The sequence below is a fragment of the Arachis ipaensis genome, chromosome B3 (assembly GCF_059453495.1).
Source record: "Arachis ipaensis isolate K30076 ecotype BB chromosome B3, ASM5945349v1, whole genome shotgun sequence".
NCBI classification, from domain to species: domain Eukaryota; kingdom Viridiplantae; phylum Streptophyta; class Magnoliopsida; order Fabales; family Fabaceae; genus Arachis; species Arachis ipaensis.
Window position 1 is genome coordinate 85597161 of NC_142438.1, and position 72089 is coordinate 85669249.

Genomic DNA, 72089 nt, shown 5'->3' on the forward strand with positions numbered 1-72089 from the left:
ATCTGTTGCCCAAGAGCCTCCGCGGTGGTCTGCATAGCAGCAGCCATATTCTCCAATGCCGCCATAAGGTTTACCGGGTTATTCGCGTTGATTTCCGATTCCTGCGTATTAGTACGATCTCTTTCACGTCCCTAACCGGGTCCACGAGGCACCATCTGGTTCTTATACACACCAAACAATTGATATCAAGTTGATTAGTCTCAATATCGGAAGTATAGTGCTTCAAAGTACCAAAGGTACACTCATGGACTTCATGCTAGATGTATCGGTTAGATACCCTAACTAGCACAGGCACAGACTCAGAGTATGCATTGAAGCATAAGCAGTTCCATCCCTCAGGCTCACGAGGACGAACTGCTCTGAAACCATAATGTAACACCCTAATATTCAAATTCTTATGCTCGAGTCATAAGCCAATGATATTACAGTGGTACGACTCTCAGGTGGATTTTTAATATATAAAAGTAGGTAATTTCGAAAGGAGTATTAATTGAGAAGCCTGAAAAGAGTAGAAATAAAATCGCGAAGACGTGTCACTCACGTATCGACAACAAAAGATAAACCGTGAAGCCGAAAGTGATATACGGATAAGGCGTAGAGGAGATTAAGAGGTAGATAACAGATAGATATATATAACATAAGTAAATAGCCATTAGTCGCAACCCGCGAAGTTTAGGCCGGCTAGGATACAGTATGAAAGTAGTTGACAACAGTATATCCTAATCTCTCCCGAAGGAAACATGAGAGCCTCTATAGGTAAATTCAAAAGAGTTCAATACATAATATAATCTTTTCAAAACAAAGGTGGAGAGATTCTAAGCAAAACACAAAGGAGAGAAAATAAAGATCTTCGCCGTCTCTCAGACGACCCACAACTCACTTCTGAGCACCTGGACCTGTATCTGAAAAACAAGAGATATATACGGAATGAGAACCCCGGGCCCATAGGTTCCCAATACGGTAAAAGTGTCAAATAAATACAATGCACTGCAATAAAAACTCACTAAGCATCCTAAACTTCTTCACCAATTATCCATCCTAGGTTCTCGCTAATCCATGAATAGGCAACTGTCATAAGGGAGTGCTAAATCTAATTCATGTTTCACATGTTTCCCAACTCGCTGACTCTTCCACGAATCAGACTCAGAATCATAAGCAAAACTGTCACCAGTTGTTCTATCTCAACAAGTCTATATCAATACATCATACCTTCACCTGGAGCTAGTGAAACCACATCACTGCGTCTACCCAGGGAGTTCAAATTATCTCATTCAATAATCATCATCATCGTGCAATCGCATCATCAATTCATCTCATCAAGAACAGCCCTCAACATCCACCGACACCAGCATGAGGGGCCTCTCGGTTATACAAACACAAGCAATACAGGCAAGTAATACACAAATATGGTACAAGTAGAACAAGTAGCACATAGTCAGGTAACATGGCATATATAATGTAGAAATCCAAAACAAATAGGCAAACCCAAACAAGTCAAACATATGCAAATGATGAATGCTTGCTCTATGGCTGATGATATCATCTATCGGTTATATAGCCAACCCGACATGTCCTGGTAGCTAACCATTGGATAGAAACACCACTTGCAGAGCAAGTAGGTTTGAGCTACAACCCCCTTGCTACTGCCCGCTCGACCCAGAACCAGTGAAATAATCACTACTGCGGCTACTACCCAGGTGGGTGTCTAGAAGCTCAACCTGGAGCGAGTGGATTCACCACTACTGCCGCTACTACCCAGGCGTCACAATCTCTGACCTGGAGCAAGTGGGACGAACCACAACCCTTGATACTGCCGAGGATCTCAAAACATATATTCGCTCAGTTTAAAAGCAATCATCATTGTTATCAAATCTCAAACATTAACCTAGAGCAAGCGTGATGAACCACCACTCTTGCTACTACCCAGGTATCACAAATACTCATTTATTCAAAACTCCATAATTTAACTCATTTATCATAAACATCCTTTCCCGTCTCATACCCCGAGCAAGTTGACAACGCCACTGCCTACTACCCGGGGTCACACATCACATTTCAACATTCTCCATTATTATCCATTTAACACATTCATTCATTAATCATATATGCTTTTATACTCAGCCATAACCAATAATGGCTTTACCATAACCCGGCAATAACTCAGCCATCCGGCTCATGGGTCAATCAAGAACCAGCCATTTATCAATAAATATAGCCCTTCGGCTCATGGCATACACGGTACTTCCACCGTCATTCTCCATATCTCATATAATCATCTTTGATCATCATTGATCATAACTTTTCCCCTTGCTTCACTCGCAAGTTACCACATCCCCTAGCTCCTTTCTCATTGCTAGGCATATCATAATGATTTAATACATAAGGGGTGAGATCGGAGGCTTAGAAGCATGAGATTTGGCTTTTAAAACTCAAAAATCAACTGTGGCATGAAAACAGGGCCACGCGTACGCGCACTCTACGCGCACGCGTGGATGGCCACAAAACTCATCGACACGCAAGTGTCATACGCGCGGACGCGCGGATTGAAAAATAGCCAAACGGCGCGTATGCGTCAGCCACGCGTACGCGTGGGTGCACTTGCGCCCCAGGCACAAAACTGGCACAATTCTGGCACAACTCTCGGAAAAATGGCTGGGCATTTGGTGCAGTGCATCGACGCGCCCACGCACACTACGCGTACGCGTGGATGGTGCCTTCTTGAAGAACGACGCGTACGCACCAAGTACACCTACGCGTGGAGGGTCATTCTGCTAAAAATTTTCTAAGTTAAAAGCTGCAGAATTCACAGATTCAACCCCCAATCTTCCGACAGACATAACTTTCTCATTTTAAATCGTTTTTCGCCCGTTCTTCGAACGGCATGGACATCGCGGATCCAATTTCACTTTTAAAAAAGTTTGGTACAAAACGGAAATCCGTAGTCCAAGTTATGTCCCGTCAAAGTATGCCCAAAAACCATGTTTTAACACAAAACCACAACGTGCCATTTTCAAAACAAGCCATTTCCAACTCTTTTCAAAATCAACCAAAACATGCCAATTTCATCCCTTTCTTTGAAATCAATCAAAATATACCAAAATCAACATCAAGCCTCCTCAACTCACACATTAACACTTTACCACAATTCACAAAACATCATCCCACCATTTTAACCCACTTCACGCAAGTGGCTCAAACTCGAACACATTAACTCTTCCTCATGCCAAATTTCAACAACACTATTTCCAATCAACCATCATTATACATAATCAATATCATACTCACTATCTAGTGGTTTCACCCACAAATCAACCTTAATCATTCTTCAAGCATATATCACAACATACGTATCTCTAATGCATCATCATACCATCAAGCTAAGGCATCAATAATCATAATCACATATATGACCACATAATATATCTCAACCAAAACCAAACATACCTCATCTACATAATTCCACCCAAAATTACCAAATTCCACACTCTAACTCCCCAAACCTTATTATTCAATAACCAACCCAATCATTCATATATTCATTATCTGAAATTTATCCAATCACTTGTGTCATCATATAATGCACACGTCAACTTACCTTCCTTACCTCTTTCCGGCCTCCGGCCCAATTTCACAATTTAAATGAATAAACCACAAATCAATACTCATTACCCAATACATCAAATTTTCAATACACCAAGCATACAAGGTCACACAATTCTCAACCCAATCATTAAATTCATATTACATACCAACTATGCATATTAGCACCAACCATTTACACAATCCAAACTTAATCCTAGGGACATCTAGCCTAGAAATTCTCATCACACCACACGGTACTTAAATGAAACTTAAACCATACCTCTTGTAGCCAAACCAATTGAGCCTCTTCTTTGGAAGTCTTCACCAAGCTTAGCTCCAAGCCTCACCAAAGCTCCTCAAACAATACCAATCTCCCAATTGTGCACCAACATCATCAAATACACTAACATAACCAATATCACATACATACATCAACCTAGGGCTCATAAAAATGACAAATCACAAGGGTTTGAGCATTTCTTACCTCAGCCCATATGAAGTAGGGATATAACCTGCTTAGAATCCATGTTGGAGTATCCCTAAACACCCAAAATCACAAGATTTCAACACTAACTACCCACAAACATGTAACAGTGGGAAATTTCGAAAACTGGGTAGAGATGAATGGAATACTCACCACAAAACTTAGATAGAATTGTAGAAGATGAGAGGAGCGATGCGTGACCATAAACGGCTCGTCAATCGGAGCTCCGTAGCTCAAGTTATGGTGGTTTAAAGATCAAATAGAGTTAGGTTTTCTCTCTTCTCTTCTCTCTTCCCAAATCAGCGCCCCAACCCTTCCTTCTAGGGTAAAATGAGCTGAAATGCTCATAACTAATGTTTATATATGTTGGGTCATGGGCCCACTTAGGCCCGGTTCACTTATTTTTGTCCGTTGGCCCAATTTTGGGCCAAAACCCTTTAAGATTAGCGCTCTAAATTACACTTTAAAAATTTCTACCTCCCCTAATTATAATTCCTCATTCCTTAATCTTATTTACTCATAATCAATTTCCTCATATGTAGTACCAGACAGATCTTAGCCGGTACTGCCGGTCAAAATTCTACTGCGCGCTTTTACGCAGAAAACTATGTTTTCCGACTCGAAAAAATTTACTGAATCCAAATATCATATTTAAATTATCAAATTCCAATTGCCAAATCTTCCAACCATATTCGCTCCTATTTAACTCATTATTTAATTAATTTCGGTTAGACCGGGTATTACAGAAGGAAATTGATAAAGAAGTAAACTCCATCACCAGTGATTTTTTGCCCACATTGATCAATCCCCTTGACGACCTTGTTGAGCCTTCTCCCAGTGGACTAGAATGCAAGGTTGAGGAGGGTGCACCACCTCCAAAACCCATTATAAGTGAAGAACTGGAAGAAGTGTTCCAAGCAACAAGCCCTCCTATCTATGATGATTCCGCATCAACATATGATGCTTTCGAGTTTGAAGAGTCCTTCCCCAAAATGCTTAGACTTGATTATGAGGTAGATTTCACTAGACCTCCTATCTATGATGAGAGTGATGGGGAGGAGATAGAAGAAGTTAGTAAAGAAGAATGTGAACTTGAGGAAGCTTGGCAAGAGGAGAAACTTGAAAAACCTTGCCAAGTGGTGAAAACCTCTAGAAGAGGATGGATGGGAGTAGAGCATGCTTTGTCAAGATCTTTGGGAACTCCTCCACCTAGTTTGTCATCCAATCCTTTGCTTGAGTGGGTAAAACTTCTAACTCTCAGCTTTATTATCCCACTTGAGTATGGTCTGCTTGAGACGGATGGCCAACTTAGGGCGCTTTGTGGACTTAAGCAAAAGAGGAGGATGTTTAGTGGTTGGCGTTCTAAATCTAGACTCATTATGGCTGGAAGCTCAAAATTAAAGAGCATGGATTGGTGTAATGCTCAGTTAAATGGGTCTAGAAGGATAGTTTGGTACTTTCATGAGAATTCATCTTTTGCGTCACCCAGACGAAATCAAGGCAACCAACTAGAAGATGGGTGCGAAGACAAGATATGGGATCCTAGAGCACATCATAGCAATCAATTTTGGGAGCTCATGTCTTGGAGAGGGCCTCACTAAAGTTTAGTAAAGAAGATTAGAACTTCTGACAACCGATTAAAGGACAAGCACTCTTGGAGGTTCAAGGATGGATACAAGCATAAGCCATCTTGACAAGAAGCCTCCCAATGTCCAACTTAAGGACTTAAACCAAAAGTGCTTGGTGGGAGACACCCCACCATGGTAAACTCATTCCATTCTCTTGTAGATATAATGAATGAATGAATTGAGTTCCATTGTACATAATTCCTTTACTTCTTAGTATATTTTGCTTGCTTGCTAAGGTGTTTATACATTCTATGCTTTAACTAGGGATAATTCTTTGAACTTGAGTTTTTGCTTGGATTACAAGTTTCCTCAATTTGTTTGAAAAATCCCAAATACTTCAAAAATATGTTTAATTTTGCGTCTTAGCTAGTCTAGAGTCTTAGAGAAGGATGGGAAGGTTATGAGCTCTTTTTGATACTCATTAAAAAAAAAAACCAAGCCACACGCAAGGACATAGCGCACGCGCGCGTCGGCAGCACATTTTAGCTTTTTGGGCCAAGGACCAGAGAGTTGTGCCACTTTTGGGCCAACTCTGCGCCTCAACCCACGCGGACGCACACTGTACGCGTCCGCGCCACTCCCTGTTTCCTTACCCACGCGCTGGCACATATGTCGTCTCCGCACCCATTTCATAAGCTCAAGCCATCCACGCGAATGCGCACAGTGTGCGCGCGCGTCGATGCATCTTAGCATCACCCAGGCCAAAGGACCCGAGAGTTATGCCAACTCTGGGCCTCTTTTGTGCCTCTGGCCTAGCATACCCGTGCGGACGCGCACCGTACGCGTCCGCGCCGATCCCCAATTCTCCCATCTACGTGTAGACGCGTATGGCGCTTTCGCGCCACTTCCTTTTTTTCTCACCCACGCGGACGCGCATGGTGCGCCCACGCGTGGATTCAAATTTTTACCCCCAGGGACGCGAAGCCCTAGCGCATTTGCGCAACCCCCTTCGTCTCTCACCCAATGTCTCTTCTGCTTCTCCCTCACTCACCAGAAACATCCATAACCACCTTCTCCCTCCACAACCAGCACCCCGGCGCACACCAACGCCGCCGCCGCGCGCGCGCCCAGCCCCCTCTCCCTCTCTCTCACTTAATCCTCTCTGCTCTGCTCTCTCTCACAGCGCCCCTGCTCCGCCACGAGCACAGCTGCGACTCCATTGTCGCTGGCGCAAGCTCCCCTATGCCACTAGACCGCCGTTCTGCTCTGGCCGGTTCATCTCTTCCACTCTCCTTCCCCGTCTTCTACTCCACCTTCTAACTCCCTTGCTTCCAAGTTCATTTCTTTTCTCATTTCAATTTTAATTTCGTTTAATTAATTTTGTTTAGATTATTCTATTTAGCCTGTATAATTAGCTTAGTTAGTTAGTTTAGTTTACTTAGGTGATTAGCGAATCTGGGCTGAGTAGTGAATTTAGGATTAACTGAATCTTTGCTATTATCTGAAATTGCTCTGTTTCCTTGATTTGTTCTGAGCTTATTTGATATGTGGTGCTGTATTTTAAACCATGATTTTTGGTCACTGTTTCTAGAAAGAATGGTATCTATTGCTGGCTGAATTAATCTATATTGCTTGCTGCTGTTTGTGCTGCTTGTTGGCTTACATACCCCTTTTCATATGAATTCATTTCTGGCTTCTATTTGTGATTGTCACTGAGTTTATATGAAATTGACTTGATTATCTAAATTTGGAAAACAGCCAATTTGCTGCTGAAATACTGCCGGAATTTTCCTAACCATGTTCCATGAATTAACAATGCTTTGATTGATGCAATAAGCTTTTATTTGATGACTTGTGTATCAAAAGACTTTTGTTTCTTAATTGGTTTTGGAAAACCCTCAAGAACAAGTTTTGGTCGTGCTTATCACCTTCTCTGCTTATTATGCATGATGATTTGATATATGCATTGCATGATTGAATAAATTTTCAGATTGACCATAAACTTGATTTTCAATTAGAGTTAAGCCCAACTTTCTTTCTTTCACAGGATTGATGATTCCTTCTACCTATGTGGCTACTGCGATTCAATTCCTCTATGCCCTTGGTCACATGGTGCATGATTTTTTTTTTCAAATCTCATCTCAATCCTTGTGACTTGCATGCATTGTTGGAATTGGTGTTAAATGTGCTTAAAATACTTGTTTCTCAATGTTTTGCTCTCACCAACACCAATTCACATAACTCTAGTGATCCCTGCATTGATTGATGACTTATTTTCTCATTAATTGCTTTCTAGCTATACCATATTTCATCATCAATGACTTGATGCATTTCATGATTGTGAACGTGCTTGCATTCCTATTTTGTGCATTCCCTTTTGAATTGAGCTAGTAACCACCATATCACTGATTTTCAAACTGATTTCTAACTTTAATCTGTTTAACCAACTAACTTCTTTTGGTTTTCAACCTAACTCTTTTGATCATTATTTTGGATATGGTGTTTCCTAGGCTTAGTAAACGAGTAATGTGCAAATGTGGTTTGAATTCTTGGTTTGAAGTTTGGTTTGAATTCTGAATTTTATTGCTTGCATTCTAAGAAATCCCTTTACTTTATTCACTTCATGAATATACTTTGCTTTAAGTGCTTTATATCTATTTGGCTATCTGCTTATATTATATCATATCTATTTTTCAGGATGTCAGACAAAGAAAAGGCTATAGCCACTATCTCTAAAAAGAGAAAACGCTCTAAGACCTCTACCCCCTCACCATATGCTAACTATGCCAAGAATCTGCTAAACGAAGAGGATAAGGAAAATCAGCTGCTACCACCCACTGACCCGATCAAATTCCTAAACCTTTACTGCGAGCTACGCTTCTCCAGTTATATGAAGAAAAATATGAACATTGAGAAGAAGCTGAACCTTCCCAATGAAGTGAGGCGTGCCATAAACACCCGCATCTCAGAGTTGGGATTAGATTTCATTGATAGGGACTTGGGAAGGATTAACATCTCATGGGTTAAAGAGTTTTATTGTAACTTCTTCTGAGCGGGCTTGGATTCAGTGCACTTAAGGGGTAGAGAGATTATGGTCACTGAGGCTGTCATAGGGGATGCACTGTTATGCAGAGTTGGTACTCCTGACACTTGTGCCTACCAGTAGGCAGAGGTAGCTCTCCTCTCCATGACTTTTGACTATGAGGCGCTTAAGCGTGTGATTGCCACACTAGACGCCCCTTGGGTGATGGATTCGAACAACAAGAAGCCCAAGGGGATGCTATCCACATATCTGTCTAAGGAGGCTAGGACCTGGCAGCAGATATTTTCCCACTATGTCTTGCCTACCACTCACTTCTCAGATATTCTGATGGATATGCTAGTTCTGATTGGGTGTATCATGGAGGGAAAAGAGGTGTATTTCCCCCGGCTGATCAAGCATAGCATGTGGAGAGCCCATATTCACGGCTTGCTACCGTTTCCTACACTAGTCACTAATTTGGTTGAGCTAGCTGACGTCCCATGGGAGGACGATGATATGACACCAACACCCCCAGAGGACGATGACAAGGAAGTTACCATTCCATGGGGTGGATGGGTGCACGAGAAGCCCCCGACCAGCTGCCGTTCTCGAGCCAGAGCGGTGGTTGAGGCAGCTAGACCCTCATCCTCCACGGCAGCAGGACCTGCCTCCTCCTCAGCAGCCGCGGCATCCTTACCACCACCACCACCACTAGCACCTGAGCCGACTTATCTGTTGGTGCAGCACCTGCTTCACTTCATGGAGCGCTTTGAGCGTCGTGTCATGTGACGTCTCGATCGCATCGACCGGGTATTTGTATCACAGGGCATCGAGCTACCGCCGCTCCCAAACTCTCCCGCATCCGACGAGCAGGATCAGGAGGAGGAGCTGGCTGAGGAGCCGACTCATCAGGATGCACCTCCAGAGACACAGGCTGCCACTGAGGTCCAGCAGCCTCCTGAGGATCCACAGCCATATCCAGAGCCACAGCCAGTCCCAGTCTCACAGCCTGAGCCTGAGCCACAGCCTAACGCGATTGTTAACCCCATCCCGAGCTTCAGCAGTAGCATCGAGGACGATGCTTGATTCTAAAGTGTGGGGAGGTCACCATTAGTAACCGCTGTTTACATTTATGTAGTGAACTTTCGAACATCTATTTCTGTTCTCTGCTACTTTATTTTATTTTGCACTTTATCTTTTAGATCATTTTGGGATTACTGTACATGTTTGCTATTGTGGATACTCTTGTTTTGGTCGTTGCATATATATATATATATATATATATATATATATATATATATATATATATATATATATATATATATATATATATATATATTGCATCTTAGTTTTTGATTGTGGTTAGGAAAATATCCTGGATTGTTAAAAATCTAGTTAACCCTTTTTATATAAGAATTATGTTTTGATTGTGTTTTGATTGGAAACGGGGTAAACTAGGAAAATTTTAAAATTTTCTAAATCACAACATTGCACTGGAATAAGCTTAGTCAATATGATGAAAATTTTCAAGAAATTCATTTTTAGGGTACCACCCAATTGTTTGAAAATTTTTTTTAGAACTTGCTTGAATTATACACTTGTGGATCATGTTTTGAGCAAAGAACACAAGCATGTGAAATTTGAGCCTAATTGTGTGGTTACATCTTATGACAACTTACTTTCATTCTTGTGTGCATTATTCTCTTCCTATGATTGTAATCTTTGATTTGTTTGATTCTTTATGTCCATTATTTTTTGTATACATGCATTTATATGATTGAGGCCATTGTTTAATTAGCTCACTTATCCAAATAACCTACCTTTTATCTTCCATTGTTAGCCAATTTTGAGCCTATGCTTAACCTATTTGTTCATAATTGTAGCACATTACAAGCTTAAGTGAAAAATAATAAATGTCCCTTGTTTGGATCTTTGATTAGCTTAGGCTAGTGAGAGTGTTCATTACTTGATTTTGGGAAGGTTGGGTACATTGGTTAGAGATAAAAGTGTGTTTATATTTTTTGAAAAAAATTCTCAAGAATTGGGTACATACTCATGTATTAATCATATGTAAACCATATGCATTGATGTTCTTGTATATATTTCAGCTTAAAAAAATGAATTTAGAAAATTTACAACGCAACAATAAGGGAACAAAATGTCCCAAAGTTTGAAGTTTAATAAAAGTCAATGCATATGGGTGGTGATTAAAAAGGAAATGCATGAATGTGTGAAAAGTGAAGAATGGGTAGTTAGGTTTGTTTAGAATTATATAGGTTGTCATAGGTTAGGTGGGAAGTTTAAGTTAATCAAAGATTCAAATCTCAAGCCCACTTGACCATATGCATCCTACCTTGACCCTAACCCCATTACAACCTATGGAAAGTCCTCTTGATATTTGTATGCATGCATAAAGTAATTGTTGATTATTAGATGAAAAACAAATCTAGAAAAGCATGATTATGGGAGAATTGAGTGAATCAACCCCATATACTTAAGTGCATAGAGCGGATACACATCCGGCGAGGGTTCAATCGCTCAATTACGTATTTCCACCATGATCATCTTTTCTTGCAAGTTTGTGAACTCTTTCAATGATTCAATCCAATTGTGGTTTGCTTTGATTGGTACTACCTTAGCCCTTGTGCTTGCATGTGTATTCTTGAAAATTGATTTATTTTGAATAAGCCATTGCATCATGTAAATAGATTGCATATAGATAGATTGCATTTTGTTAGTTGCATTGAATAAATGTTAATACCCTTTGCTTCTTCTTGATTTTAGCATGAGGACATGCTTAGTTTAAGTGTGGGGAGATTTGATAAACTCCGATTTTGTGATTTATCTTGTGCTTATTTTGGGGGATTTTACCACCTTTTTCCACATTTATACAATGAAATAGCATGGTTTTGTGATTCTTCCTTGAATTTTGCTTAAGTGTAAAAACATGCTTTTTAGGCCCTAAATTGGTAATTTTGATTCATTTTAATTCCATTCGATGCCTTGATGTGTGTGTTGAGTGATTTCAGGATTATAAGGCAACCATTGGATGGAAGAAATGAGTAGAAAAGCATACAAAGGGGAGAATGCATGAAGAAACAAAGATTGGGAATGCATCAAGGGACGTGCACGTGCACAAGGCACGCACGCGCAAAAGTGGTCTCGCCCATAGATACGCACGCGTACATGCTGCGTCCGCGCGGATGGAAAATTTGCCAATTGACGCGCACGCGCACATGGCGTGCACGCGCCAATACTCTTACATGCCCCACTTAAAGGCAAAATGCTGGGGCGATTTCTGAGCTATCCAGGCCCAAATCCAACTTGTTTCTGAGTGTATTTCATGTAGAATTGAAGTCCAAGCAAAGGGGGAGCAATTAGTTTAGTCAATATGAGCCTTTAGTTAGTTTTCTAGAGAGAGAAGCTCCCTCTTCTCTCTAGAATTAGGTTAGGATTAGGATAGATTATTATAGATCCATGTTTAACTGCTTTATCTCATCTTGTTTTCTTTATAATGTCTTATCTCTATATCTTGATTCTCTTAATTGAGATGTTAATTTCTCATTTTGCTCTCTTTTGTGATGATGAATTCATGTTAGATTTGGTTTACATTTAATGCAATTTTGATGTTGATGTTTCTTTAATTGATGAATTGAGTTGTGATCTTACTTTTCTTGCAATTAGTAGTTGGTAGATTTTATTATTCTTGCAATTTATGACGTTTACTTTTATTACACTCTATGTGTTTGATGAAATGTTCTCTTTAGTTTTTTAGTAGTTTTGTCAACTCTTGGTCTAAGCCAAGGGAATTGGGTAAACTTGAGTTATTGGGTATGATGGAATTGGTGAATTGAGAACCCATGGTGATCAATTTGATACCCATTGATGCTAACCCACTACTAAGTTAATTAGTAGGTAGGTTAGGACTTAAGGGTTGATGTGATCAAACCAATTTGACGTACTTCAAGCTTAGGAGTAAATGTTACGTACTTAAAGCTTTTGGGAAGTAGACTTAATAGGTTAGCCTCTCATGATTATCAATATTCGGTTTGTTGACAAGGATGGTGATCTCAATTACCTAAGTCTTAGCCAAGAGTTCTTTATTTTGCTTTCTTTACTTACTTAATTTACTATTCTTGCCATCTCATGAACCAAAAACCCCCCCTTTTTACCCCTTCATAGCCAATAATTAAGCACTACATTGTTTCCTAGGGAGACGACCCAGAGTCTAAATACTTCGGTTAATTCTTATTTGGGGTTTGTTATTTGTGACAACCAAATTTTTGATTGGTGGATTGTTTGTTGGTGTAGAACTATCTTTGCAACGAAATTTTAATTGTGAAATTCTATACCATCACAACGAACATCATTGTCACCCCAGCTCCTGGTGTGCCACGCCCATGTGTATGCTTGGGGAATCCTCTCTGGACTTTAGTACTGGTGTGCCATGCCCAGCTTCTGGCGTGCCATGCCCATGTGATTTTGTGGCATTTGCTCCAAGTGGCATGCCCGTTTCACACGCCCAGCTTCTTTTGTTGTTTTCTCCCCCTTTTTGATGTCTTTTTCTCCTGAAATTCAACACAAACTCATTTCAAAGCAATGTATTGTAATGTTTATCAATTAATGCATGAATTGCAATGATTTAATGAGATTATGCCCTTTTATGGTCCTTTTTATGGAAGAAAAAGAGGTAGATGATGCAAGTCATCACAACACCAAACTTAAGCTTTGCTTGTCCCAAGCAAATTAGTGTGAGTAGCCCCTTTTTTATGACTTGAGACTTTGACCTTGAATGATGCAAACATGATTAAGATTAGGACTAAGTGCTTAACACAGGCATGAATAATTTTATTTCAATGTCACAAAGGTTCCTAGATCCTTGAGAGTTCCTTCAAGTATAAGCTTTAGGGTTCCTTTTCATTGATTGTCACCTTGAAGTAGCAAGAGTTATTTTATTTTCTTTTTGGTTGTTTTTTTTTTCCATTTATTGACCACGACTCTAAGTGTTTTGTCTCAAGACAACCCTTTAATTAGACTTTCAATTAGCACTCCCAAACCAGTTGGCTTCAGGGTACTAGGTGTTGAAACACCCCTGAGAATTTACTTGCCCAGGCCTCTTCTTGACACATCTTCACCACAAGCATCTACTAGGTCCTCTAACTCTTGGGAGCTTCTTAATGTTTCTTTCCCTCCTAGTAGTTGATGCTTAGAAACTTAGGTCTTTATTGCTTACTACTTCTTAGTTCTATAGATGTTCAAGAAATACCCGTTAACCTTTACTTGTCATACCTCCTAGGACTAGTTGCCTTTCATGATTTATTTTCCCCTTTTATTCATTCAAGGTTCTACACTTAGTTTTCTATTTCTTAGTTTTTTGAATGATCTCTCTTGGTCTTAATCTTTTTTATTCTTGCAACTCACGACAATTCTTATGAAGACAAACTATGCTTTTATTGATATTGTAAAAACTTGAAACACATTGCATTTTCTTTCTTGAAATTAAAAAGGACTCACAAAAGACTTCATGATAAAAAAATACTAGGCAGTGAAAATAAACTATCTTAATGTTGCAATTATTCAAAAACAAAATTTAAAACAGAGAGAAAAACTTAAACATGATTCAGAATTTAGAGAGTGTCAACCATGGGACTTAACAACCTTGAGCAACTTCAACTTCAGTTCATTGGCCCTTTGCCTTTGTCCTTCTTTTTGGAAGGGGAGGAGTCATCTTCATCCTTGTTGGAGGATCCTTCTTGTGCTTTCTTGTCCTTAGGCTTCCAAAATCCTAGCCTTCTCATGTAGTTTCTTTCATCCTCCTTATGCTTGGCCAGAATTTCTTCTTGTCTTGCACTTAACTCCTCCATCCCTTGCATGAATGTTGGGTATCCTGGGTTTAGAGTGGCCACAGCATTACACAAGTGATTCAGTTTCACTTGTGTATTGATATCATACTGCCTCCTTGAAATGGTTCTAGCATCATAAAGATGTCTGAACTCAGCGAGGTTCCTTTGTTGCCATTTGCCTTGCTCTACGATTTTGTCAAGTACACTTCGCATCTCTCCCAAGTCAAACTGTTCTTGCTGCTCCTTCTTCATGTGCTCCCAACTCCCTTGGAGTTGTTGTATGCTCTGATTTACATGGCTCCATTGTTGTTGTTGAGTCTCCTTGAGTTGATTGACATCCTCCCTCAGATGGTGTAGGTCTCCCTTCATTTGGTGTACATCTCCTTGTAATTGTTCCCAATTGAATCTCTCTGGAAATTGTTGGTATTCTTGGTATGGTGCTGGTTGGAGTGCTAGGAAATGCGGTTGCTCCTCTGCCTCTTCTTCTTCTTGTTGTTGTTACACATGTAGCTCATGAGCATGAGCCCTATTCTCCCTAGCCCTCTGAAGTGGGTTGACAACCACCACTTTGGCCATCTTCTTGGCAGTTATGGGTTTTTCTTGCTCCACTAGCACTCCATCAATTATCCTCTCAACCCTTGCTTCATCACACAGCCTTTGCATGATGCTAGGGAATGCCAACCTTGAGCTATCTTTGGTGCTTTTCAGAATTTTGTTGATGTTATTGGCAATCAATTCCCCAACATTGATAATCTCACCTTTCATGATGCTGTATATGAGCACGACTCTCTCTTTGGTCACCTCTAAATTGTTGGATGTAGGGATTAGGGACCTCCTCACAAAATCCAGCCACCCTCTAGCTTGGGGGCTCAAGTCTCTTCTTCTCAGTTGGTTGAGCCTTCCATCATTGTCATTTATTCACTGCACATTCAAAACATAGATTTCATTTAGGATTTCATCAAATCCTGGGTCTTGTTGCTTCATTCTCTCCTCATAGCTCCGGGTGGAGGTTGTCTGCTTCACCATCAGCGTCCTCTCTATGTTAGTGGGACTGTAATCAATGGACTTCCCCTTGCATAGTTAAGATAGCCATAGGGTTGTCCTGGCTGAGGTACGACGTTAGCATAAAATTCTCTCACCAAGCTTTCCACCACCTTCCTTGGTGGGTTATACAAGAGTACCCAGCCTCTATTGTTTATCTCCCTATTGATCTTAGGGTGCTCGTTCCTCCCCAGCTGGAAACCGACCTCAGGGATAATCTCCCTCTCACTCACCCAACCATAAAACTGGTTTTAGTTGAATGAGGAGAGAAACTTGTACTCATTGAAACCTAAGCTTGAGGATCCAGAAGTTGGTTTCTTAGTCTTTCTTTTCTTTGATGCTGTTGAGGTTTTTGGTGGTGCCATTGGATTGAGGAGGTATGTTTAAAGATTTGAAGAAGGTATTGGGGAAGGTTTCAAAAGAGAGTAAGCAAAATAAAGTTTTGCTCCAACACCAAACTTAGAGCTTGATCGTCCCGATCAAGAAAAAGGTAGGGAAGTAGTGAAAGAAGGTTAAGGGGAACGAAAAGAGATGAAAGGAAGGAAGGCTCTGTGGATGGGGTTTGAAGTGTGGGGAGAGGTGGGAAAAGTAGGGGTTTTTATAGGTGTGTAAAGTGGTGCTCGAATGGTGGGAAGTAAAGGAATTCAATATTTTCCCACTTGGGGAGTGGCGCCTAGCGTGGGAAGAGGTGCCAATCCTCATCCCACTTCACTTCCTGCATGTTTTGAGTTCCAAAGTGCAAGTACACTTTGACCTCTTTGCTTTGTGCGCTATCCATCATGTGGGTCCTATTCTCTCTCCTGAAAATAAAACTGAAACCTCATTAGTAATGACAAAAGAATCCTCCACATTCCTCTTTGATATGGATGGCTGAATTTGCAACTGATGGGTGTTTTTTGGGGACACCAAACTTAATCCTATTGTATTATAATGAATTGGGTTTATCATTGGATTTTTAATGTGTTCATAAAGGTAGAATAATTCCAATTTTTCATATATTTTTACTTTCATCCTCTATTGAACACATTTAAACCACGTTTTGGCTCTCCCTAATGTATTAGATGCTTTCAGATTTAGTAGTATTGGGCTACGCTAGATGATGGTGTGTGGTGGTGGCCACACCAAACTTAATCTCTGGGCTTACCTTTAATCATAATTTGTTCAAGGTTAGTAATCCTAGATTAAGTAAATTGGTGGCCACACCAAACTTAGCATTTTAGCTAGCTCTCAGCCCAATAGCTCATCATTAGTACAGGTATTCATCAAATTGCGTTTTCAGACCAAAAGAGAACAGAATATAAGGATCTCCTAACTATCAAAATAGAAAACAAAATTCTTAATCCAATATCTACAATCTACTTCTTAGAAGGCCAGAAAACATAAATTTTCAACTGAAACTCAAACTATCTAAATAAGCAAATTTTTAACTACTTCTAGGAAAGCAATAAATCAAAAGGATATAAAGTGTTGGGGTGCCTCCCAGCTAGCGCTTCTTTATCGTCATTAGCTTGACGTCCTTCCTTGTTAGCTGAGGTTGTAGCTCACTCTCTTCTCATCCAGTGAGTCTCCTAGGTAATGCTTGAGTCTATGGCTATTCACAGTGAAGGTCCTTTGTGTTTTGTCTTCCATGAGCTCTACATGGCCATAGGGGGATACATTGAGGATGGTGAAGGGACCTGACCATCGAGACTTAAGCTTCCCAGGGAAGAACTTAAGTCTCAAATTATACAACAGCACCTTTTGCCCGTCAGTGAACTCCCTTCTTGCTATCTTCTGATCATGCCACCTTTTTGCATTCTCTTTGTAGATCTTTGTACTCTCATATGCCTTATTCCTAAACTCCTCCATCTCATTTAGCTGGATAAGCCTCTTTTCTCCAGCAGCTTGTTCATCAGAGTTCAACATTTTTATAGCCCAAAATGCTCTATGCTCAAGCTCAACTGGTAAGTGACAAGCCTTACCAAACACCAATTGGTATAGAGACATTCCAATAGATGTTTTGAAGGCTGTCCTGTAGGCCCATAGTGCATCATCCAGCTTCTTAGACCAATCCTTTCTTGAGCTTCTAACATTTTTTTCAAGAATTCTTTTAAGCTCTCTGTTTGAAATTTCTGCTTGCCCGTTGGTCTGTGGGTGATATGGGGTTGCCACCTTGCGCTTGACTCCATACATGGAGAGGAGTGCTTCAAGTTGCTTATTGTAGAAGTGTGTCCCTCCATCACTGATGAGGGCTCTAGGCACCCCAAATCCGCTGAAGATGTTCTTTCTCAAAAAGCTCATTACAACTTTGTTATCATTTGTTAGAGTGGCTATGGCTTCTATCCATTTTGATACATAATCCACAGCTACCAATATATAACTGTTTGAGTATGAGGATGAGAAGGGTCCCATAAAGTCAATTCCCCACATATCAAACAATTCTAACTCCATTATGAAGCTCTGTAGCATCTCATTTCTCTTGGGTAAATTGCTAGCCCTTTGGCATTCATCACATCTTGTCACCAATTCTTTTGCATCTTTGAAGATGGTTGGCCAGTAGAATCCACATTGTAGCACCTTGGCTGCAGTTCTATCCCCACTAAAATGGCCTCCATATGCAGATCCATGACACTGCCAAAGCACTTCTTGCCCTTCCTCATGGGAAATACACCTTCTCAAGATTCCATCAGCATACTTTTTGAACAAATAGGGCTCATTCCAGATGTAGTGTTTAGCATCTTTGGCTAGCTTTTTTCTCATATGCTTGTTGATGTTGGTTGGTAGTTCCCCAATAGCCTTGAAGTTGGCTATGTTAGCAAACCAAGGGGCCTCTTGTATCATCATTAACTGCTCATCAGGGAAGCTTTCATTCACTGCAACTTGGTGTACCCCATCTTCTTCTTGTGGTATTCGTGAGAGGTGGTCAGCCACCTTGTTCTCTGCTCCACTCCTATCTTTAATTTCAATGTCAAACTCTCGGAGCAGCAAAATCCAACTTATTAGTCTGGGCTTGGAATCTTGTTTGGTGAGCAAGTATTTGAGTGCTGCATGAACAGTGAATACAATTACTTTAGAACCAATAAGATTGATGAGCAGATAATTTATACGCTTTTTGGCATTGTTTTTAGTATATTTTTAGTATGTTTAGTTAGTTTTTATTATGTTTTATTTAAAAATCACATTTCTGGACTTTACTATGAGTTTGTGTGTTTTTTTGTGATTTCAGGTATTTTCTGGCTGAAATTGAGGGACCTGAGCAAAAATCTAATTCAGAGGCTGAAAAAGGACTGCAGATGCTGTTGGATTCTGACCTCCCTGCACTCGAAGTGGATTTTCTGGAGCTACAGAAGCCCAATTGGCGTGCTCTCAATTGCGTTGGAAGGTAGACATCCTAGGCTTTCCAGCAATATATAATAGTACATGCTTTGTTCAAGATTTGATGGTCCAAACCGGCGTTCCATGTCAACTTAAGAATTCTAGCATCAAAACGCCAGAACTGGCACAAAAGCTGGAGTTAAACACCCAAACTGGCATAAAAGCTGGCGTTTAACTCCAAGAAAAGTCTCTACATGTGAAAGCTTCAATGCTCAGCCCAAGCACACACCAAGTGGGCCCGAAAGAAGATTTCTGCATTAATTACTTATTTCTGTAAACCCTAGGCTACTAGTTCTCTATAAATAGGACCTTTTGCTATTGTATTTTCATCTTGGATATACTTTTTGATCTTGGTTCTTTGGGTTCCCTCTCTGGGGCCGAAGCCAATGACCACCATTATCACTTTTGTATTTTCAACGGTGGAGTTTCTACACACCATAGATTAAGGTGTGGAGCTCTGCTGTTCTTCATGATTTAATGCAAAGTACTAATGTTTTTCTATTCAATTAACACCTACTTCTTCTCTAAGATATTCATTCGCACACAAGAACATGATGAATGTGATGATTATGTGACACTCATCACCATTCTCACCTATGAACGCGTGACTGACAACCACTTCCGTTCTACATGCAAACAAGCTTGAATGTGTATCTCTTGGGTTTCTAATCTAAGATTAGAACCTTCGTGGTATAGGCTAGAGTTATTGGCGATCATTCTTGAGATCTGGAACATCTAAACCTTGTCTGTGGTATTCTGAGTAGGATCTGGGAAGGGATGACTGTGACGAGCTTCAAACTCGCGATTGTTGGGCGTGTGACAGACGCAAAAGGATCAATGGATCCTATTCCAACATGATCGAGAACCGACAGATCATGTTGGAATAGGACGGGAAGTAGCCATTGACAACGGTGATGCCCAACATAAATCTTGCCATGGAAGGGAGTATGAATAATTGGAAGAAGGCAATGGGAAATCAGAGGTTCAGGAGGAACAAAGCATCTTCATACGTTTATCTGAAATTCTCACCAATGAATTACATAAGTATCTCTATCTTTATTTTATGTTTTATTCATCTTTTAATTATCAATCCTCCATAACCATTTGAATCCGCCTGACTGAGATTTACAAGATGACCATTGCTTGCTTCAAGCCGACAATCTCCGTGGGATCGACCCTTACTCACGTAAGGTTTATTACTTGGATGACCCAGTGCACTTGCTGGTTAGTTGTGCGGAGTTGTGATAAAGAGTTGAGATTACAATTGTGCGTACCAAGTTGTTGGCGCCATTGATGATCACAATTTCATGCACCAAAGATATGATCTAAATTTATCAAAAGCAAAGACAATGGCAAGTAATTCCTTCTCTGTAGTGGTATAGTTCCTTTGATTCTCATTGAGAACCTTGCTAGCATAATAAATGACATGTACCAATTTATCCTTCCTCTGTCCTAAGGCAGCACCCACGGCAAAATCTGATGCATCACACATCAGTTCAAAAGGTAAATCCCAGCATGGTGATGCTATGATAGGCGCAGAGGAGAGTTTGTTTTTAAGTTCCTTAAAAGCTATCATGCATTCATCATCAAAAACAAAAGGTACATTAGGGACTAGTAGGTTGCTCAAAGGTTTCGCAACTTTGGAAAAGTCTTTAATGAATCTCCTGTAGAAGCCAGCATGTCCTAGAAAACTTCTAATTGCCTTGACATTGCAAGGTGGGGGCAGCTTTTCAATCACCTCCACCTTAGCCTTGTCCAACTCTATGCCCCTTTTGGAGATCTTATGACCAAGGACCACCCTCTCTGTAACCATGAAATGGCATTTCTCCCAGTTCAAAACAAAGTTGGTCTCTTGGCATCTCTTTAGCACCAAGGCTAAGTAGTGTAAGCAATCAGAATATGAGTTACCAAATACAGAAAAGTCATCCATAAATACCTCAATAAATCTTTCAATCATGTCTGAAAATATGGAGAGCATGCAACTTTGGAATGTTGCAGGTGCATTGCACAATCCAAAGGGCATTCTCCTATAAGCAAAAACACCATATAGACAAGTAAATGAAGTTTTTTCTGGTCCTTGGGGTCTACAACAATTTGGTTGTAGCTCGAATAACCGTCCAAGAAGCGTAATACTCATGTCCAGCCAATCTCTCAAGCATCTGATCCATGAAAGGTAAGGAGAAGTGATCTTTCCTGGTGGCCTCATTAAGCTTCCTATAATCAATGCACATGCGCCACCCGATCACGGTTCTTGTGGGTATCGGCTCATTCTTCTCATTTGGTACAATAGTGATCCCTTCTTTCTTTGGGACTACTTGCACCGGGCTTACCCAAGGGCTGTCTGAGATGGGGTAGATCACCCCTGCTTGCCACAACTTTAATACTTCTTTTTGGATCACTTCATTCATAGTTGGATTCAGCCTTCTTTGTTGCTGCCTTGAGGGTTTAGCACCTTCTTCAAGTAGTATCTTGTACATGCACATTGAAGGGCTGATTCCTTTTAAGTCTGCAAGTGTCCAGCCTATGGCATTCTTGTGCTGTTTCAGCACTTGGATAAGTTCTTCCTCCTGCTCCTCACTCAAACTTGAATTGTTGATTACCGGGTAGGTGTTGTTGTCACCCAGATATGCATATTTCAAGCTTGGCGGTAAGGTCTTCAACTCGAGTTTTGGTGCCTTTACTTCTTTACTGTCTTTGGGGTTCAACATGATTGAATTCTCCATGGTTCCTTGTGGTTGTTCTCCACTTGATGCTTGCTGCTCTAGCTCAATAGCTCCTTCACATTGTTCTTCTTCCAAAACTCCTTGAACTATCTATTCTATGGTGTCCACCATCATGCATTCTCCTATGGATTCCTTGGGGTAACTCATTGCCCTGAAGACATTGAAGACCATCTTCTCTTCATGTAATCTCAAGACTAATTCCCCTTTTTGTACATCAATGATGGCTCCAGCAGTAGCTAGGAATGGCCTTCCTAGAATGATTGATGTGTTAGCCTCTTCTTCCATATCCAACACAACAAAGTCAGCCGAAAAAATGAATTCTCCCACTTTCACCAGCAAGTCTTCCACTACCCCATGTGGGAACTTGAAGGTTCTGTTAGCTAATTGGAGTGCCATTCTTGTTGGCTTGCCTTCCTCAATTTTCATCCTCTTCATCATGGTTAGGGACATGAGATTGATGCTAGCTCCTAAGTCACACAAGGCCTTTTCAATGTTAATATCCCTATGATCCAGGGGATTTGGAAACTCCCTAGGTCCTTCATTTTCTGGGGTAGCTTCCTTTGTATTATGGTACTACACTCCTCAGTTAGCACTATGGTCTCTTTTTCTCCCCAGTTTCTCTTTCTTGTCATGAGCTCCTTCAGAAATTTGGCATAGAGTGGAATTTGCTCTAATGCCTCAGCAAATGGTATGTTGATTTAGAGCTTCTTGAAGATCTCTAAAAATCTAGAGAACTGGCCATCCTTCCCATCTTTCCTCAGCCTTTGTGGATATGGTGCTTTTGGCACATAAGGCTTCAAGATTGGATTTGGTGATGATGAGGTAGAGGTCTCCTCTTCATTCTTATTTTCAGGCTTTTCTGCAGCTTCTTTTTGTTGGTTGCTTTGGCTTAGGTTTGCTTCTTCCACCACCTTTTCGCTTCTAAGTGTGATGGTTTTGCATTCTCCTCTTGGGTTAGCCATGGTATCACTGGGAAATGTATGTGTAGACATAGGAATTCACTTGGATAGAATCCCCACTTGTGCTTCCAACTTTGAAATGGCTGTGCCTTGATTCTTTAAATTTGACCTATACTCTTCTTGGTTGGCATCTATCCTCTTGTCAGCTTGTATTTGCCTCTCCAAAAGAGTGGAAATAGCTCCTGTCAGTTGTGACAACAGTTGTGCTATTGCAGCTTCTACTCTCTCAAAGTTGCTTTTGATCTCACATGGTTGCATGGTTGAGGTTGATGTGTCTTGATGGTGGTTGTTTTGCATTGGTTGAGTGGAATGATATGATGTGTTTTGTACATTGTGGTAGGGTCTGTTATTGTTTGGTTGATGGTTGGGGTTGTGATTTTGGTATTGATTGGCTTGGTATGGCTTTGTATGATCTGGATTGTGGTTTTGTTGGTTCCCTCACCCAAAATTTGGGTGGTTCTTCCAACCTGCATTGTATGTCTTGGAGTTTGGGTCATATGGGGGTCTATAATTGTTCACATAATTAGCTTGTTCACAGTCAACTTCTGGTGCATCTCCTTCTTGTTGGGGGGCTTGGGCTTGAATGGCTGAGACTTGATTACTCTCTATCTTCTTGGTCAAGGCTGCTAGTTGTGCAGTGATAAATTTGTTTTGGGCCAGCAGGGCTTCCATTGAATTGAGTTCCATCACTCCTCTCTTTTGAGTTCTTTCTGAAGCATAGAAGTATTCATTCTTGGCTATAGTCTCTATGACATCTATGGCTTCTTCAATGGTTTTCTTCTTGTTGAGTGAGCCTCCAGAAGAATGATCTATTGCTTGCTTTGACTCATATGACAGTCCTTCATAGAAGATGTGTAGTTGCACCCACTTATTGAACATGTCAGGCGGACATTTCCTTGTCAAATCCTTGAACCTCTCCCAGGCCTCATAGAGTGTTTCACCATCTTGTTGTCTGAAAGTTTGCACTTCAGCTCTTAGCCTGTTGACTCTCTGCAGAGGGTAGAATCTTGCTAGGAATTTATTTACAACATCATCCCATGTGGTTAGACTCTCCTTGAGGAATGCTTCCAACCACTTTGCTACCTTATCTCTGAGTGAGAAAGGGAACAGAAGTAGTTTATAGGTGTCAGGGTGTACACCATTGGATTTTACAGTGTCACAAATACTCAAGAATGTACTGAGATGTTGATTTAGGTCCTCCTGGGCTCCTCCTCCATATGAACAATTATTCTGAACAAGTGTGATGAGTTGAGGTTTCAACTCAAAGTTATTGGCATGGATTGTTGGTTTGAGGATGCTGCTGCAACAGTTTCCTAGATTTGGGTTAATGTAGGAGCCTAAGACTCTCCTCTCCTGCCCAACATGATTTCCAGCATCTCCTCCAACATTGTCCTATACTTCGTCATCCATGGTGGTTCACAGATCTTCCTCTACTAGTTCTTCTCCAACTATGCCTTTGCCTCTTGCTTCCCTCCTTAATCTAATGAAGGTCCTCTCAATTTCACTATCAAAGGAAGATGAAGTCTCTCCCCTTCTACCTGTCATACATTCAACAAAAAAGCAAGTGAAGGACAAGTGAAAGAATCACTATAGTAAGATTAGTGGTTAGCTTGTTTGATGCAATTAATCAAACAGTTAGAAGAATGGAAATATGGACAGTGAATAGCTAAAATAATCAAAGTAAAACTAAAGAAAACAGAGTAGACAGAAGAGTAAAAAAAACAAAAAAGAAAATAACACGGTAACAAAATTGCTTAATCTAGCTCCTCAATCAATTTAATCATTAACAAATTCAAACCAATCCCCGGCAACCGCGCCATAAAACTTGATGAGCCGAATTCACATCCCATTATAAAATTTATGAATCCGTTCTTTTGGCAAGCGCACCAAAATTATCGTCAAGTAATAACCCACAGTAGAGTGGGATCGTATCCACAGAGATTGGTAGATTTGAGCAACTTTAATCAATTGGTGAATTAGTCAAGCTTAAGCAGAATAGATTGTGATTGCAGAATTGTAACAGTGCAGAATTGTAAATGACTCAAAAGTAAATGAAATCAGTAAATGGCAGAATTGGAAATGGCAGGAAAGTAAAGAGCAGAAACTTAATAGTAAATGGGAATGGGGAATTGCAGAATGTAAAGAAAGCTATAAAGAAAGTGGAAGATAAGAATGGGGGGAGAGATTAGGAGATGTTGTCTCTTTGGATTAAATCCAGCTCATATCCTCTTCAATCATGCAACTCATTGACCTCTTGGCAATCATGATTGATTGAGCTCCAATCCCTTGGTGACTCAATCTCTCAGATCTTGATCAATAGCCAATTCATTGGTCTAATTGCTCATGAAGAGAGATATGCTTGGTCCCTGATTATACCACACATCATCATAGGTCCAAGTAGAGGGAGGATTTTATATCACCATATCCAAACACCAAAACCCAGATCCTACTCAAGTGTGAGAAGGGATTTCTAGCATGATTTCATGTTTCCTTTTCCAAGGTTCCCATGAAACCCATTTTGCATTCAACCCCTTTTCCAAGGTGATTGAACACTAGCATGAAGAACGAAATTCCTTCTAGCAAATGAAAGAGAAGATGAAGAGAAGAAGAAATTCACTATCATTAATCCATCAAGTACAACAGAGCTCCCTCTCTCAATGAGAGGGAATTTAGCTACTCATAGCTCTAGAAAAAGTAAAAGATGGAAAAAGTGAATCTAACTATGCATCAACTAATAGCTCAACTGCTTAACCCCTTCTTCAGTACTTCCAAGGGGTATATATACTACTCCTAGCAATAGCAAATAAAGAAAAATACAAAAGTGAAAGTAAAATTACATTTTGGAGGGAAAAGAAACTCATAAAACGTGATCTCCCAGCTGGCGTGTGATTGAAACTTCAGTGGCGTGCCACGCCTTCCTCTGATTCTGCCTTGGTGTGCCACGCCCAATCCTCAAGTGGCACGCCTCCCTTCACTGACCATCCTGGCGTGCCACACCTTCGAGCTCAAGTGGCATGCTCAGGGTTCTTTTAAACCTTGGGTAGCCTAGCGTGCCACGCCTTTGAGCCCAAGTGGCACTCCTAGGCCTTTTTAAAGCCTTGGTTAGCCTGGCGTGCCACGCCTTCGACCCCAAGTGGCACACGCAGGCCTTTTCCATCTCTTTGCTAGCTTCTGGAAATTTAAACTGGCATGGCACGCCCAGGGTTTGGCGTGCTACGCCCATGCTATGTGCTTGATCTATTTCTCTGGAAAGTTGAACTAATGTGGCACGCCAGGGTTTGGCGTGCCATGCCCTTCATGTGCTTGGCTCCTCTGCTTGGCGTGCCACGCCCAAAACTCAAGTGGCATGCCCAGGTCTTCTCTTGGATGATTGGTGATGGTGGCATGCCATGCCTTCGACACCAAGTGGCACGCCCAGTTGATTTTTAAAGCTGGCGTGCCACGCCTTCGACACCAAGTGGCACGCCCAGTTGATTTTTAAAGCTAGCGTGCCACGCCTTCGACACCAAATGGCATGCCCATATGGTTGGCCTTGTTTCTCCTTCCCTGGAAAGTGTAACCAGCATGACACGCCCAGGTGTTGGCGTGCCACGCCCATCATTTGCATTGGTTCCAGTGGCTGGCGTGTCATGCCTAGCATTCAAGTGGCACGCCCAGGTAAGGATTTTGAGCTAGCGTGCCACGCCTTCGACACCAAGTGGCATGCCCAATCTTTGCTTTGGCCTTCTTTTTACATTGGCGTGCCACGCCCAGATGCTCAAGTGGCACGCCCAGCCTTTTTAACCTTCAACTTCCTCTCTGGAATTTTGTACCAGCATGCCTCGCCAAGCTGCTCAAGTGGCACGCCCATTCATTTGTGTCCTTCTTAGCTTGGCGTGCCACGCCTGGTTCTTTAAGTGGCATGCCCAAGTGATTTTTAAAGCTGGCGTGCCATGCCTTCGACACTAAGTGGCACACCCATGGATCATGTGGTGGGTTTGGCGTGCCACGCCCAGCCTGGCGTGCCACGCCCCCTTTGGGGGCCTTCATTGTTGCTCTCTGGAAAGTCATACTGGCGTGCCACGCCCAGCTCCTGGCGTGCCACGCCCATGTGTATGTTTGGGGAATCCTCTCTAGACTTTAGTTCTGGCATGCCATGCCCATGTGATTTTGTGGCGTTTGCTCCAAGTGGCACGCCCGTTTCACACGCCCAGCTTCTTTTGTTGTTTTCTCCCCCTTTTTGATGTCTTTTTCTCCTGAAATTTAGCACAAACTCATTTCAAAGCAATGTATTGTAATGTTTATCAATTAATTCATGAATTGCAATAATTTAATGAGATTATGCCCTTTTATGGTCCTTTTTATGCAAGAAAAAGAGGTAGATGATGCAAGTCATTAGTCTTCCTCACTGGAAATCACTGCTTCTTCCTCCTCTATAGGTTCGGCCATTTTGGTTATATTGATGGCCTTGTACTCTCTCTTTGGATTCTCTTCTGTATTGCTTAGGAGAGTACTAGGAGGAGTTTCAGTAACTCTTTTACTCAGCTGACCCACTTGTGCCTTCAAATTTCTGATGGAGGACCTTGTTTCAGTCATGAAACTTAGAGTGGTCTTAGATAGATCAGAGACTATGGTTGCTAAGTCAGAATGTCTCTGCTTAGAATTCTCTGTCTGTTGCTCAGAAGATGATGGAAAAGGCTTGCTATTGCCAAACCTATTTCTCCCACCATTATTATTATTGAAACCTTGATTAGGCTTCTGCTGATCCTTCCATGAGAAATTTGGATGATTTTTCCATGAAGGATTATAGGTGTTTCCATAGGATTCTCCCATGTAATTCACTTCTTCCATTGCAGGGTTCTCAGGGTCATAAGCTTCTTCTTCAGAGGAAGCTTCTTTAGTACTACCGGATGCAGCTTGTATTCCAGTCAGATTCTGAGAAATCATATTGACTTGCTGAGTCAATATTTTATTCTGAGCCAATATGGCATTCAGAGTATCAATCTCAAGAACTCCTTTCTTCTGGGTTGTCCCATTATTCACAGGATTTCTTTTAGAAGTATACATGAACTGGTTATTTACAACCATCTCAATGAGTTCCTGGGCTTCTGCAGGCATTTTCTTCAGATGAAGAGATCCACCAGCAGAGTGGTCTAATGACATCTTGGATAATTCAGATAGACCATCATAGAATATACATAAGATGCTCCATTCTGAAAGCATGTCAGAAGGATACCTTCTGATTAATTGCTTGTATCTTTCCCAAGCTTCATAGAGGGAATCACCTTCCTTCTGTCTGAAGGTTTGGACTTCTACTCTATGATTACTCATCTTTTGAGGTGGAAAGAATTTAGCCAAGAAATCATTGACCAACTTTCCCAAGAGTTTAGGCTTTCTTTAGGTTGTGAGTCCAACCATATCCTAGCTCTGTCTCTTACAGCAAAGGGGAAAAGCATAAGTCTGTAACCTCAGGATTAACCCCATTGGTTTTAACAGTGTCACAAATTTGCAGGAATTCAGCTAAAAACTGATGAGGATCTTCCAATGGAAGTTCATGAAACTTGCAATTCTGTTGCATTAGAGAAACTAATTGAGGCTTGAGCTCAAAGTTGTTTGCTCCAATTGTAGGAATTGAGATGCTTCTTCCATAGAAGTCAGAAGTTGGTACAGTAAAGTCACCAAGCATCTTCCTTGCATCTCCACCATTGTTGTTGTTTTCGGTTGCCATGTTTTCTTTTTTTTCGAAAATTTCTGTTAGGTCCTCTCCAGAGTGTTGTGCTTTAGCTTCTCTTAGCTTCCTCTTCAGAGTCCTTTCAAGTTCCGGATCAGCTTCAACAAGAATGTTCTTATCCTTGTTCCTGCTCATATGAAAAAGAAGAGAACAAACAAGAAGAGGAATCCTCTATGTCACAGTATAGAGATTCCTTTATGTGAGTAGAAGAATAGAAGAATAGAATGAAAAAGGGAGAAGAAGAAGAATTCGAACACAGAGAGAGGGAGAGAGTTCGAATTTTCAAGAAGATAAGTTTTAGTAAATAAATAAAATAAATAGAAAAAGATGAGAGAGAGAGAGAGAGAGAGAGTGTATTTGGAAATTATTTAAAAGAGAAGAAAAATATTTTTTTTATTTTAATTATTGGTTAGTATTAGAAAAAGAAATAAAATAAAATTAAAATTTAAAACAATTAGTTAATTAAAAAGAATTTTGAAAAAGTTGTTAGTGGTTTTCGAAAATTAGAGAGGGAGAAAAGTAGTTAGGTGATTTTGAGAAGGCTAAGAAATAGTAAACTTTTTAAAATCAAAACAAATAAGTCAAGTGGTTAATTGAAAAAGATTTGAAAATAAATTTTGAAAAGATAAGAAGTTAGAAAAACATTTTGAAATTAAGTTTTGAAAAAGATATGATTGAAATTTATTTTGAAAAAGATTTGAAAAAGAAATTAAAAGGATTTGATTTTTGAAATTAAAGTTGATTACTTGACTAACAAGAAACTAAAAGATATGATTCTTAGAATTTAAAGATTGAACTATTCTTAATAGGCAAGTAACAACTTGAAAATTTTTTAATCTAAACATTAAATGTTAGTAATGATTTCGAAAATATGGAATAAAATTAAGAAAAAGATTTTGAAAATTAATTTTGGGATTTTCGAAAACATGAAAAAAAATGAAAAAGATTTGATTTTTGAAAAAGATTTGAAAAGATAGAAATTTTAAATTGAAATTTTGGCTTGACTAACAAGAAACAACCAAATTTTGAAAATTTTTGACTAAGTCAACCCAAAATTTCGAATTTTATGAGCAAAATAAGGGAAATATATTTTTTTTATTTTTTTTAATTAATGAGGAAAGAGAAAAATAACTCAATGACACAAAACGTAAGAAACTAAGATCAAAACAAATAATGCATGCAAGAACACTTTAAATGTCAAGATGAACACCAAGGACACTTTGAAGATCATGATGAACATCAAGAACATATTTTTGAAAATTTTTAAGAAAAGAAACACATGCAAGACACCAAACTTAAAAATTTTTAAACTATAGACACTAATAATTCGAAAATACACAAGAAAAATAAGAAAAGACACAAAACAAGAAAAATTAAAGATCAAACAAGGAAAATCATCAAGAACAACTTGAAGATCAATGAAGAACACAATGCATATATTTTCGAAAATTAAAGAAAAATTAAAAACATGCAATTGACACCAAACTTAATATTTGACACTAGACTTAAACAAGAAACACATAATTTTTTATTTTTATGATTTTATGATTTTATTAAATTTTTTTGTATTTTTCGAAAATATTTTGGAAAAAGAAAATAAATAAATCCAAAATTTTTAATAAGAATTCCAGGATTCATGCAATGTTAGTCTAAAGCTCCAGTCCAAAAGATTAGACATGGCCAAATGGCCAGCCAAGCTTTAAGTGAAAGCTTCGGTCCAAAAGATTAGACATGGCAAAATAGCCAGCCAAGCTTTAGCATAAAACATACAAGCATGTCAATGAGAAGTGGAAGCCTCAGTCTAAAAGATTAGACATGGCTAAACAGCCATCCAAGCTTCAACATATCTCATGAAACTCTAGAATTCATTTTTAAAAATCCTGAAGAACATATTTATATTTTTTTTTGAAAGTTTTTATGAATTTTCCGAAAATAAAAAGTAAAAAGCTTAAACATAAAATAAAATTACCTAATCTAAGAAACAAGATGAACCGTCAGTTGTCCAAACTTGAACAATCCCCAGCAACGGCGCCAAAAACTTGGTGGACGAAATTGTGATTTACACTTTTCACAACTCCGCACAACTAACCGGCAAGTGCACTGGGTCATCCAAGTAATACCTTACGTGAGTAAGGGTCGATCCCACAGAGATTGTCGGCTTGAAGGAAGCTATGGTCATCTTGTAAATCTTAGTCAGGCGGATTCAAATGGTTATGAGGTTCAGATAATTAAAAGATAAATAAAACATAAAATAAAATAAGATAGAGATACTTATGTGATTCATTGGTGGGAATTTCAGATAAGCGTTTGGAGATGCTTTGTTGCTTCTGAACCTCTGCTTTCCTATTGTCTTCTTCCAATCATGTGTGCTTCCTTCCATGGTAAGCTGTATGATCCTCTCGGATGAAAAATACCAGGTACGATCTCTGCACGGCTAATCAACTGTCGGATTTCTCATCTCGGATGAAAAATACCAAGTACAGCTACCACACAGCTGATAAACCCCAATTTTATGATTCATCTTGTGCTCAAATTGAGTGTTTTTATCAATTCTTCACCCACTTATTCATATGAATTGCATGGTTTTACTTTTCCTTCCTTATTCTATGATATATGTGAAAACATGTTTCCTATGCTTTAAAAATATTAAAATTATTATCCTTTACTACCATTTGATGCCGTGATCTGTGTGTTAAGTATTTTCAGGCTTCATAGGGCAGGAATGGCTTAGAAGACAGAAAGGAAACATACAAAAATGGAAGGAAAGCACAAAAATGGAGTTTTGAAGAAAAGGCAGCGACGCGTATGCGTGGACGATGCGGACGCGTGCCTAGCGCAAAATAGCAGCGATGCGAATGCATGGATGATGCGGACGCGTGCCTTGAGCAGAACGCAAATGACGCGTATGCGTGACTGACGTGTATGCGTGACAAGGAAAAACTCCAGACCACGCGAACGCGTGACCCACGTGCACGCGTGATGGACGCCACATGCAGGAATCTGTAGAAAATGCCCTCAGCGATTTTTGGACCCTTTTTCGGCCCAAATCCATGCCAGAAACACAGAATATAAGCCAGAGAATGGGGGAATCAAATGAGAAAAAAAAAGAAAAAACAAGAACAATTGACACATACATTGATATTCACAATTATTAGGATTTAGATGTAGTTTTCTAGAGAGAGAGCTTCTCTCCTCTCTCTTAGGATTAGGATTAGGATTTAAGATTTATGTTATGATTAGGCTACTTCTCTTCAATCACAGGTTCAATGTTCCTTTAATTTATTTTCTACTTTTATTTATCCTATTATTTTAATTGTTATTTATCTTTCAAAATTGGCTTATAAATCTTTCCATGTTAGATTTGAATATTCTATTTAATATAATTCGAGGTATTTCTGATTTATGATTATTTTATTCTATTTATGATGCTTTCAATTTAATTTAGAATTATTTTCCCTTTTGGCTTTGGTTAAGTAATTGGTAACACTTGAGTTATCAGACTCAGCATTTGATACAGATTTGTGAATTGCTGATTGAATTGGATCGCTCTAAAGCTAGTCTTTCCACAGGAGTTGACTAGGACTTGAGGATCAAATTGATTGGTCCACTTGACTTTCCTTTATTTAGTAAGGGTTAACTAAGTGGGAGCAATAACAATTCTCATCACACCTGATAAGGATAACTAGGATGGGATTTCAGTTCTTATACCTTGCCAAGAGATTTTCTAATTATTAATTTATTTTTCTTGTCATTTAAATTACTTGTTCCTTATTTTAAAAACCCAAAACAAAATATACTTTTTCCATAACCAATAATAAATCATACTTCCCTGCGATTCCTTGAGAGATGACCCGAGGTTTAAATACTTCGGTTACAAATTTTATTGGGTTTTGTTACTTGTTACCAACAAGTCCCACCATATGCTTATGAACCACCTCCTTAACACAACTCTGGACCACCATACTCATAAGCCCCCTACTACCAAACACCATCACGTGATTCTAACCCTTATCCACCATATCAACCACCCTATGAGCCATATGAGCCATACATAGATCCACCATAATTCCAACCCAGTTACTCCCAAGGACCACCACCTCCATATACACCACATCCATATCCATCAATCCAAGAGCCTTATGATCCTACTTATGATATTTGAGCAGAACAAGAGTCAAGGAATCGTCTCAAGGAAACAATGGATCAATTTTAAGTAACCCTGCGTCAATTGGACCGAGCGGTAAACCGAATAGCACCCGAAGCTTTCATGGCTAAAGAATCTCAACTTGAGAACAAGGAATTGAAGTGTGTAATGCCAGGACATTTTGGCCAGTTTCACTGACCTTTTCTTTACTGTTTTTAGGGTAGTTTCATGCATTTCCTTAGAAAATAAGCTAGTTTTGGGTAGATATTCACTTACATCTTGATTCAAGCATACATTATGCACTTTACATGATTTCATGAGGATTTTGCATGAATTTTATGACAAATTTGATGTTGCATTTCCCATGACTTGGACTAGAACTTTGATGCACTTGATTGCTTGATTTCAGGACAAAGGAAGCAAAGAAGAACCACATTAGTGGCTATGTTAGTTACACTAACGTGGGCACTAACGTGGAATGGGAGTAACTTGCAAAGTTAATGGGAAAAGTAATTGCCAATAAAGCTCTCGAAGCCATCATTGCCCACGTTAAGAGTCACGTTAACTAAGTTAACGTGAACTCTAACGTGGAAGAAAGGAAAGGGAGCCAACGTTAGTGACACTTAACATTATCACTAACGTTGGACCAAGCTCATATGTGGCCACGTTAAGAGCCACGTTAACTTAGTTAACGTGGCCTCTAACGTTAAGAAGTAAAGGGGTAGCCAACGTTAGTGACATTCAACTTTGTCACTAACGTTGGCCAAGTCACAATAAGCCACGTTAACTCCCACGTTAACCTAGTTAACGTGGAAGCTAACGTGAAGAAAGTAGGTGGTCAACAACGTTACTGACACCAAACATTGTCACTAACATTGGGATTAACCCACACAAGCCCCAATAAGCCACGTTAACTCCTACGTTAACCTAGTTAATGTGGAAGCTAACGTGAAGAAGGAAGGTGATCGCCAACGTTAGTGACACCTAACATTGTCACTAACGTTGGAAGGAGGCCACACAAGCCACAATGAGCCACGTTAACTCCCACGTTAACTTAGTTAACGTGGAAGCTAACGTGAAGAGGAGAGATGATGAGCCAACGTTAGTGACATTCACCTTTGTCACTAACGTTGGAGATGGCTAGCACAGCCACGTTAAAGGCCACGTTAACCTAGTTAACGTGGACTCTAATGTGGGAGCTAAGGGCACATTGGAACGTTAGTGACAAAGGTAAGTGTCACTAACGTTGTCGAAGGTTGGCAAGCCTACGTTAAAAGAGCCACGTTAACTAAGTTAACGTGGACTCTAACGTAAGGAAGGGGGAGACTTCTCAACATTACTGGAAAAGGTGAGTCCCAATAACGTGTGCAAAGGACATAGAGGCAACGTTAGTGGCAACGTTTGTGCCACTAACGTTGAAGTTAACGTCGCTCTTACTCTGGTGAGGAACGTTAGTGAAAAAGGTAATTGTCACTAACGTTCTCGAACCCATATTTTCACTGAACGTTAACACCACTAACGTCCTGAGCTAAAGTCTCTGTCCACTTCACACTTTCTCTCTACAAGTAAAGCCAAGCCCAATGAAGAAGATAACTGCTTCAAACTCAAGATCCAAAGGCCCATACCCAAGACTTGAAGAGCCAACTAGAAGATCAGAAGAGTAGTATATATAGGAGTAGCTTTGAATTGAAAAAAGGAGAGTTGGAAATTATAGGGAGCCTCTTGGCATAGAACTACTCTCTGTATTTTAATTTCTCTGCACTTCTAGTTTCATCATGTATTCTCCATCTTTGTTTTCATTTTTCAGAGCTATGAACAACTAAACCCCTTTCATTGGGTTAGGGAGCTCTGTTGTAATTTGATGGATCAATACTAGTTTTCATTATTCTTCTTCTATCTTTCCTCTTGATTTTACTTGAAAGCTTTCGATCTTCATCCAATTGGGTAGTTATCTTGGAAAAGAAGCTATTCAAACTTGGATCTCTTCTGAACCTTGAAAGAGGAATGAAGAGATCATGCTAGAAATGCTTTCTCATGCTGGACCAAATTGGGTTTGGATGGATATGTGACTATAATCCTCTCAATACTTGATTTGGGAAATGTATGTGGTATAATCAGTGACCATACTTCATCTCTTCTCATGAGCAATTGACCAAGGAATTGGCTATTGATCAAGATTTGAGAGATTGAATTACAAGGAATTGTAATTCGATCACTTAAGATTGCCAAGGAGATCAATGAGTGCATTGATTGAGAAAGAGATGAAAATGAAATTGATCCGGAGAATGCAACGTCTCCTGAGCCCAATGAACTCCCCATTTCTGATCTTACCCATTCTCTTTAATTTCTGTCATTTACTTTTATGAGCAATTACCCCATTCCCATTTATGATTCTGCAATTTACTTTCCATCATCTACATTCAGCTCTTTATTTCCAGCATTTACTTTTCTGTTATTTACTTTCCCGCCATTTAATTTTCTGCAATTCTCAACTCAAATTCTGATTCGCTCAACTAGAACATTCCTCTAGTTAAAGTTGCTTGATCAATCAATCCCTGTGGGATTCGACCTCACTCTATTGTGAGTTTTTACTTGACGACAAATTCGGTACACTTGCCGAAGGAAATTTGTTATGAGACAAGTTTTTCGCGCATCAAGTTTATGGCGCCGTTGCCGGGGATTGATTTTGCATCAACAATGATTAAATTGGAGGATCACTAGATTAAGCATTTTATTTTTGTTGATTTAATTTTCCGTTTGAGTAATTTACTTTCAGTTTTAGTTAATTTCTTCCCTTCCCCCTACTTTTTTGTTTTTAGTTATTTACCATTCATTTCACTAACCCACTAACTGTTTGATATATTGCATCACTCACACTAACAGTCATTCTAACAGAAATACTTTCTGCATCTATTTTCCTTGCTTGTACTTGTTGGTTGTATGACTGGGAGAAGAAGCGGGGCTTCAACTTCCTTTGATTCTGAACCTGAGAGGACCTTCTTGAGATTAAGGAGGGAAACAAGAGGAAAAAGAGTAGTTGGTGCTGAGGAAGAGGAGGAGTACTTTGAACTAAACATGGATGAAAATATGGAGAACCATCATGAAGAAGAGGCTCACAACCATGGCGGAGGAGGTCGAGCAAATCATGCTGGGGAGGATAGAAGAGTTTTAGGCTCTTACATCAATCCAAACCCAGGAAACTGTGGAAGTAGCATTCAAAAGCCAACCATCCACGCCAACAATTTTGAACTGAAGCCACAGCTTATCACCCTTGTTCAGAACAACTGTTTGTTCGGAGGAAGTGTCCAAGAAGACCCCAATCAACATCTAACCACCTTTCTGAGAATTTGTGACACAGTGAAGTCTAACGGTGTTCATCCTGACGCCTATAGACTGCTCTTATTTCCATTCTCACTCAAGGATAAGGCAGCTAAGTGGCTGGAGTCTTTCCCAAAGGAGAGCTTAACAACTTGGGAAGATGTGGTGAACAAATTCTTAGCAAGATTTTACCCCCTCAACGAATCAATAGGCTGAGAGCTGAGGTCCAAACTTTCAGGCAACAAGATGGTGAGACTCTGTATGAAGCATGGGAGAGGTTTAAGGACCTGACAAGGAGGTGTCCACCTGACATGTTCAACGAATGGGTGCAGCTGCACATTTTCTATGAAGGGCTCTCGTATGAGTCAAAGAAGGCCGTAGACCATTTATCCGGAGGATCTTTGAACAAGAAGAAGACCATTGAGGAGGCCATAGATGTCATTGAAACTGTAGCAGAGAATGACTACTTCTATGCTTCCGAAAGAGGGAACACTAGAGGAGTGATGGAGCTAAACAATGTAGATGCTCTGCTGGCTCAGAACAAGCTCATTACCAAGCAGCTGGCTGACCTAACCAAGAAGATGGAGAGGAACCAAGTAGCAGCAATCTCCACTTCATCAACAACCCAAGAAGGAGTGAATGAAGAAGCAGAGGGAAGTCAGGAGCAAGTTAACTATATTGGGAATTCACCTAGGCAAAACCATGATCCATACTCCAAGACCTATAACCCTGGATGGAGGAATCACCCAAACTTTGGGTGGGAAAATCAACAAGACCAAAGCCTTGATCAAAGACGCCCAAATCCCAACAATTCAAGCCACCAACATTTCACATCTAGACCATATCAACACCCCCATAACAACACCTCTCCATATCCAAATCAAAACCAAAATAACTTACCTCATCCTTCCACCTCTAATCCCGATCTACAATCATTTGATGACAGACTCTCAAGGATTGAGAATCTACTTGAAGGCATAAGCAACGAGATTCAAGATAGTAAAGCGTTCCGAGAAGAAGTGATGTCCAATATGCAGAATCAGGATGTTGCCATCAAGAAACTTGAGACACAAATTGGCTACTTATTCAAGCAAATTTCCAGCCACAACCTTCGCAGCAATACTAGCTCAACACAAAGGGAGGAGTGTCAGGCTATCACCCTTCGGAGTGGGAAGGAACTGAAGGAAACCCCCCAGAAACTACAAGAAAATGACTCAGATAAAGAGGAAGAAGAGCAGGATGGAGCTCAAGTTCCTAATCTAAGTTCACAAAAAGGGGAAGGAGTACTGAAGCCAGACGTACCAAGAGTCCCATATCCTCAGCAATTAAAGAAGAAGGGGGATGACAACCAGTTTTCGAGATTTTTGGAGATCTTCAAGAAACTACAAATCAACATACCCTTTGCTGAAGCAATAGAACAAATGCCACTCTACGCCAAGTTTTTAAAGGAGCTAATGACTAAGAAAAGAAGCTGGAAGAACAACGAGACTGTGATATTAACCGAAGAATGTAGTGCTATCATTCAGCATAAACCACCCCAAAAATTGAAGGATCCCGGGAGTTTTCAGATCCCTTGTATTATAGGGGAAATCACAGTGAAAAAGGCTCTTTGTGACTTAGGAGCCAGCATCAATTTGATGTCGGTAGCTATGATGAGAAAGATGAAGATTGAGGAAGCTAAACCAACAAAGATGGCCTTACAATTGACAGACCGATCGTTCAAGTTCCCGCATGGCGTCGTAGAAGATTTGCTGGTGAAAGTGGGAGATTTTATCTTCCCAGCAGACTTTGTAGTGCTGGACATGCAGGAGGAAGCCAAGGCTTCCATCATCCTGGGAAGGCCATTCTTGGCCACTGCTGGAGCTATCATTGATGTACAAAAAGGAGATCTCACCCTGAGATTACACAATGAAAAGATGACGATCAATGTGTTCAAGGCCATGAGTTACCCACCAGAGCAATTGGGAGAGTGTATGGGGTTGGACTCACTTGAAGATGCAGTGCAGGAAAGTTTTGAAGAAGAAGAACCTGAAGGTTTAATAGAGGATGAGTCTACGTTTAGTGAAGAGGTTGCAACAGTAGAAATTCAAATACAAGGTGCACCAAAAGAAGAGAACGAAAAGTCAGAAGCACCCAAACTTGAACTCAAAGCACTGCAACCCTCTCTCAAATATGCATACTTAGGAGAAGATGAAAATTACCCAGTAATCATAAGCTCATGCCTCAGCCAAGATCAAGAGGATGAACTGCTCAAAGTACTGCGAAACCACAAAGATGCCATTGGTTGGACTCTAGCTGACTTGAAAAGGATAAGTTCGGCCATATGTATGCACAAGATACTGCTGGAAGATGATGCCAAACCATCCATTCAATCCCAAAGGAGGTTGAACCCAATCATGAAGGAAGTGGTATAGAAAGAAGTTATGAAGTTATGGCAGGGAGGGGTAATCTACCCGATCTCAGACAGCCCTTGGGTTAGCTGATGCCAGGGCATCTTGGCCAGTTTCACTGACCTTTTCTTTACTGTTTTTAAGGTAGTTTCATGCATTTTCTTAGGAAATAAGCTAGTTTTGGGTGGATATTCACTTACATCTTGATTCAAGCATACATTGTGCATTTTACATGATTTCATCAGGATTTTGCATGAATTATATGATAAATTAGATGATGCATGATCCATGATTAAGAGCAAGACTTTGATGCACTTTGTTTGATTGATTTCAGGCCAAAAGAAGAAGAGAAGAAGCCACCTTAGTGGCTACGTTAGTTACACTAATGTGGGCACTAACGTGGAAGGAAGGAAAGCCCTAACGTTAGTGAGAAAAGTTAGTGGCATTAACTTTGAAGAAAGGGAATTTGAGCCAACGTTAGTGACACTTAACATTATCACTAACGTTGGCCAATGCTCACAAGTGGCCACGTTAGAGTCCACGTTAACTTAGTTAACGTGGCCTCTAACGTTAAAAGGGGGAAAGGAAGCAAACGTTAGTGACATTCAACATTGTCACTAACGTTGGCCTAAGTGCACAATGCCACGTTAACTCCCACGCTAACTTGGTTAACGTGGAAGCTAACGTGAAGAGGCAAGAGTGGTCGATAACGTTAGTGACACCCAACATTGTCACTAACGTTGGAAGCAACCACATATCCCCAAGAAGCCACGTTAACTCCCACGTTAACCTAGTTAACGTGGAAGTTAACGTGAAGAAGAAGAAGTTGTCGACAACGTTAGTGACACCAAACATTGTCACTAACGTTGCCAACACAAGCCACAAAGAGCCACGTTAACTCCCATGTTAACTTAGTTAACGTGGTAGTTAACGTGGGCAAAAGTCCCACCTGGCAGCTTGACCATGCCTTCTTCAAACACGCATAACTTGAGCCACAAAGCTCCAAATGAGGTGATTCCAGTGGCATTGGAAAGTAGGATTCCAGAGCTTTTCAAGCATATATGGCACTACATGGTTGACACTAAAATTGAGGGAGAAAACCTGCCCCGAAAGTGCAATGATGAACATGGTGTCAACCTATATTAAGGCCAACAGACCTCTTCACCTTCCAAGAAGTATAACTCAAGTTGTAGAGCTCCAAATGATGCGCTTCCAAAAGCATTGGAAAGTAGACATCCAGGGCTTTCCAACGATATATAATAGTATGGGTGGACACTAAGTTTGAGCTTCAGAAACGGGAAATCGCTAGCGTTATTGGCAATCAACATTTCCAGTAACGTTGGCATATATGCCAGCGACCATGTCCACTTCAAAGGAGCATAACTTGAGTTACAGAGGTCCAATTGAGGTGATTCTAGTTGCTTTAGAAAGCTGACATTCAGAGCTTTCCAACGATATATAATACTCTATAGTGGGCATGAAATTGGAGCATAAACAAGAGGCATCTTTTAAGCCCCAAAAACAGCAACTGGGCAGCAAGTGCAACGTTAGCCATAATAACTTTAGCACTAACACCACACTTGTAGCGTTAGTTTGGCTAACTTTGGCACTAACTTTAGCACCTAGACCTCAACTTGACTCACTTCTCTCTCAAGTCCACTTCAAAGATCAAGCAAGCAAGTCCACAATTATCAACCAATCAAGACCACAAGAAGCATCTAGAATAGGAATTTTCATTTTATTGTAATTTGCTTTTATTTTCATTTTGTAATTTAGGAGAGCCTATATAAAGGCCTTAGTTTTTACATTCAAAGCATTCTGGAATTTCAGAAATTGAAGGAAGGGGGAGAGAGTGAAGACCAATTCGAACTTTTGTGAATTGGCACACTCCAAGGGGAGTGGGTCTTCGGACCCCTCCCCTCAACCACTCTTCTTCCTTTTCTCTTCTTTTCTTTTCTTAGTAGTAGTTTTCCTTTTAGTTGTAATTTTCATTTATGAATGTTAAATTTTCAATTTCAGTTTTTATCTTCATCTTTACTCTTCTGCACTTTCTTTCTTTTCTATTTTGGTAGAGCAATGATCAACTAACTCTTTTCATTGGGTTAGAGAGGTCTCTTGTGATTCAATGGATCAATTGTAGTTCTTATTCTTCTTCTTCTTTCTTTTCTCTTGATTTTACTTGAAAGCTTTCGATCTTCATCCAATTGGGTAGTTATCATGGAAAAGAAACTATTCATACTTGGATCTCTTCTGATCCTTGGAAGAGGAATGAAGAGATCAAGCTAGAAATGCTTTCTCATGCTGGACCAAATTGGGTTTGAATGGATATGTGACTATAATCCTCTCAACACTTGATTTGGGAAATGCATGTGGTATAATCAGTGACCATACTTCATCTCTTCTCATGAGCAATTGACCAAGGAATTGGCTATTGATCAAGATTTGAGAGATTGAATTACAAGGAATTGTAATTCGATCAATTAAGATTGCCAAGGAGATCAATGAGTGCATTGATTGAGGAAGAGATGAGAATGAACTTGATCCGGAGGATTGCAATATCTCTTGATCCCAATGTTCATTTTATTTTTAGTTCTTACATTTACTTTTCTTGCCATTTTACTTTTCTGCACTTTATTGCTTTCTTTACTTTTCTGTCAATTTACAATTCCTGCTGCTCATCATCCAAATCTGAATCGTCTAACTAGGAAAATCAATTAACCATTGATTGCTTAATCCGTTAATCTCTGTGGGATTCGACCTCACTCTTTTGTGAGTTTTTACTTGACGACAACTTCGGTACACTTGCCGAAAGAAAATTTGTTGAGAGACAAGTTTTCCGTGCATCAAGTTTATGGCGCCGTTGCCGGGGATTAATTGTGATTAACAAACTACCGGTTGGTTGATGGCCTAGATTAGACATTTTCTTTTATTTTGCTTTATTCATGTAATTGCTTTAGTTCTTTATTTTCAATGCTCTCTAACTGTTTGTGTTAATGCCTCACCAAGAAGGCCCTGTTCGTGACAGCTTTGGCTCTTGGTGATTTTGTTATTAATACAACAGTTCTTTACTCAGCTTCTTTCCAAATAAAATTGGCATATGATCACATTCTAAGTTTGGTGTTGCCCTGCAACAATCTGTTTTCAATCTTTCTGGATACTTGCATCAATTCTAAGAGAAAGTGTCACACTAAGTTTGGTGTGCCACTTATTTTTCTATGCAATGTATCTAGCAACACCACTTGTTTGTATAATCATAATGCCTTTGCTTCTTAGGCTTACAGTGTTATCCTTAATTCTTGCTTGCTTAACCACATACATCACTTACATTTCAGTATGTAAGACATTCATGACCCATCATAGACCCCACCACCACTGTTTTATTTGCTGCTTGAAGACAAGCAATTAGTCTAAATTGGTGTGGGAAGGGAGAAAAGTAGGAGAAGAAGGGCAACAACAATAAAGATGAACTACAAGGTGGTAAAGTTCCTTTCTCCTCTTACTTATTTCCAGTACATTCAATTGCATGATTGTCTTCTAAGTTCTTTGTATGTATGTGTGCTTGTTCCCTGTAAATAAGCATGTCAATTCTGTCTTTTAAACTTTTTATTGATTAAGGCTGTGTTTTCTAGTCTGAATGTCATTATTGCATCCTTACTTTGCTTACTTGTATGCTTGTCCCTTTTGAATCAAATGAAAGGAGAATGAGTGTTTTTAAAAGACCAGAGTAGAGTTCATACTATGGAATGAGTTCATGAGTTTGTGGTGTGGTCATAAGTTAGCTAAGTTGGTTCAACCACAAGGGTGGGAAGACAACTATCTGTCATGAATACTATGCTTGAGACACACCCCATGAGACTAGCTAAATAAAAAGATCCTAATAAGAAAGAGGGAAAGAACAATGAAAGTGGGAGAATAAAAGAAAAAAAAGTAAGCAATAAGGCTAGGCACCAATGGTTTTAATCTTGAAGCATGTGTCTGTGGTGCTCCTGTGTGAGGGATCTACTTGGATGAATAAGCTCTTTGGGGTGCTTTATCACTTGGTAACTTGGGTTAACTAACCCGGGATTATCAGCTGAAAGTCCACTATCAAGAGTAACCCTCACTACAGAGCATTTAGTAACCCAAAGAGGTGCTGGACACTAAGGTCTCAAGAAAACAAAATAAATAAACCATATGCCTGTGGTGTGTATGTATGGGGGAGAGACTTGAGCAAGTAAGTCCTTAGGGGTGCTTCAACACCTAGCACCTTGAACCAACTGGTTCGGGAGTGTTGGCTGAAAGCTTATTTTAAAGAGTTGCCCCCTTACAGAGCACTTAGCTTAAGAACAAAAATAAGCCCTGAAATGACAATAAAAGTATCAATGAATAAAGGTCTCATAGGATATAAACAAAGTAGGTGTTTTAGGACATGATAAAGGTCTGAAAGCCAGGAATGAACCTAAGTTGCTATGCATGAAACCACCATAAAACCAGGGACATGACTTCCACAAGAATGACTCATTTCTCTTGGCATTCCATTCATCATTCTCTTGTTCCAGTACTTGCTTAGGGACAAGCAAGCTTTAAGTTTGGTGTTGTGATGCCAGGGCATCTTGGCCAGTTTCACTGACCTTTTCTTTACTGTTTTTAAGGTAGTTTCATGCATTTTCTTAGGAAATAAGCTAGTTTTGGGTGGATATTCACTTACATCTTGATTCAAGCATACATTGTGCATTTTACATGATTTCATCAGGATTTTGCATGAATTATATGATAAATTGGATGATGCATGATCCATGGTTAAGAGCAAGACTTTGATGCACTTTGTTTGATTGATTTCAGGCCAAAAGAAGAAGAGAAGAAGCCACGTTAGTGGCTACGTTAGTTACACTAATGTGGGCACTAACGTGGAAGGAAGGAAAGCCCCAACGTTAGTGAGAAAAGTTAGTGGCATTAACTTTGAAGAAAGGGAATTTGAGCCAACGTTAGTGACACTTAACATTATCACTAACGTTGGCCAATGCTCACAAGTGGCCACGTTAGAGTCCACGTTAACTTAGTTAACGTGGCCTCTAACGTTAGAAGGGGGAAAGGAAGCAAACGTTAGTGACATTCAACATTGTCATTAACGTTGGCCTAAGTGCACAATGCCACGTTAACTCCCACGTTAACTTGGTTAACGTGGAAGCTAACATGAAGAGGCAAGAGTGGTCGATAACGTTAGTGACACCCAACATTGTCACTAACGTTGGAAGCAACCACATATCCCCAAGAAGCCAGGTTAACTCCCACGTTAACCTAGTTAACGTGGAAGTTAACGTGAAGAAGAAGAAGTTGTCGACAATGTTAGTGACACCAAACATTGTTACTAACGTTGCCAACACAAGCCACAAAGAGCCACGTTAACTCCCACGTTAACTTAGTTAACGTGGTAGTTAACGTGGGCAAAAGTCCCACCTGGCAGCTTGACCATGCCTTCTTCAAACACGCATAACTTGAGCCACAAAGCTCCAAATGAGGTGATTCTAGTGGCATTGGAAAGTAGGATTCCAGATCTTTTCAAGCATATATAGCACTACATGGTTGACACTAAAATTGAGGGAGAAAACCTGTCCCGAAAGTGCAATGATGAACATGGTATCAACTTATATTAAGGCCAACTGACCTCTTCACCTTCCAAGAAGTATAACTCAAGTTGTAGAGCTCCAAATGATGCGCTTCCAAAAGCATTAGAAAGTAGACATCCAGAGCTTTGCAACGATATATAATAGTATGGGGTGGACACTAAGTTTGAGCTTCGGAAACGGAAAATCGCTAGCGTTATTGGCAATCAACATTTCCAGTAACGTTGGCATATATGCCAGCGACCATGTCCACTTCAAAGGAGCATAACTTGAGTTACAGAGGTCCAATTGAGGTGATTCTAGTTGCGTTAGAAAGCTGACATTCAGAGCTTTCCAACAATATATAATACTCTATAGTGGGCATGAAATTGGAGCACAAACAAGAGGCATCTTTTAAGCCTTAAAAACACCAACTGGGCAGCAAGTGCTACGTTAGCCACAATAACTTTAGCACTAACGCCACACTTGTAGCGTTAGTTTGGCTAACTTTGGCACTAACTTTAGCACCTAGACCTCAAATTGACTCACTTCTCTCTCAAGTCCACTTCAAAGATCAAGCAAGCAAGCCCACAATTGTCAACCAATCAAGACCACAAGAAGCATCTAGAATAGAAATTTTCATTTTATTGTAATTTGCTTTTATTTTCATTTTGTAATTTAGGAGAGCCTATATAAAGGCCTTAGTTTTTACATTGAAAGCATTCTGGAATTCCAGAAATTGAAGGAAGGGGGAGAGAGTGAAGACCAATTCGAACTTCTGTGAATTGGCACACTCCAAGGGGAGTGGGTCTTCGGACCCCTCCCCTCAACCACGCTTCTTCCTTTTCTCTTCTTTTCTTTTCTTAGTAGTAGTTTTCCTTTTAGTTGTAATTTTCATTTTATGAATGTTAAATTTTCAATTTCAGTTTTTATCTTCATCTTTACTCTTCTGCACTTTCTTTCTTTTCTATTTTGGTAGAGCAATGATCAACTAACTCTTTTCATTGGGTTAGAGAGCTCTCTTGTGATTCAATGGATCAATTGTAGTTCTTATTCTTCTTCTTCTTTCTTTTCTCTTGATTTTACTTGAAAGCTTTCGATCTTCATCCAATTGGGTAGTTATCTTGGAAAAGAAACTATTCATACTTGGATCTCTTCTGAACCTTGGAAGAGGAATGAAGAGATCAAGCTAGAAATGCTTTCTCATGCTGGACCGAATTGGGTTTGAATGGATTTGTGACTATAATCCTCTCAACACTTGATTTGTGAAATGCATGTGGTATAATCAGTGACCATACTTCTTCTCTTCTCATGAGCAATTGACCAAGGAATTGGCTATTGATCAAGATTTGAGAGATTGAATTACAAGGAATTATAATTCGATCAATTAAGATTGCCAAGGAGATCAATGATTGCATTGATTGAGGAAGAGATGAGAATGAACTTGATCCGGAGGATTGCAATATCTCTTGATCCCAATGTTCATTTTATTTTTAGTTCTTACATTTACTTTTCTTGCCATTTTACTTTTCTGCACTTTATTGCTTTCTTTACTTTTCTGTTAATTTACAATTCCTGCTGCTCATCATCCAAATCTGAATCGTCTAACTAGGAAAATCAATTAACCATTGATTGCTTAATCTGTTAATCTCTGTGGGATTCGACCTCACTTTTTTGTGAGTTTTTACTTGACGACAACTTCAGTACACTTGCCGAAGAAAAATTTGTTGAGAGACAAGTTTTCTGTGCATCATTAGCCCCGCGCATGTTGTCCCAAAAAAGGGAGGAATTACCGTGGTTTCCAATGAGAAGAATGAACTAATTCTTACAAGGACAGTCACAGGATGGTGGATGTGCATAGACTATAGGAAGCTCAATGAGGCTACACGAAAAGATCATTTCCCCCTTCCATTCATGGATCAGATGTTGGAAAGACTTGCAGGGCACGCTTATTATTGTTTTTTCGACGGTTATTCAGGATATAACCAAATAGTGGTTGATCCCAGAGATTAAGAGAAAACCTCATTCACTTGCCCATATGGAGTGTTTGCCTACAGGCGCATGCCATTTGGGCTATGTAATGCACCTGCGGCTTTCCAACGCTGCATGCTTTCTATCTTTTCAGATATGATAGAAAAATTCATTGAAGTTGATGAGCGGATATTTTATACGCTTTTTGGGGTTAATTTCATATAGTTTTGAGTATGTTCTAGTTAGTTTTTAGTCTATTTTCATTAGTTTTTAGGAAAAATTCATATTTCTGGACTTTACTATGAGTTGTGTATTTTTCTGTAATTTCAGGTATTTTTCTGGCTGAAATTGAAGGAGCTGAGCAAAAATCTGATTTAGACTGAAAAAGGACTGCTGATGCTGTTGGATTCTGACCTCCCTGCACTCAAAGTGGATTTTCTGGAGCTACAGAACTCGAAATGGCATGCTTCCAATTGCGTTGGAAAGTAGACATCCAAGGCTTTCCAGCAATATATAATAGTCCATACTTTGCACAATAATAGATGACGTAAACTGGCATTCAACGCCAGTCCTCTGCCCAATTCTGGTGTCCAGCACCAGAAAAGGATCAAAAGCTGGAGTTGAACGTCCAAAATGGCATAAAAACTGGCGTTCAACTCCACAAATGGCCTCTGCACATGAATTACTTAAGTCTTAGCCCAACACACACCAAGTGGGCCCCAGAAGTGGATCTCTGCATCATCCATCATAGTTTACTCATTTTTGTAAACCTAGGCTACTAGTTTAGTATTTAAACAACATTTAGAGACTTATTTTGGATCTCATGACATTTTAGATCAAAACTTTGTATTCTCTGACGGCATGAGTCTCTAAACCCCATTGTTGGGGGTGAGGAGCTCTGCTGTGTCTCGATGAATTAATGCAAGTATTTCTGTTTTCCATTCAAACACGCTTGTTCCTATCTAAGATGTTCATTCGCGCTTAACTGTGATGAAGGTGATGATCCGTGACATTCATCACCTTCCTCAAACCATGAACATCTGCCTGACAACCACCTCCGTTCTATATCCGATTGAATGAGTATCTCTTAGATTCTTTAATCAGAATCTTCGTGGTATAAGCTAGAACTGATGGCGGCATTCATGAGAATCCGGAAAGTCTAAACCTTGTCTGTGGTATTCCGAGTAGGATTCAAGGATTGAATGACTATGACGAGCTTCAAACTCCTGAAGGCTGGGCGTTAGTGACAGACGCAAAAGGATAGTAAATCCTATTCCAACCGGATCGAGAACCAACCGGTGATTAGCCGTGCTGTGACAGAGCGCGTGAGCGTAGTTTTCACTGGAAGGAAGGAAGGTAGCCATTGACAACGGTGATCCACCAACACGCAGCTTGCCATAGAAGGACGTGCGTGCGTGAACAAGAAGACAGAGGAAAGCAGAGATTCAGAAGACAAAGCATCTCCAAAACTCCAACATATTCTCCATTACTGCATAACAAGTAACCTTTGATCCATGCTCTATTGCTTATTTGCAGTTCAACTGATAAACATAATTGACTTCCTGACTAAGATTTACAAGATAACCATAGATTGCTTCAAACCAACAATCTCCGTGGGATTCGACCCTTACTCACGTGAGGTATTACTTGGACGACCCAGTGCACTTGCTGGTCAGTGGTACGAGTTGTGAAAAGTGTGATTCACAATTCGTGCACCACGTTCTTGGCGCCGTTGCCAGGGATTGTTCGTGTTTGAACAACTGACAGATTATTTTGTTGCTTAGATTAGGAAAAATCTCTTTTTTTTTGTTTTTTTTTGTTTAGAGTCTCTTATTATTGTCGTGTTAAATTTTTAGAATCCTTATTTTCTTTTTAAAAAATAGTTTTCAAAAATAATTTCTCTATTAGATCCTGTGCCAAACTTTAAGTTTGGTGTTTTCTTGTTGATTTTCTTTAAAATCTTCGAAAATTTTGGTTTGGTTTTCTAAAAATTTTAAGTTTGGTGTTCTTTCTTCGTGTTCTTGAGTTTTCCTTGTGACTTGATCTTAAAATTTTTAAGTTTGGTGTTCCTTGGTGTTTTCCCTCCAAAATTTTTGAAAATAGGGAGCATTAGATCTAAAAATTTTAAATCTTGTGCTATCTTATTGTTTTTCTCTTTCCTCTTAAAAATCAAAAATATCTTTTCTCTCTTTTTTAAGAACAAATTTTCGAAATATATTTCTAAAATTAAGATTTTTTATTTCAAAATTTAAAACTTTTTTTTCAAAATCATCATATCCTTTTCAAAACTTCCTAACCACTTTCTCTCTCCTCAGTTTTTCGAAAATCTTCACTCAATTTTTATTTATTCTATTTTAATTTATTTCATTTTCGAAATAAATATATAAATAAATAAATAAAAATATTTTTCCTATTTTACATCATCTCCCTTTCTCCATCATGGATCTAAGTGGAAATGAACAGTCCAGGAGGACTCTGGGGTCATATTCAAACCCCTCTACTGCTTCATATGGGAGTAGTATCTGCATACCCTCCATTGGAGTCAGTAGCTTTGAGTTGAATCCTCAGCTCATTATCATGGTGCAGCAAAGCTGCCAGTATTCCGGTCTTCCACAGGAAGAACCTACAGAGTTTCTGGCACAATTTTTACAAATTGCTGACATAGTACATGATAAAGAAATAGATCAGAATGTCTACAGACTATTACTGTTTCCATTTGCTGTAAAAGATCAAGCTAAGAGGTGGTTGAATAACCAACCTAAGGCCAGCATAAAGACATGGAAACAGCTGACAGAAAAATTCCTGAATCAGTACTTTCCCCCAAAACGGATGACACGGCTAAGGCTGGACATCCAAGGATTTAAACAAGGAGATAATGAATCTCTTTATGATGCCTGGGAGAGATACAGAGAGATGCTACGAAAATGCCCCTCTGAAATGTTTTCAGAGTGGGTTCAGTTAGACATCTTCTATTATGGGCTTGCAGAAGGAGCTCAGATGTCTCTTGATTACTCGGCTGGTGGATCTATCCACATGAGAAATACAATTGAAGAGGCTCAAGAGCTCATTGATACAGTTGCCAGGAATCAGCATCTGTACCTAAGCAGCAACCCTTCCATGAATGAAGAGGTTAATACAATAACTGCTGAACTCAGTCCTGTAAAACAAGCTGCTGAATTCAATCATCAATTGGACTTTCTAACAAAGCAGCTAGCCGAATTTAAAGACAGGTTACAAGAGACAAGGATGCTAATATACATATGGACGAACAGTTCAAGCAAACAAAGCAGCAGCTGTCAAAGCAAATAGCAGAGGAATGCCAAGCAGTTCAACTAAGAAGTGGGAAAACATTAAATACCCCACCTCAAGGCAGCAAAAAGCTAAGAAATGAGCAAACCACCCAAAATTCACCTGAGGACAGTAAGAGCCCAGGGAAAAATAATTCTGGCGCTAAAACGCCAGAAAATTGGTGGAAGGCTGGCGCTGAACGCCCAGACCATGACCAAAACTGGCGTTCAACGCTAGAAATACAGCAGGACTGGTGTTCAACGCCAGAAATGGGCAAGGATTTGGCGTTGAACGCCCAAAATGGGCAGGATCTGGCGCTGAACGCCCAGAAAGAGCACAGTTCTGGCGTTCAGACGCCAGGAGCAGACAAGGAGCTGGCGTCCAGTTTCACTCCAGCTTCTAACTCTGGCACTCAAGTGCCAGTGAGGGATCAGACACACACAAATGCTGATAACAACCCCTCTAAAAAGGCTTCTTCAACCACTTCTGTAGGCAATAAACCTGCAGCAACTAAGGTTGAAGAATATAAAGCCAAGATACCTTATCCTCAAAAACTCCGGAAAGAGGAGCAGGATAAGCAATTTGCTCACTTTGCAGATTACCTCAGGACTCTTGAAATAAAGATTCCATTTGCAGAAGCACTTGAGCAAATACCTTCTTATGCCAAGTTCATGAAAGAGATCTTGAGTCATAAGAAGGATTGGAGAGAAACAGAAAGAGTTCTCCTCACTGATGAATGCAGTGCAGTCATTCTGAAGAGCTTTCCTGAAAAGCTTAAAGACCCTGGGAGCTTTCTGATACCATGCATATTAGAAGATAATTGCACCAAGACAGCTTTATGCGATCTTGGGGCAAGCATCAACCTAATACCTGCATCCACTATCAGGAAGCTTGGCTTAACTGAAAAAGTTAAACCAACCCGGATATGTCTCCAACTTGCTGATGGTTCCACTAAATACCCATCAGGCGTGATTGAGGACATGATTGTCAGAGTTGGGCCATTCGCCTTTCCCACTGACTTTGTTGTGCTGGAAATGGAGGAGCACAAGAGTGCTACTCTCATTCTAGGAAGACCCTTCCTAGCAACTGGACGATCCCTCATTGACGTCCAACAGGGGGAAATAACCCTGAGAGTCAATGATGATGAGTTCAAGTTGAACGTTGTCAAAGCCATGCAGCATCCAGACACATCGACAGACTGCATGAAAGTTGATCTTATTGACTCTTTGGTAGAAGAGATCAACATGGCTAAGAGTCTCGAATCAGAGTTGGAAGACATCTTTAAAGATGTTCAGCCTGATTTGGAGGATTCAGAGGACATGAAAGAGTCTCTGAACTTTCTTCTGAAAGAGGAAAAATCTCCTAAACCCGAGCTCAAGCCATTACCACCATCCTTGAAATATGCGTTTCTGGGAGAAGGTGACACTTTTCCAGTGATCATAAGCTCTGCTTTAAATTCACAGGAAGAGGAAGCACTTATTCAAGTGCTAAGGACACACAAGACAGCTCTTGGGTGGTCCATAGGTGACCTTAAGCGCATAAGCCCAGCTAGATGCATGCACAAAATCCTATTGGAGGATAATGCCAAACCAGTGGTTCAACCACAGAGGCGGCTAAATCCAGCCATGAAGGAAGTGGTGCAGAAAGAGGTCACCAAATTACTAGAGGCTGGGATTATTTATCCTATTTCTGACAGCCCCTGGGTGAGCCCTGTCCAAGTCGTCCCAAAAAAAGGAGGCATGACAGTGATTCATAATGAAAAGAATGAACTGGTTCCTACGAGAACAGTTATAGGGTGGCGCATGTGTATTGACTACAGAAGGCTCAATACAGCCACCAGAAAGGATCATTTTCCTTTACCATTCATAGACCAGATTCTAGAAAGGCTAGCAGGTCATGATTATTAGTGCTTTTTGGATGGCTACTCAGGTTATAACCAGATTGCAGTAGATCCTCAGGATCAAGAGAAAACAGCATTCACATGTCCATCTGGAGTGTTTGCTTATAGAAGGATGCCATTTGGGCTATGTAATGCGCCTGCAACCTTCCAGAGATGCATGCTCTCTATTTTCTCTGACATGGTGGAAAAATTTCTGGAAGTCTTCATGGATGACTTCTCAGTATATGGAGACTCATTCAGCTCCTGTCTTGAGCACCTGAAACTTGTTTTGAAAAGATGCCAAGAAACCAACCTAGTTTTAAACTAGGAAAAGTGTCACTTCATGATGACTGAAGGAATTGTTCTTGGGCATAAAATCTCAAACAAGGAAATAGAGGTGGATCAAGCAAAAATAGAGGTAATTGAAAAATTACCACCACCTGCCAATGTTAAGGCAATCAGAAGCTTTTTGGGGCATGCAGGATTCTATAGGAGGTTTATAAAGGATTTTTCAAAAATCGCAAAACCTCTAAGCAATCTGCTAGCTGCTGACACGCCATTTGTGTTTGACACAAAGTGCCTGCAGGCGTTTGAAACGCTGAAAGCTAAGCTGGTCACAGCACCAGTCATTTCTGCACCAGACTGGACATTACCATTTGAGCTAATGTGTGATGCCAGTGATCATGCCATTGGTGCAGTATTGGGACAGAGGCATGACAAGCTTCTGCATGTCATTTATTATGCCAGTCGCGTTCTAGATGATGCCCAGAAAAATTACACAACCACAGAAAAAGAACTACTTGCAGTGGTTTACGCCATTGACAAGTTCATATCATACTTAGTAGGATCAAAAGTGATTGTGTATACTGACCATGCTGTTCTTAAATATCTACTCACAAAGCAGGATTCAAAACCCAGGCTCATCAGATGGGTATTGCTTCTGCAAGAGTTTGATATAGAAATAAGAGACAGAAAAGGGACAGAGAACCAAGTGGCTGATCATCTGTCCCGGATAGAGCCAGTGGAAGGGACGTCCCTCCCTTCTCTTGAGATCTCTGAGACGTTTCCTGATGAGCATTTATTCGCCATTCAGGAAGCACCATGGTTTGCCGATATTGCAAACTATAGAGCTGCAAGGTTCATACCCAAGGAGTACAACAGGATACAAAAGAAGAAATTAATTACTGATGCAAAGTACTACTTGTGGGATGAACCTTATCTCTTTAAGAGATGTGCAGACGGAATTATCCGTAGGTGTGTGCCTAGAGAAGAAGCACAGAGGATCCTGTGCCATTGCCACGGATCTCAATATGGAGGCCATTTCGGAGGTGAGCAAACAGCCACCAAGGTCCTCCAATGTGGCTTCTATTGGCCCACACTCTATAAAGATTCCCGAGAGTTTGTACGTAATTGTGATAGTTGCCAAAGAGCCGGTAACCTGCCTCATGGTTACGCCATGCCTCAACAAGGAATCTTGGAAATTGAGTTGTTTGACGTATGGGGAATTGACTTCATGGGACCTTTCCCACCATCATACTCAAACACTTATATTCTGGTGGCAGTTGACTATGTATCAAAATGGGTTGAGGCTATTGCCACACCCACCAATGATACTAAAATAGTGCTGAAGTTCCTCCAGAAACATATCTTTAGCAGGTTTGGTGTCCCTAGAATACTAATCAGTGATGGGGGCACTCACTTCTGCAATAAACAGCTTTACTCTGCCATGGTTCGGTATGGAATTTGCCACAAGGTGGCCACTCCATATCATCCACAAACCAATGGGCAAGCTGAAGTCTCTAATAGAGAATTAAAGAGAATCCTAGAACGAACAGTAAATACCCGTAGAAAGGATTGGGCACGGAGCCTGGATGATGCTCTGTGGGCTTACAGGACAGAATTCAAGACCCCCATAGGGACATCTCCATACCAACTCGTGTATGGTAAGGCATGTCACCTGCCCGTGGAACTGGAACATAAGGCCTACTGGGCAACCAGATTCCTAAACTTTGATGCCAAATTAGCAGGAGAAAAACGATTACTCCAGCTAAATGAGCTAGAGGAATTCAGATTCACAGCTTTCGAAAATGCCAAGCTTTATAAAGAAAAATAAAAAAAGTGGCATGACAGAAAGCTGTCATCTAGAATCTTTGAACCAGGACAGAAGGTCTTGTTGTTTAACTCTAGACTCAGGCTATTCCCCGGGAAACTGAAATCCCGGTGGAGGGGACCATACGTGATTTCAAGTGTGTCACCATATGGTTATGTGGAGCTTCAAGATATTGATTCTGATAAGAAGTTCATTGTCAATGGACAGAGAATCAAGCATTATCTTGAAGGCAACATTGAGCAAGAATGCTCAAGGCTGAAGCTAGATTAAAAGCTCAGCAAGGTCCAGCTAAAGACAATAAAGAAGCGCTTGCTGGGAGGCAACCCAGCCATGGGGCAACAATCCTCTAAGCATTTTTGCCCTATTTCTATTTTTATTTTTATTCGTTTATATAGAGTTCATTGATAACAAGGTAAATAATCATTTACAGAAGACCTCGGCATACAAAACAGAGAAAAAGATCTCACTGGCAAGAAAACGCCAGTAAAAGTGCATTTTGGGCATTCAACGCCCAAAATGGGCATCCACTGGGCGCTGAACGCCAGTGATGGTAGCAGCTGGGCGTTCAACGCCAGAAAGGGGCACCCACTGGGCGTTGAACACCAGTAATGGCAGCAGCTGGGCGTTGAACGCCCAGGAGAGCAGTGTTTGGGCGTTCAAACGCCAGGACAGCAGGGAGGAGCCAAATTCATTTTTCCACATGTATTTCCATTTTAATTTCAAATTTTATGTTTCATTGCATGATTTTTACATGAACATGTTAAGAACCCTGATTTCTAAAATCCTTAATTTCTAAAAATCCCTCTTTCCAAATTCAATCCAAACTCTTTTCAAAACTTTTCTGAAAACAAATCTATCTTTTTCACTCAAAAATCTTTTCAACTAATCCATATCTTTTTCAAATCTCCATATTATCTTTTTCAAAATTCAGATTTATCTTTTTCAAAAATCTATCATATCTTTTCAAAATTAAACTATATCTTCTATCTTATCTTTTTCAACTTAATCTTCTTATATTATCTTTTCCAAATTTTCGAAAAACCCACCCTCCCATCCCTTTAAATTTGGGTTCGGCCTCCCTCCTCCTCCATCAACAATTGCACCTAGCTCTCCTTCTATCCCTCTCCTTTCTTTTCTTTTGCTTGAGGACAAGCAAACCTCTAAGTTTGGTGTGTTTATCCGAGATCACTAAGATCATGGCTCCTAAAGGAAAACAACCCACTCCAAGAGGCAAGAAAGAGAGCATTCCAAAACCACTTTGGAATCAAGGGAAGTTCTTATCTAAAGAACATTCAGACCATTATCTTAAAGTAATGGGTCTGAGATCAGTGATCCCGGAAGTTAGATTTGATCTGAAAGAAGATGAATATCCGGAGATCCAGGAGCAAATTCGAATCAGGAACTGGGAAGTCCTAGCTAATCCTGAAACGAAAGTGGGAAGGAACATGGTCCAGGAGTTCTATGCTAATATGTGGCAGACTGACAAGCAAAAACTATCTGGAACTGCCTTCTATGAATTTCGGACCATGGTCAGAGGGAAGATTGTTCATACCACCCCTGACAAGATCAGAGAGATCTTAAAGCTACCTCAGCTAAAGGATGATCCAGACTCCTTCAACAGGAGGATGATGAGAGCAGACATTGACCTGGATAAGATTCTAGAGGACATATGTATCCCTGGAGCCAGGTGGACCACCAACACAAAGGGTGTCCCAAATCAACTCAAGAGAGAGGATCTCAAACCAGTCGCCAGAGGATGGCTGGACTTCATTGGGCGTTCTCTGTTGCCTACTAGCAACCATTCTGAAGTCACAGTTAAAAGAGCAGTGATGATCCATTGCATCATGATGGGAAAGGAAGTGGAGGTTCATCAGCTGATTTCAACTGAACTCTACAAGATTGCTAACAAAAATTCAAAAGAGGCCAGGTTGGCTTATCCAAACGTGATTTCTCTGCTCTGCAAGGACACTGGAGTAAGGATGGGAATAACTGAGTATATCCTAATTGAAAAGCCAATCACCAAAGCATCAATGGAAAAACAACAAGCACAGGAGGATCCCATCAAGAAGAGAGCACAGGAATTCCTCTCAGAGATCCCTCAAGCTGAATACTGGGAGTATCTTGAGACGTCCGTTACCAAGATACGGGAAGCTAAGGAGCAAATAATAAAAGAATAGAAGGAACACAGTCAAATGCTGACCTATATGTTTAAAGAACAAGAGGAGCAGGGGCGTGACTTAAGGGAATTGAAGCGCCAGAAGTCTTCTCTTGTAGGACCAAGCACCCCAAGGATCAGAGGAACCCCCGTTCCCCCAGAATAAAGGTTGTTAATTTCCAATTTCTGCCTTAACTCTGTGACAGTGTCCTTATAGAAGTTTACCTTAGGAGTTATATAGTAGTAATTAGTATCTATTTTGATTTTATCTCCAATTAAGCTATAGTTTATTTTTCTCATCATCAGCAAACATGAATAAAGTAGTAGATCTTTTGAATAAGAGGCAGTAAAATTTCGAGTTTTAATAAGAGAAATTCTAATTAGTTAAATGTGGTGGCAATGCTTTCTGTCTTCTGAATGAATGCTTGAACAGTGCATATGTCTTTTGAATTTGTTGCTTAAGACTGTTAAATATGTTGGCTCTTGAAAGAATGATGAACATGAGACATGTTATTGATAATCTAAAAAATCATAAAAATGATTCTTGAAGCAAGAAAAAGCAGCAAAGAACAAAGCTTGCAGAAAAAAAAAAGCGAAAAAAATATAGAAAGAAAAAGAAAAAGCAAGCAGAAAGAGCCAATAGCCCTTAAAACCAAAAGGCAAGGGTAATGAAAAGGATCCCAAGGCTTTGAGCATCAGTGGATAGGAGGGCCACGAAGGAATAAAATCCTGGCCTAAGCGGCTAAACCAAGCTGTCCCTAACCATGTGCTTGTGGCGTGAAGGTGTCAAGTGAAAACTTGAGACTGAGCGGTTAAAGTCAAGGTCCAAGAAAAAAGAAGAGTGTGCTTAAGAACCCTGGACACCTCTAACTGGGGACTTGAGCAAAGCTGAGTCACAATCTGAAAAGGTTCACCCAATTATGTGTCTGTGGCATTTATGTATCCGGTGGTAATACTGGAAAACATAGTGCTTAGGGCCACGGCCAAGACTCATAAAGAAGCTGTGTTCAAGAATCATCACGCTGAACTAAGAGAATCAATAACACTATCTGAATTCTGAGTTCCTATAGATGCCAATCACTCTGAGCTTCAATGGATAAAGTGAGATGCCAAAACTGTTCAGAAGCAAAAAGCTACTAGTCCCGCTCATCTAATTAGAATCTGAGCTTCAATCAAAAACTCTGAGATATTATTGCTTCTCAACCTATTAGTCTTCTATTTTATTTGTCTAGTTGCTTGAGGACAAGCAACAGTTTAAGTTTGGTGTTGTGATGAGCGGATATTTTATACGCTTTTTGGGGTTAATTTCATATAGTTTTGAGTATGTTCTAGTTAGTTTTTAGTCTATTTTCATTAGTTTTTAGGAAAAATTCATATTTTTGGACTTTACTATGAGTTGTGTGTTTTTCTGTAATTTCAGGTATTTTTCTGGCTGAAATTGAAGGAGCTGAGCAAAAATCTGATCCAGGCTGAAAAAGGACTGCTGATGCTGTTGGATTCTGACCTCTCTGCACTCAAAGTGGATTTTCTGGAGCTACATAACTCGAAATAGCATGCTTCCAATTGCGTTGGAAAGTAGACATCCAGGGCTTTCCAGAAATATATAATAGTCCATACTTTGCACAAGAATAGACGACGTAAACTGGAGTTCAATGCCAGTCCTCTGCCCAATTCTGGCGTCCAGCGCCAGAAAAGGATCAAAAGCTGGAGTTGAACGCCCAAAATGGCATAAAAACTGGCGTTCAACTCCACAAATGGCCTCTTCACGTGAATTACTTAAGTCTCAGCCAAACACACACCAAGTGGGCCGCAGAAGTGGATCTCTGCATCATCCATCATAGTTTACTCATTTTTTGTAAACCTAGGCTACTAGTTTAGTATTTAAACAACTTTTAGAGACTTATTTTGGATCTCATGACATTTTAGATCAAAACTTTGTATTCTCTGATGGCATGAGTCTCTAAACCCCATTGTTGGGGGTGAGGAGCTCTGCTGTGTGTCGATGAATTAATGCAAGTATTTCTGTTTTCCATTCAAACACGCTTGTTCCTATCTAAGATGTTCATTCGCGCTTAACTGTGATGAAGGTGATGATCCGTGACACTCATCACGTTCCTCAAACCATGAACGTGTGCCTGACAACCACCTCCGTTCTATATCCGATTGAATGAGTATCTCTTAGATTCTTTAATCAGAATCTCCTTGGTATAAGCTAGAACTGATGGCGGCATTCATGAGAATCTGGAAAGTCTAAACCTTGTCTGTGGTATTCCGAGTACGATTCAAGGATTGAATGACTGTGACGAGCTTCAAACTCCTGAAGGCTGGGCGTTAGTCGTGCTATGATAGAGCGCGTGAGCGTAGTTTTCACTGGAAGGAAGGAAGGTAGCGATTGACAACGGTGATCCACCAACACGCAGCTTGCCATAGGAGGACGTGCGTGCATGAACAAGAAGACAGAGGAAAGCAGAGATTCAGAAGACAAAGCATCTCCAAAACTCTAACATATTCTCCATTACTGCATAACAAGTAACCTTTGATCCATGCTCTATTGCTTATTTGCAGTTCAACTGATAAACATAATTGACTTCCTGACTAAGATTTACAAGATAACCATAGATTGCTTCAAACCAACAATCTCCATGGGATTCGACCCTTACTCACGTGAGGTATTACTTGGACGACCCAGTGCACTTGCTGGTCAGTGGTACGAGTTGTGAAAAGTGTGATTCACAATTCGTGCACCAGAAGTCTTTATGGATGATTTCTCGGTATTCGGAGATTCCTTTCCTAGTTGCCTACATCACCTCGCCTTTGTATTGAAAAGATGCCAAGAGACCAATCTGGTCTTGAACTGGGAGAAATGTCACTTTATGGTGACAGGAGAAATAGTCCTTGGTCACAAAGTTTCTAACCAAGGCATTGAGGTTGACAGAGCCAAAGTAGAACTTATTAAAAAACTGCCTCCACCCAGTGATGTCAGGGCAATTAGGAGCTTTTTAGGGCATGCTGGTTTTTACAGAAGGTTTATTAAAGATTTTTCAAAGATAGCCAAGCCCTTAAGCAATCTCTTTGTATCTGATACACCATTTATCTTTGATGAAACATGCATGTTAGCCTTTGAAAATTTGAAAATGAGGTTGTCCTCTGCTCCTATCATTTCTCTACCTTATTGGAATCTACCATTTGAATTGATGTGTGACGCATCTGATTTTGTAGTTGGGGCAGTGTTGGGACAGAGGAAAGATAACTTAGTCCATGTGATATACTATGCGAGCAAAGTCCTTAATGGTACTCAAAGAAATTATACCACTACAGAAAAGGAGTTGCTGGCAATAGTTTTTGCATTTGACAAGTTTAGATCGTACCTCATTGGTGCTAAAGTGATTGTTTTTACAGATCACACAGCACTTAAATATTTGTTTGCCAAGCAAGAATCAAAGCCAAGACTAATAAGATAGATCTTATTGTTGCAGGAATTCAATATTGAAATCAGAGACAAGAAAGGAATGGAAAACAAGGTAACAGATCACCTATCCAGGATTCCTCATGATAAAGGTGGAACACCTGATACAAGTGTGAACGAGTTCTTCCCTGATGAGCAGTTGATGATAGTTCACAAAGCACCATGGTTCGCAGACATTGCCAACTTCAAGGCAACTGGGGAATTGCCTCTAGAGATCAATAAACATCAAAAAAGGAAGATCATAAATGATGTAAAGTACTTTGTCTGGGATGAGCCATATCTATTCAAGAAGTATTCAGATGGAATCCTTAGAAGATGTGTTTCGGAAGAAGAAGGACGAGAGGTCCTATGGAATTGCCACGGCTCATGCTATGGAGGCCACTTTGGAGGGGATAGAACTTCAGCTAAGGTGTTACAAAGCGGATTCTTTTGGCCTACTCTTTTCAAGGATGCCAAAGAACTAGTAAAGAGCTGCAATGAATGCCAAAGATCTGAAAATTTGCCTAAAAGAAATGAGATGACACAAAATTTCATCTTGGAACTGGAATTATTTGATGTGTGGGGAATCGATTTCATGGGACCATTCCCAACCTCATATGCAAACAAGTACATCTTGGTAGCAGTGGATTATGTTTCCAAGTGGGTAGAAGCTATTGCAACCCCAACGAATGATAACAGGGTAGTCATGAACTTCCTCAGGAAGAATATCTTTAGCCGGTTTGGAGTCCCACGAGCACTCATCAGTGATGGAGGGAGCCATTTTTGTAACAGACCACTAGAAGCTCTTCTCCTACGATATGGGGTAAAACACAAGGTAGCCACGCCCTACCATCCCCAAACAAGTGGACAAACTGAGATATCCAACAGAGAGCTAAAGAGGATCCTGGAAAAGACTGTGGGTGCATCAAGAAAGGATTGGTCGAAGAAGCTGGATGATGCTCTTTGGGCAAACAGAACAGCATTCAAAACACCACTTGGAATGTCCCCATATCAACTAGTGTATGGGAAAGCTTGTCATTTACCACTAGAGCTAGAACACAAAGCTCTCTGGGCTATCAAGATACTAAATTTTGACAGCATTGCTGCTGGTGCAAAGAGGATCTTGCAGCTGCAAGAGATGGAGGAATTCAGGTCACAAGCCTATGAAAATACCAAGATGTATAAAGAGAAGGCAAAGAGAAGACATGACCTGCATCTTGCACCCAGGAGTTTCGAAAAGGGGTAGCGAGTACTCCTTTACAATTCCAAATTGAGACCATTCCCAGGAAAACTCAAATCAAGGTGGTCCAGACCTTTTCTTGTCACAAACATTTCGCCATATGGACACATCAAAATCATGGATGAAGGTTCAGAGAGGACTTTTACAGTGAACGGACAAAGACTCAAGCATTATCTGGGCAACATGGGGGAAAACTCCAGAGTGAATTACCATCTCAGGTAAAGGAGGAACCGTCGAGCTAGCGATGATAAAAGAGCGCTCTGTTGGAAGGCAACCCAACCTCAGGTAGTTTCCTTTTCATCTTTATTTTAATAAGGATCACAAGTTGTTTCCCCTGTATTGCGAGGAGCTAAGTTTGGTGTTCCACACCAAAACAATTCAAGAGTGAAAGTGTGATTTTAAGTTTGGTGTTCCACCAAAGGAATCACACTCCATTCCTAAAGCACATTGCTAGCTCTAATCAATCAATGGAAACCACTTAGATTTAGTTAGATTTTAGTTGGTAATTGTTTTGTTAAACAACAAGATATGAGGTTCTCTGCATATATGCAAGGTTCTGTACTGGGCAAGGAACTAAGTTTGGTGTTGACACACCAAATTAAGTTCAGAATTCACAAGCATACATACAAGATAACTATTTCTCAAGTGCTTTGGGAACAAGAAACTTCCAATAACCTTGCAGGAATCTTATGAGGAAATGGTGCACCTTCACCCAAGGAAGTGAGGAAACAAAGACCAGGATGATGACAAAAAGGGGGCAACTAGAAACCATCCCCTAAAGGTTGTATTGTCACTTAATTCCATGTACTTAGAATGTTGAAAACTGGAAGTCCAAATGCAATCTTGATTAATAGTTAAATGTTAGTTTGAACCTTTTTAAATTCCATCTTTTAAGTTTTTTTTTGTTGAAGAGGTCTATGTTTGCTAGTCTTCATGTCACTGCATCCTTACTTTGCTTATTTGTATGCTTGTCCTTTAGAATCAAATGAAAAAGAGAATGTGTATTTCAAAAGACCCGAGAGGAGTTCATACTATGGAGTAAGTTCATGAGTTTATGGTATAGTCATAAGTTAGCTAAGTTGGTTCAACCATAAGGTGGGAAGACAACTATCTGTCAGGAATACTATGCTTGAGACACAACCCATGAGACTAGCTAAATAACAAGATCCTAATAAGAAAAAGGGAAAGAACAATAAAGGTTGAAAAATAAAAGAAAAAGAGTAAGCAATAAGGCTAGGCACCAATAGTTTTAATCTTGAGGCATGTGTCTGTGGTGCTCCTGTGTGAGGGATCTACTTGGATGAATAAGGTCTTAGGGGTGCCTTATCACTTGCTAACTTGGGTTAACTAACTCGGGATTATCAGCTGAAAGTCCACTATCAAGAGTAACCTTCACCACAGAGCATTTAGTAACCCAAAGAGGTGCTGGACACCAAGGTCTCAAGAAAAGAAAATAAATAAACTATATGCCTGTGGTGTGTATGAATGGGGGAAAGAGACTTGAGGGAGTAAGTCCTTAGGGGTGTCTTAACACCTAGCACCTTGAACCAACTGGTTCGGGAGTGTTGGCTGAAAGCTTATCTTAAAGAGTCGCCCCCTTACAGAGCACTTAGCCTAAGAACACAAATAAGCCCTGAAATAACAATAAAAGGATCAATGAATAAAAGTCTCATGGGATGCAATCACAGTGAGTGTTCTAGGACATGATAAAGGTCTGAAAGCCAGGAATGAACCTAAGTTGCTATGCATGAAACTACCATAAAACCAGGGGCATCACCTCCACAAGAATGACTCATTTCTCTTGGAATTCCATTCATCATTCTCTTGTTCCAGTACGTGCTTAGGGACAAGCAAGCTTTAAGTTTGGTGTTGTGATGCCAGGGCATTTTGGCCAGTTTCACTGACCTTTTCTTTACTGTTTTTAGGGTAGCTTCATGCATTTCCTTAGAAAATAAGCTAGTTTTGGGTAGATATTCACTTACATCTTGATTCAAGCAAATATTATGCACTTTACATGATTTCATGAGGATTTTGCATGAATTTTATGACAAATTTGATGTTGCATTTCCCATGACTTGGACCAGTACTTTGATGCACTTGATTGCTTGATTTCAGGACAAAGGAAGCAAAGAAGAACCACATTAGTGGCTACGTTAGTTACACTAACGTAGGCACTAACGTGGAATGGGAGTAACTTGCAAAGTAAATGAGTAAAGTAATCGCCAATAACGCTCTCGAAGCCATCATTGCCCACGTTAAGAGTCACGTTAACTAAGTTAACGTGAACTCTAACGTGGAAGAAAGGAAAGGGAGCCAACGTTAGTGACACTTAACATTATCACTAACGCTGGACCAAGCTCATAAGTGGCCACGTTAAGAGCCACGTTAACTTAGTTAACGTGGCCTCTAACGTTAAGAAGTAAAGGGGTAGCCAACGTTAGTGACATTCAACTTTGTCACTAACGTTGGCCAAGTCACAATAAGCCACGTTAACTCCCATGTTAACCTAGTTAACATGGAAGCTAACGTGAAGAAAGTAGGTGGTCAACAACGTTAGTGACACCAAACATTGTCACTAACGTTGGGATTAACCCACACAAGCCCCAATAAGCCACATTAACTCCCACGTTAACCTAGTTAACGTGGAAGCTAATGTGAAGAAGGAAGGTGATCGCCAACGTTAGTGACACCTAACATTGTCACTAACGTTGGAAGGAGGACACACAAGCCACAATGAGCCACGTTAACTCCCACGTTAACTTAGTTAACGTGGAAGCTAATGTAAGGAGGAGAGATGATGAGCCAACGTTAGTGACATTCACCATTGTCACTAACGTTGGAGATGGCTAGCATAGCCATGTTAGAGGCCACGTTAACCTAGTTAACATGGACTCTAACGTGGGAGCTAAGGGCACATTGGAACGTTAGTGACAAAGGTAAGTGTCACTAACGTTCTCGAAGGTTGGCAAGCCTACGTTAAAAGAGCCACGTTAACTAAGTTAACGTGGACTCTAACGTAAGGAACGGAGAGACTTCTCAATGTTATTGGGAAAGGTGAGTCCCAATTACGTGTTCGAAGGACATAGAGGCAACGTTAGTGGCAACGTTTGTGCCACTAACGTTGAAGTTAACGTGGCTCTTACTCTGGTAAGGAACGTTAGTGAGAAAGGTAATTGTCACTAACGTTCTCAAACCCATATTTTCACTGAACGTTAACACCACTAACGTCCTGAGCTAAAGTCTCTGCCCACTTCACACTTTCTCTCTGCAAGTAAAGCCAAGCCCAATGATGAAGATAACTGCTTCAAACTCAAGATCCAAAGGCCCATACCCAAGACTTGAAGAGCCGACTAGAAGATCAGAAGAGTAGTATATATAGGAGTAGCTTTGAATTGAAAAAAGGAGAGTTGGAAATTATAGGGAGCCTCTTGGCATAGAACTACTCTTTGTATTTTACTTTCTCTGCACTTCTAGTTTCATCATGTATTCTCCATCTTTGTTTTTATTTTTCAGAGCTATGAACAACTAAACCCCTTTCATTGGGTTAGGGAGCTCTGTTGTAATTTGATGGATCAATACTAGTTTTCATTATTCTTCTTCTATCTTTCCTCTTGATTTTACTTGAAAGATTTCGATCTTCATCCAATTGGGTAGTTATCTTGGAAAAGAAGCTATTCAAACTTGGATCTCTTCTGAACCTTGAAAGAGGAATGAAGAGATCATGCTAGAAATTCTTTCTCATGCTGGACCAAATTGGGTTTGGATGGATATGTGACTATAATCCTCTCAATACTTGATTTGGGAAATGCATGTGGTATAATCAGTGACCATACTTCATCTCTTCTCATGAGCAATTGACCAAGGAATTGGCTATTGATCAAGATTTGAGAGATTGAATTACAAGGAATTGTCTTGTAATTCGATCACTTAAGATTGCCAAGGAGATCAATGAGTGCATTGTTTGAGGAAGAGATGAAAATGAAATTGATCCGGAGAATGCAACATCTCCTGAGACCAATGAACACCCCATTTCTGATCTTACCCATTCTCTTTAATTTCTGTCATTTACTTTTTAATTTCAGCTCTTTATTTCCAGCATTTACTTTTCTGTTATTTACTTTCCCACCATTTAATTTTCTACAATTCTCAACTTAAATTCTGATTCGCTCAACTAGAACATTCCTCTAGTTAAAATTTCTTGATCAATCAATCCGTGTGGGATTCGACCTCACTCTATTGTGAGTTTTTACTTGACGACAAATTCGGTACACTTGCCGAAGGAAATTTGTTATGAGACAAGTTTTCTGCGCATCAGTGTGCTTTGCAACAACTGGAAAAGATGGAGAGTGATGAACCACCCTCTTATCATGAACCTTTCCTCCCAAGTAATGAGCCCTTATATCCACCTCAACCTTCAATGCATGACACTCTTGGTGTTGTTCTTCAAGGGCAAAGAGAGATGAAACGGGGAGTACTAGAATTCGCGACTGCCTTGACCGAGGTAGTAAATCAATTAGCTTCCCAACATCTGAGCACTCAAAGTACTCCCATGACTACATGTGGAGAATCAAAAGAAGAACGTAGCATGAAGGAGATACTAGAAACTCCGGTGGACAATGAAGAACATGGCTTTGTATTAGAACAAGTGGAGGAAGCCATAATAGTTGTAGAGGAAGAAGTGGTTGAAGATTTAGGAGATGCTGAACCTCCATGGGAATCTAGAATTGTAGAGTACTCCTCCAATAAGATTGAAATTTATGTCAAGAAGGCCAGTGCACAACCTCCATGGCATATTCCTTATGAAGACTTGGATGGGATAGATCAAGAAGTAAGTTCCCTTGGTGATAAAGATCATGCATCAAGTCCTCCTAGTGATAAATCTACATCCACAAATGAACTCTTTGAATATGAAGACTCTTCTCTGATTGAGTCTGAGAATAATGTGGAAGCGAAAATCCTTAGAAAAGGGCGGACGGGAGTTGAGTACGCTTTGTCAAGAACGTTGGAGACTTCTCCACCTAGGTTGTCATCTACTCCTTCACTTGAGTGGGTAAAACTTATCTCTGTTTGTCTTCGTATCCCACTTGAGTACGGCATTCTTGAAACGAACGGCCAACTCAGGAAGCTTTGTGGCATAAAGCGTAAGAGGAGACTGTTTAGTGGTTGGAGTTGCAAATCAAGGCTCATCAAAGTTGATATTTCAAGGGCTAGATGTAAGGGCTCAACTGGTGATAATTTGGTTAGACCTAAAAGAAGAGTTTGGTACTCCGTAGAGAATTCAGATTGGTTACCACCCGGATGAAATCATCATGTTCCACTTGAAGACGGGTGCAGAAACAGGATTTGGGATCCAGGCATACATGAGGATCCACTTCGGGAGCTCAAGACTTGTGAAGAACTCCCTCAAGGCTTGGCAAATTCACTTGAGAATAATGAAGAATATTGGAATTGCAAACATTGGTGGGGTTTTCTAGATAAGTTCAAGCACAAGCCACCATAACATGAAGCTCAACAAATGTGCAACTTAAGGACTTTAACCAAAAGTGCTAGGTGGGAGATAACCCACCATCGTATGATCGTTCTCTTTCAGTCTTAGTTTTATTTTAATTTGTTTATTGCTTATTTTTATTTTATTTTAGTTTTATTAGTGTTCATTCATAATTCCTGCATATTCATCTGCATTTGCATTTGCATACTGCATAAAAAAAAATTTCGCACGGAATGCATAAGTGTCGCAGACGCGTCCGCGTCATAGGTGCATTCGGAAGAAAAGAGAATTGAACAGAAAGTCACGCAAAAGCGTGGCTGGAGGCGTGCCTTAAGCACAAACATGCCCACGCAATCGCGTCAATGACGCGTCCGCGTCATTCTGAAAAAGAGCCTCCCACGCGTCCGTGTCACCCACGGGAACGTGTGGCTCTGTAAAATCGACGTAAAGAGGTGTATGGCAGAGAGTTATGATGGAGCTGGACTCGAATGATGTTGGAAGCACAAGCCCTATCACGTGAACGCGTGCCCCACGCGTCTGCGTCGTTTTTGAAAATATGGCCATTCACGTGACCGCGTCACCCACGCGAATGCGTCACCCAAATTTTTGGCATAATGCGTATAAAACAGAGAGTTGTGTGTACGCGAAGCTACTCTCGCGCCACTTGCACAAATCAAATCCCGCGACCGCGTGACCCACGTGTCCGCGTCAATTGAAAAACATCACACACAACGCGATCGCGTGACCCACGCGTCTGCGTCACATGCGACGCACAGTTTATCCATATCAGCGCCAACTATCTTATCTTTTCTTCCCTAAATCTAAATCTTTTCTTTTCCCTTCTTATTTCTTTCTTCTTTATTCTTTCTTACTTTCTTCTTCTTCATCTTTTTAACCTCTCATCCTTATTCACTTCCATTCTATTTTATTTAATTTATTTCCATACTTTCATTCATTGCATTTTAATTTTTTGCATATTTTTATTTTCTTTTCTAAATTTATTCTTTTTCCATTGGTGTTTTACTCTGACTGGGTATTATTCTTCATAAGTCAATGCTACTCCTTCATGATACTTACATTATCTTGCATTGATATGAACTTATACTATTTTTCATTACCCACACTTCTCCCCTTTGTTGCAAATTTTTCACCACTGGTATGCCATGTGCTTCTATTGTTTTCTCACTTGTATGTTGTAGCTACCATGTAATTGAGACCCCATCATTTGGCATTAACCCAACCATATTTTAATTTGTTTCCTATCTTTCTTTTTGGGTTACTTTTCGTCTTTTTTCTCTTCTTTCAGGATGGCCACCGAGAAAGGAAAAGAACTTCTATATGGGGCAACAGATGAGTCCATCTGCACTATCTCTAGAGAAAAGTATCAGTTAGAGCAGCCAGTCCACTTATACATCTCAGCATGCACCGAGGATGGTGCAATCTTTAAGTGTGGGGAGGTCGATACCGATCTCCATGGGTTAGTTATTTCCTTCTCAACACTAATGTTTTATTTTCTTTGTTTGTTCATTGTTGCATTTGCATGTTTGATTGTATATTTGTTTGATTTTGTGCATATTTTACCACCATTTGGTTAAAGTAATATTTTTTTTTCAAGAAACCTTTTATAACATTTCACTAATTTGATTTAAAATTTTTGATAAACTTGTTTGAAGGACTATTATACTGGAACATAGTTTAGAGCTCGAACACACAAAACCTGTGAGATTTTTTAGCTTATTTGATTGGTTGCATTTTATCAACCAATATTTTATTTTTGGTGTGTGTTTTTCTCTCTAAAATTGTGATCTTTGTCTTGCTTAATTCTATATTTCTATGGTTTGATGTATGCATGCACTTATATGATTGAGGCCTTTGTTTCACTGAACTTACATACCCATATGGCCTTAACACTTCATTATCCCTTGCAAACCAATTTGAGCCTATTTTACCCTTTTTATTCTTTACTTTAGCACATCACTAACTCTAAGTGGAAAATAATAATGTCTATAATTTGAATTCTTGGTTAGCTTAGACTAGTGAGAGTGCTCATGAATTAAGTGTGGGGAAAGTAGGTTTGGAAACATTTGGTTTAAGAATTGGGTGTTATATATCTTTATGAAAATGTGAAAGAAATGTTTAGGACATATTCATGCATTCAATAATTTAATCATATGCATTGAGAAAACAAAAGAAAAAAAAGGCATATATATAAACAACAAAAAAGAAGAGAAGAAAAAGAAAAAAAATAAAGGAGAAAAAGAAAAGAAAAAAGAGCAAATAAATAAAAAGGGACAAAATGCCCCAAAGTAAGTGGTGAAAGCAATTCATATGTACTGTACTCGAATCAGGATGCATGAATATGTGGAAAACATGGTTAATGGATAGTTAGATGTGGTATTATGATTACATGGATTGTCTTAAGTTAGGTAGAAAAGTTTAAGTTAATTAAGGATTCAGATTTTAGTCCACTTGGCCAAATACAATCATACCTTGACCCTAACCCCATTACAACCCTTAAAAGACCTCTTCATATGTGTAGCTGTGCATTAAACTTTTGATGATTGGTAGAAGAAGAGAAAGCCTTAGAGAGCAAGGTTAGTAGAGAATTGAGAGAGTCGAACCTTAAACACTTGAGTGATTAGAGTGTATACACTTCTGGAGAGGGTTCGATGCTCGATTCTTTGTTTCCGGCTTTCATAAGCTATTTTCTTCTGCAAGTTTACTTGTACTTTATTTTATGATTTGAATTAGTGAAATCCAGTTCATATTTGTTCTTGAAAGATTTATTTACTTTTCACCAAGTAGGTAGAAACATTTTGCATATAGATGCATTCATATACATAGGTTGCATTTCATACTTTCTACCATTCCTCTTCACTCTTATAGTTTCTCTTGGATTTAGCATAAGGACATGCTATTGTTTAAGTGTGGGGAGGTTGATAAACCCCTATTTTATGATTCAATTTGTGCTCAAATTAAGTGTTTTTATCAATTCTTCACCCACTTATTCATATGAATTGCATGGTTTTACTTTCCCTTCCTTATTTTATGATATATGTGAAAACATGTTTCCTATGCTTTAAAAATATTAAAATTAATTATCCTTTATTACCATTCGAAGCCGTGATCTGTGTGTTAAGTATTTTCAAGTTTCATAGGGCATGAATGGCTTAGAAGACAGAAAGGAAACATACAAAAATGGAAGAAAAGCACAAAAATGGAGTTTTGAAGAAAAGGCAGCGACGCGTACACGTGGATGACGCGGATGCGTGCCTAGCGCAAAATGGCAGCGATGCGAACGCATAAATGACGCGGACGCGTGCCTTGAGAAGAACGCAAATAACGCGTACACGTGACCTACGCGTACGCGTGATAAGGAAAAACTCCAGACCACGCGAACGCGTGACCCACGTGCACGCGTGACAGACGCCACGTGCAGGAATTTGCAGAAAATGCCCTCAGCGATTTCTGGACCCTCTTTCAGCCCAAATCCAAGCCAGAAACACAGAATATAAGCCAGAGAATGGGGGAATCAAAAGAGAGAAAAAAAAGAAAAAAACGAGAACAATTGACACATACATTGATATTCACAATTATTAGGATTTAGATTTAGTTTTCTAGAGAGAGAGGTTCTCTCCTCTCTCTTAGGATTAGGATTAGGATTTAGGATTTATGTTATGATTAGGCTACTTCTCTTCAATCACAGGTCCAATGTTCCTTTAATTTATTTTCTACTTTTATTTATCCTATTATTTTAATTGTTATTTATCTTTCCAAATTGGCTTATGAATCTTTCCATGTTAGATTTGAATATTCTATTTAATATAATTCGAGGTATTTCAGATTTATGATTATTTTATTCTATTTATGATGCTTTCAATTTAATTTAGAATTATTTTCCCTTTTGGCTTTGGTTAAGTAATTGGTAACACTTGAGTTATCAGACTCAGCATTTGATTGAGATTTGTGAATTGCTTATTGAATTGGATCGCTCTAAAGCTAGTCTTTTCATAGGAGTTGACTAGGACTTGAGGATCAAATTGATTGGTCGACTTGACTTTCCTTTATTTAGTAAGGGTTAACTAAGTGGGAGCAATAACAATTCTCATCACACCTGATAAGGATAACTAGGATAGGATTTCCAGTTCTTATACCTTGCCAAGAGATTTTCTAATTATTAATTTATTTTTCTTGTCATTTAAATTACTTGTTCCTTATTTTAAAAACCCAAAACAAAATATACTTTTTTCATAACCAATAATAAATCATACTTCCCTGCAATTCCTTGAGAGACGACCCAAGGTTTAAATACTTTGGTTACAAATTTTATTGGGTCTTGTTATTTGTGACAACCAAATTTTTGTACGAAAGGATTCTCTGTTGGTTTAGAAACTATTCTTACAACGCGATTATTTTTATAAAATTATTTACCGACTTAAATCAGTTCGTCAACGGCTAATCATCTGTCGGTTTTCGCTAGCGTCGGAATAGGGCCCTTTTCCTTTTGCACACTGTCACTGCGCCCAACATTCGCAAGTTTGAAGCTCGTCACTGTCATCCCTTCCCAGATCCTACTCGAAATACCACAGACAAGGTTTAGCCTTTCCGGATCTTAGGAATGGCTGCCAATGGTTCTAGCCTATACCACGAAGATCCTAATCTCACTGACTCGGTCCGTGTATTAGAGATCCAAGAGAATATACTCCGGTTGTCGTCCAATGACTACGTTGAACATCTTGTAGACCGCTTTGTGGTTGTCAGGCACGTGGATCTTAGCTAAGCGAGTAATGAAGATTAGGTGATTGTCTCAGGTCACCCCTTCATTCTGACTTAACTGAATTAAGTACGAGAGTATATCTTGGAGAAGAAGTAGGCGTGAATTGAAAGAAAAACAATAGTACTTGCATTAATTCAAGAAGAATAGCAGAGCTCCAGACCTTAATCTATGAGGTGTAGAAACTCCACCGTAGAAAATACATAAGTGAAAATAGTCTAGGCATGGTCGTGTGGCCAGTCTCCAAACGTGAAATATGGCATAAGCCCTGATAGCGTGCGAATACAATAGTAAAAAGTGCTATTTATACTAAACTAGTAATTTAGGTTTACAGAAAATAAGTAACTAAGTGCAGAAATCCACTTACGGGGTCCACTTGGTGTGTGCTTGGGTTGAGCATTGAAACTTTTTGGTGCATAGGCCGTTCTTGGAGTTAAACGCCAGCTTGGGTGCCAGTTTGGGCGTTTAACTCCAATTCTGGTGCCAGTTATGGCGTTTTACGCCAGAGAGTTTTAGGCTGGCTTTGAGTGCCAGTTTGGGCCATCAAATCTCGGGCAAAGTATGGATTATTATATATTTCTGGAAAGCCCAAGATGTCTACTTTCCAACACAATTGAGAGCGCGCCAATTGGACTTCTGTAACTACACAAAATCTACTTCGAGTGCAGGAGGGTCAGAATCCAACAGCAACCGGAGTCCTTTTTCAGCCTCTGAATCAGATTTTTGCTCAGGTCCCTCAATTTCAGCCAGATAATACCTGAAATTACAGAAAAATACACAAACTCATAGTAAAGTCCAGAAATGTGATTTTTGAATAAAAAAATTAATAAGAATATAATAAAAAGTAACTAAAATATATTAAAAACTATGTAAAATCAATGCCAAAAAGAGTATAAATTATCCGCTCATTAGAGCTTTATTAGTTATTACTTTAATTCTCACAATTTACTTTTCTTATTCCTTATTCAAAAACCCGAAAAAGATAATTTTCCATAACCAATAATAAATACACCTCCCTGCAATTCTTTGAGAGATGACCCGAGGTTTAAATACTTCGGTTATTAATTTTATTGGGGTTGCTTAAGTGACAACCAAAGATTTTGTACGAAAGGATTCTCTGTTGGTTTAGAAACTATACTAGCAACGAGAATTTATTTGTGAAATTCTTTACTGACAAAAAACCATTCGTCAAAAACTATAACCAACTATCAACAAAACCAAACATAAACAAGCAATCAAACATACAGGAAGCATGAAACATAAAATTTATTGATCAAAACTTTAAGAAACACAAAATTGCAAATATGAACAAGTAACTTGAACCAAAAGGAAGTGAAAGTTAAAGTGCTTCAATTAAAGAGGAAATTGAGAGTACTTACAATTAAAGAAGCAAAATCCAAAAGAAAAGCTTGCTATAGAATGCTACAATGGAAATGGAAATGAAAATGAAACTCTAAGAGCGCAAAGGTATACTACTCCTACTCCTACTCCTAATTACTCTCTAAAACTCTCTAAGTGAGTCCCCCCCCCTTTGATAAGTGTTGAAGTCTCCCTTATATAGAACTCCAAAATAGCATTTCAGCCTTCCAAAAATGAGCTAAGGGCCTCCAAATTCGCACAGCATGTGTTTCATTAATGCAATCACGTGCAGGGACCTGTGTAGACGCACAGACGTGTGCGTCCGCACACTCGGCTGGAAATTGACCTGTGCGTATGCATGTAGGGCTGTGCGCACGCACACTTCGCTGTGTGTGCTTTTTCTTCATGTTTTCTTCATGTTTTCTCCCTTGTACATGCTTCCTTCCACTTTTGGCTACCCATTCTTTCCTCCAAGGCCTAAAATCGCTCACAAACCATATCACGGCATCAAATGACATAAAAGTGGAATTAAAAATCATTAATATAAGCATTAAAACGCATGTTTTCACATTTAAGATCAAATCAGGGATCAAACACAAAAGTATGCTATTTGAGTGCTTAAGTGTGAGTTCATGTGCTAGAATCCATCCAATTTGAGTC

At 39.8% G+C, this 72089-nt stretch overlaps 1 protein-coding gene and 2 non-coding genes across 3 annotated transcripts; 1 reads left to right on the top strand and 2 right to left on the bottom strand.

Moving 5' to 3' along the window:
• Nucleotides 1-16786: 16786 nt before the first annotated feature.
• Nucleotides 16787-21617, bottom strand: LOC148571421 (uncharacterized). Its single transcript, XM_088507261.1, has 5 exons — nucleotides 21347-21617; nucleotides 20327-20463; nucleotides 18191-18366; nucleotides 17611-17899; nucleotides 16787-16852 (listed from the first exon to the last, which is right to left on the bottom strand). The coding sequence occupies exons 1-5, from the start codon at nucleotides 21615-21617 to the stop codon at nucleotides 16787-16789; spliced, it is 939 nt and encodes a 312-aa protein (XP_088363387.1).
• Nucleotides 21618-23453: 1836 nt separating this feature from the next.
• Nucleotides 23454-23557, top strand: LOC148571422 (small nucleolar RNA R71). The gene has a single exon (XR_015908439.1). It is a non-coding gene; the product is annotated as a small nucleolar RNA R71 (small nucleolar RNA).
• A 12400-nt stretch (nucleotides 23558-35957) lies between these two features.
• On the bottom strand, nucleotides 35958-36061 carry LOC148571423 (small nucleolar RNA R71). The gene has a single exon (XR_015880437.1). It is a non-coding gene; the product is annotated as a small nucleolar RNA R71 (small nucleolar RNA).
• Between the last annotated feature and the right edge of the window lie 36028 nt (nucleotides 36062-72089).

Bases quoted from the DNA above. Each gene is read 5' to 3' on its own strand.
- LOC148571421 (XM_088507261.1), bottom strand. From the start codon at position 21,617: ATGGAGAATTCAATCATGTTGAACCCCAAAGACAGTAAAGAAGTAAAG. The intron at 20,464-21,346 runs GTGCTAAACCCT...AATGCATGATAG, and splicing joins CAAGATACTACTTGAAGAAG to CTTTTAAGGAACTTAAAAAC. The intron at 17,900-18,190 runs GTGTATTTCCCA...ATACTCAAACAG, and splicing joins GCTGATGGAATCTTGAGAAG to TTATATATTGGTAGCTGTGG.